The 72,089-nt window shown below is 36.6% G+C and overlaps 1 protein-coding gene across 1 annotated transcript; it reads left to right on the top strand.

The window, feature by feature from the left end:
- Positions 1 to 39,253: 39,253 nt before the first annotated feature.
- On the top strand, positions 39,254 to 67,772 carry LOC149160686 (uncharacterized). The gene is made up of 2 exons (XM_089434685.1): positions 39,254 to 40,755; positions 67,451 to 67,772. Exons 1-2 carry the CDS (start codon positions 39,254 to 39,256, stop codon positions 67,770 to 67,772), a joined length of 1,824 nt encoding a protein of 607 aa, XP_089290811.1.
- Positions 67,773 to 72,089: the final 4,317 nt, after the last annotated feature.

The raw sequence follows: 72,089 nt of genomic DNA, 5'->3' as shown, positions 1-72,089 counted from the left end.
TTGTTATGCATTGTGCTCCACAAATCCTTGTTTGATGTTTGATGTGGGATCTTGTTTTCTTCCTTGCTTCATGATTAATGTTATCACCCCAAGAAACTCTCCTAGGTTGTATATCAGAGATGCTTGGGAACATTACAAACTCAACAAAAATGTTGGAAAATGGTGGATGAATGAAAGAAATGCTGCATATTCAAGCCAGATAACCACTTCTACTATGCTTAACCCTAGACATGGGTGAACACCCCCAGACTACAAGGCTTTAGACCACCAATTACTCATAGTTTAAGGAAAATGTGATAATGGAGAATACTGATCACACCAGCAGATGCAAAGACCCTGTGATGGCCAGCTACAACCAGTTAAAGGTTTGTAAATCTATTTCCTAATGCACAAATAGGATGACAGCTCTCTGGCATTAAAACAACAGAAACCTGCATACACATTCAATAATACTAACTAGATTCTAACACAGAGGTGGTATGACATCCCCTCTAATGCTAAACATCTACAGCACATGAATAAATGCATAACAGGCACAACTTTGAACAAAGAAGAAGAAGTGGAAAGTGAGAAATTAACAGCAAAAGAAGCTTGCATTAGCTGAAAATGAAGATCAGAAGCTACAGGTATCACAATAGTTACAGTCTCCAAAAGTTGAAGCTTACATCAAGATAACATTCATCAACCTCATTACATCTTCTTTCTGGGTATATATGGAGGTTGAATACAAAAATCTCTGCTAACATATGTGTGGAGGGGTCATAATTGACCACCAACCGCATTTACAATTAGATATGGGTCTTTGATACATTTTGATTGTTTTAATGAATCAATTTGACATTTACTGGTACTTTGATGTCCTTCTTGAGCAGGCAGAGTACCATGTTTATCTGCTCAAGGTTGTCCTTCTCATCCTTGGCCGTGCTACTCTTTAAATATGGTTTTTGGGGATTCAATGCGCAGTGTGCTGGTAGGAAGCTGAACACTGTTATCCTTCGTCCCTTGGAAGCATGGCAGAGGCAGTGGATGCAAGCGGCATGGAAGAAGATCCACCGTTGGATAGCATGGGTCGACGACGGGAAGCACTTCGCAATATCTATCGGGAAGAAGCGAGGATCAAATGTGGGCCATTGGATGAAACAGGCAAACGACGGAGATCAATCTACGGAGGAGATCGGAAGAAAGAGAAGCGGGAGATCGCGGGCCGTTGGATCCTGGGTGTGGAGATCCAATGGTTGACGGGCACGAAATTTGTGCGAAACTTAACGAATGGGAGATCGTACACAGGGGCGGTAAGCGGTTTCCCCGCATTGCTCACGGGAGATGGGCAGTTTCCATACGCAGAGGAGCGATCGAGTAGGAATGAGACACGTGGCTGATGGGACGGCGGGGAAACCACTTTCCCTACGGGCTATCGCGTGCGCAAGTTCACGGGGTAGGAGCTGCAAACGCCGTAAGATCTTGTGGTGGATGATCGAATGGCTGGGATAATCGTGCACGTTTTGGGGTTGATGTGATAGAGAAAGCCATGGGCCCGAGATTTTGTTAAAGCTTAGGGTTATGAGGAAATGGTCATATGGCCGTTTTAACTCTATGCTCAGGCTAAAAACGAAAACCCTTATATGTGATTTTAAACAAAGGACCCCGGGAAAGAAGAGAAATAAGGATGAATGAGGTGGAGGGTGGCTTAAACAGGGTCTTGAGAGAAAAACAGAGATAAAGGGGTTTAAAAGAGAATGAAGGAGAATGAAGGGGGAAGATGAAACCAACTGCTGTGAACCTCTTGAAAGCACAACCTGCACTGCCAAACATGCTTTTTTACCCATCAAAAGCTTAATCTTATAGCAGAGCTAACACTGGCTCCTTCTGGGGATGAGATCCTCCCTGCGAGGTCTCAAGAACCTGCAGATCAATGCCTTTCCAGTTGAAAACACATTAACCAAAATTCCTAGTATTCCATTGGGCATGGAGTCTATTTTGCCTATACAAAACTGATAAAACAAAATATTTACAATTCTTAAGGCCAAATACCTCAAGCAACATAATTTTTCAGAAAACGCCCATTAACTGGGCCATGAAAAACTGCCTCTCCTCCCATACTTTCCAGTATGAAGGTGTTGTTCCGTTGAATCTGTGAAATGATAAAAGGACCTATCTAGAAAGCATCAAACTTCCCATGATTGCCTTTCTTTTCCTTTAGGGCATCCCATTTCAAAACCAAGTCTCCAACCTGAAAATTGTCTGTTTTTGCCTTCCTGTCAAAGGCTTCCTTGATCTTTTTCTGATGTGCTGCAGCCTTTTCAACCAGCTGTTCTCTAATCTGATGTACCTCTACTAAATCAGTGATCCTCTTTGCCATTTCCTCTTCCTCATTCTGCTCTTCTTGAAGGAATTTTTCCACAGGGAGAGTTAGCTGAATTGGGAATACAGCTTCAGTGCCATATACCAGCTTGAAAGGAGAATTCCCTGTGGATTTTTTAATGGTCACTTTGTTAGCCCACAGTGCATACTTGAGCTTTGAATCCCAATTCTTTTTATTTTCCTCTAACAGCTTCTTAATTATCCTTATCAGGCTTTTATTAGAGGATTCTGCTAGACCATTTCCTTGAGGATAACATGAGGTGGAATGAACAAGTTTAATGCCCATTGAATCACACATTTCCACCAGTTTCTTTGCCCTGAAGGCTGCTGCATTATCTGTAACTAACTTATGTGGACAACCAAATCTGATGAAGATATTTTCTGTCAAAAACTTCACGACCACATTATGATCAGCCTTCCTAGTAGGGACTGCTTCAATCCACTTGGTGAAATAATTAGTGGCTACTAATATCCATCTATGCTGGCCACTAGAGTGTGGATTGATTTCTCCAATGAAATCCAAGCCCCACTACTCAAAAGGTCCTTTTGCAATTATTGGTTTTAGGGGCAGGGACTTCAACTGCTATTTTCCTTCAAATCTTTGGCACTTATCACAAGATTTAACAAAAGAAAATACATCAGAAAATAAAGTGGGCCAATAGTACCTAGCTCTGAGAATTTTGTGGGCTATAGTTTTCCAATAATGGTGTCCTCCACACATGCTGCTATGTAACTGCTGCGTCACTTCTATTAACTGTTTTTTGTCCAGACACCTTAAAAGTATTCCAGATTGATCCCTCCAATAGAGCAGATTTTGATTAATGCAATATTTTGCTACTCTAAGTTTTAAAGTTCTGGCTTGACTTTGAGTAAATCCTGAAGGGATTTCTAGCTTTAGCAAAAAATTAATTATTGCAGAATACCAACCACATGAAGCTAGATTTTCAGCCACTAATTGATTTCGCTCCGGTTCAACTATTCTTTCTTCTTCTGCCTGACCATTTTCTACAATTGTGCATAGGAAATCAATATCCAAAGATCTGCAATTTTCCTCAGCCAATAACTTAGCAAGACCCTGACCTCTAACCAGCTTAGTGGGCTTCAGCTCTATGTTAAAATCTATCATCTTTGCAATCCATTTTGCCCTTCTTCCATCAGTATTAGGTTGTGTTAGGACATATTTTATTGTAGCAGAGGGTACATGTGCAATTATCTTTGAATGCAAGATATAAACTCTGAAAGCTTTCAAGGATTTAATAAGAGCATATGCCTTTTTCTCAATAATATCATACCTCAGTTCAACATCCCTCAAGTTTTTGCTAAAAAATGCTACTGGATGTTCTGAACCTTCTTCATCTGCCTGCAATAACACTGCTGCAATGGTATCTTCAGAGGCAAATGAGAATACATGAAACTCCTTGCTATAATTTAGACTTATTAATGTGGGAGCCTCCATAATAGCTTTCTTAATGGACTCAAAAGATTGTCTTGCTGTATCAGTCCATTTGATTTCTACCCCTTTCTTTAACATGGAGGTAACATGCTTTACCAGTTCTGCAAAGTTTGGAATAAACCTCCTAACAAAATTAATTTTTCCCAGAAAGGATTGGATATCCTTCTTTGATCTTGGGACAGACAAATTCTGTATTGCTTTTACTCTTTCCAGATCAATCTGAATACCTGTAACAAACACCACATGTCCTAACAGCTTGCCTTCTTCTAAAGCAAATTGAGATTTTTTAGGATTGACTGAAATCTCAAACCTTCTACACTTCAAGAACACTTTTTTCAAACGCTGCAAATGATCTTGACGGCTGCTGGAGTATACTGTTATTTCATCAAGGTAGATGAGGACAAATTTATCCTTCTCTCCCACAAATGCTATATCCATAGCTCTCTGAAAGGTAGCTCCAGCATTCATCAATCCAAAAGGCATCTTGGCATACATGAAGGTGCCCCAAGGAGTGGTAAATGCAATATTCTCTTGGTCATCTGGGTGCACAACAATCTGATTAAAGCCTGAAAAACCATCCAAGAAAGACATTACTTTGGCTCCTGAGACCTTTTGCAGCAAATGCTCCATTTTCGGTAAGGGATAATTATCTTTCTTCGAGCATTTGTTTAAATTCTTGAAATCGACACACAGTCTGATTTCTCCACTCTTCTTCCTCACCACCACTAGATTGGCTACCCATTTAGAATATCTAAGAGGAACTATGATTTTGGCAGCCAATAACTTTTTAATTTCTTTTTCAATTAGAGGAAGAAGCATAGGATTTATTGGTCTCAGCTTCTGTCTGAAAGGAATGGTGTCTTTCTCTAGACGAATTTTTTGCTGAATTATGTTCTTATCATACGTTTTCAGATCACTATACTCCCAGGCAAACACATCAGCAAATTTCCTCATTAAATTGCAGTATTCAACACTTCGATCAGCTGACAAATGAGTGGAAAAATTTACATATCTAGGCTGACCTGGACTTCCTATATCATGCTTACAAACTACAGATTGTTCTTCTTTTTGGGCAGCTTTGTAAGGCACATCATTTTGGTCAAACAGTCTTTCAAGAGGAAGTAGACCCTTAGGAATATGATTGCTGGGAAGCTGGACAATATTGTTTTCGCAAATTTTATTTCTAAGCTGGGATTGGGGGTTTTCTTCCAAGGCTACATTATCTTGGTCAATTTGTAATTCAGAAAACTCATCAATGACTTGTAAAAACCTGTTTATCTCATCATCATCATCAAAAACCTTCCAATGGTAGACATTATCAGGCAAGGATGGTCTATACTTCATTTGGACTTCATAAACTAGTCTGGGAGGCATGGGAGGTATAAATAGACTAGCAGAGACAGCAAGGGAATCAGAAAGCTAATTTTTGGCTCTAGGAATGTATGAAATACAGAAATAATCAAAAGAATCTTTGATTCTCCATACTTCATCTCTATATGCTTTCAGCCTTGGGTGCTTTGCTTGAAATGTTTTATTTATTTGTTGAATGATCAAATCAGCATCTCCAAACACCTTTATGCTTCTAATTCCTCTGTCTTTTGCTGCATTAAGGCCCAACAACAAAGCCTCATACTCTGCTATGTTGTTTGTGACTTGGAAAACCAGCTTAAAGGACAGCTGAATGCTTTCTTGTTGTGGAGATATCAGCACCACCCCTGCTCCTGCAGTCTCCCTGGAACATGCTCCATCAAAGAACATCTTCCAAACCTGACTTCCTTGCTGCTCTTTAGTCTGAACTGCTGATTCCCTGATCTACATTGAGGCCTTCTGAGATTCTTTTATTGGGAGAATACATGCTCCAAAATTAGTGTCCACTGCATATATGGGACGATTTGTAGGATTCTTCTCATCACTGATGATATATGCCAACTGTGCTTCTCTATATAACCTCCTACTTTCTCCTCCAAAAACTAAGACAGTGGCATAAGAAAGATCATTCTGTAATGTCCCACCTAGTCTCTTAATTCACCCTCTGGACAAAAACATGCTAAACTTAGGAGGGACATCTGCTACCACAATATCCATCATCATACTCTTCATGGGCAGCTGAGTTAAGGTAATGGCCAGGTCTTTGATTAATCCTAGGCACTTCACTTTCCTTGAATCAAAAGAGAATAAATCATGATAGGGTCTGGTGATATCAAGGCCCAACTCTTCCATGACAGCTTTAGGCATTAAATTGTGGCTGGCCCCTGTGTCTAGCAGGTAGTTGTGGAGGAATTTGTCATGAATGGTCAATGAGACATAAAAAGATGGAGAATTATTATCAACAGGTTCAATCATAGGGCTGAGCACAATGGCAGGCTTGTCATCTTGCAAATTGATAGAGTTAGTGGAGGTTTGTGTGGTTTCCAGTTCAAGAGCTTCAAGGATAGGCTTTCTAAATACTTCACTCCTCACCAACTCTACCAGAGGCACAAATATTTTCAATTTCTGAACTTCTGACTCTAAGCTGAAAGAAGATGATAACTTATCGGAACCTTTTACCTCTTGAACTGGAGCTTTGAGGATGACTGGATCAGCTGTTGGTCTTCTCTATCTGGTATTCTGTGATTCTATTTGGACAACAGCTCTTTGGGCAGGATTCTCTTTGAAAATTTTTGCATTGGACCTCAGATTATATCTCTGCTGCTGTTGAGTTTGTAGGATAGCTTCTGTATCCCATTCTTGACTGTCTTGTTCCTGCAACAAAGACTCTTCATAAGCGGCCAAAGTCAAGAATGCAGCACTGCCTTTATCTTCCATGCAGTGAATTTCATCCTCATCTTCTTCAAAATGTTCCTCCTCCATGACTACGTTTTGGAAAGGAGCTTTAACTTTCTGATCTTCCTTTGATTCTTCACCCCTCTGCATAATTTGTAACTGCTCATTTGTTGTTCTGAATGGATTCTGATTTCTTGGAGCAAATGTGTTTTGCTACCTTGTTTTCCCCGAATTCTGCTCAACCTTTAGCTTAGAAATTTCAGCAGCCAATGACTCTATCATCTTAGTCATTTTATCTAATTTAGGCTCTGAAGATGATGTAGAAGAATTAGAGGCCTGACCTCTCTGCCTCCTTCTGTCAGCCTGATTTTTGAGCTTTTCTGCAGCCATGATATTAGACTCTACTTTTAGGGCTGCATCCTGCATATCTGCCAGAGTGGCACATCTCCTTTCTCTCAACAATAGGCAGAAATCTGAGTCAAAAGCATTGGCATAAGTGAGTTTGGCAGAGGTGGGGGTAGGTTTTACCTCAGCTGGTATCTTACTATACATACGGTTAAATCTCTTATTGAAATCAGGCAATGATTCCCCATTTTCCCTCTTCAGATTACCAAACTCAGTATGATAATACAACAAGTCCTTTTTATCTCCCCATTGCTTCAAAAATGCATCATCTAATGCTTCAATATCTGTTATAGATCTCTGGGGAAATTCTCTAAACTACTTCCTAGCCTCTCCATCAAGGCTCTGGACAAAAGCTCTCATCCACACATCATTTTCGCTTATATCTAAATTATCAGCATAACTGTAAAAAGCTTCAAGGTGTTCTTCTGTTGTTACTCCATCTGTGCCAGTGAATTTAGGCATATATTTTTTATACTCTCCCAGAGGCATAGGATTTAAAGGAACAGGCAAGACTAAAGGTCCATATCTAGCAACAACAATTCTTTCTATCTTCGTAGGTGCTTGTTGTCCTACCATGATTGGGATATGTAGAGGAACACTAGCAGAATGAATGGTAGGAAGTAATGTGATGGATGGCAGAGAAAAAGGGATTTTCTGGACTGAATGGGAAGCTCTATTTGGACTGAGATTCAAAGGGGAACTAACTACACAAGGGGCTGAATTAATCTCTGAAGGAATTTCCTTATTAACAGTGCTGGGTTCTAAATCTTCATACTGTATATTTTCAGCTACAACTTTATCTTTCAGAGATGCATGAGATTTCTTAGGCTTACCTGATCCTGATGCCCCTTTCTGTGATGCTTTCTTCGATTTTATAGTCTTCTCAGGGTCAGGCACTGGTTCAGCTGGTGATTTTTGAGGATTTCTTCGAGTGTGTCTCACAAACTGAGCCAGAACTTCAATGTGGAGTCACCAAAGGATAATCTTCCTCTAATGGAGTTGCCAGATAGATGATTACAACCAGAAATTATGTTCAAACCTTGTCTATCATCAAGGCTTGAAGCTGTGTCGTTCTCCCAGGGAAGCTGAGCTTCAATTCTCCTCTCCCCGGCAACGACGCCAATTAATGTTATCACCCCAAGAAACTCTCCTAGGTTGTATATCAGAGATGCTCGGGAACATTACAAACTCAACAAAAATGTTGGAAAATGGTGGATGAATGAAAGAAATGCTACATATTCAAGCCAGAAAACCACTTCTACTATGCTTAACCCCAAACATGGGTGAACACCCCCAGACTACAAGGCTTTAGACCACCAATTACTCACAGTTTAAGGAAAATGTGATAATGGAGAATACTGATAACACCAGCAGATGCACAGGACTCTGTGATGGCCAGCTGCAACCAGTTAATGGTCTGTAAATCTATTTCCTAATGCACAGACAGGATGACAGCTCTCTGGCATTAAAACAACAGAAACCTGCATACACATTCAATAATACTAACTAGATTCTAACACAGAGGTGGGATGACAGCCCCTCTAATGATAAACATCTACAGCACATGAATAAATGCATAAAAGGCATAGCCTGGAACAAAGAAGAAGAAGTGGAAAGTGAGTAATTAACAACAAAAGAAGCTTGCATTAGCTGAAAATGAAGACCAGAAGCTGCAGGTATCATAGTAGTTATAGTCTCCAGAAGTTGAAGCTTACATCAAGATAACATTCATCAACCTCATTACATCTTCTTTCTGGGTATATATGGAGGTTGAATACTTAAATCTCTGCTAACCTATGCGTGGAGGGGTCATAACTGAACACCAACCGCATTTACAATTAGACATGGGTCTCTAATACAATTTGATTGTTTTAATGAATCAATTTGACATTTACTGGTACTTTGATGTCCTTCTTGAGCAGGCGGAGTACCGTGTTTATCTGCTCAAGGCTGTCCTTCTCGTCCTTGGCCGTGCTGCTCTTTAAATATGGTTGCTGGGGATTCAATGCGCAACGTGCTGGTAGGAATTTGAACACTGTTATCCTTCGTCCCTTGGAAGCATGGCAGAGGCAGTGGACGCAGGCGGCATGGAAGAAGATCCACCATTGGATAGCATGGATCGACAGCAGGAAGCGCTTCGCAATAGCTATCGGGAAGAAGCGAGGATCAAATGTGGGCCGTTGGATGAAACAAGCAAATGGAAGAGATCAATCTACGGAGGAGATCGGAAGAAAGGGAAGTGGGAGATCGCGGGCCGTTGGATCCCGGGCACGGAGATCCAACGGTCGATGGGCACGAAAGTTGCGTGAAACTTAACGACCGGGAGACCGTACGCGGGGGCGGTAAGCGGTTTCCCTGCACCGCTCACGGGGGATGGGCGGTTTCCATACGCGGAGGAGCGATTGAGTAGGAATGAGACACGTGGCTGATGGGATGGCGGGGAAACCACTTTCCCCATGGGCTATTATGTGTGCAAGTTTGCGAGGCGGGAGCTGTGAACGCCATCAGATCTTGTGGCGGATGATCGAATGGCTGGGATAATCATGCACGTTTCGGGGTTGATGTGACAGAGAAAGCCACCGGCTCGGGATTTTGTTAAAGCTTAGGGTTATGAGGAAATGGTCATATGGCTGTTTTAACTCTGCGCTCAGGTTGAAAATGAAAACCCTTATATGTGATTTTAAACAAAGGACCCCGGGAAAGAAGAGAAATAAGGATGAACGAGGTGGAGGGTGGCTTAAATAGGGTCTTGAGAGAAAAACAGAGATAAAGGGGTTTAAAAGAGAATGAAGGAGAATGAAGGGGGAAGATGAAACCAACTGCTATGAACCTCTTGAAAGCACAACTTGCACTGCCAAAACTGCTTTTTTACCCATCAAAAGCTTAATCTTATAGCAGAGCTATCAATTCCTGCTTGATGTGACGCAGAATCATTTGTGGGATGTACTTATTGTCATGATCCATCATGTTGTGTTTGAGATCCCTTTGTTGTATGTTGATGGGATACTCATGTGTTGCTATGTATGTTTGCATTGAGATCCCTTTTATACCATGTTGGTAGGATGCTCATTATTCATCATGCATGAGGTTTATGTCATACTGATAGGAGTCCTTTTTTGACTAAGAGTTCCTGTAGTAGAACATCTCTTGGCGCCACTCCTGTGTGAGGGCATTTTCCTTGTATGATAGCGACATCACCTCTTATGTACATCATCATTATTGACAACAATTAATGCAATGCCCTACACCATCTTAACATCGGGGCCCGGAGACGTAGTCCCTCCTGGACGAACTTCGTTATCAATGGATTATGTTTTCATGTGCTGATGATTGTCATGTTCCTCTTCTTTACAACATGCAGATGTATTCATCTATGTTTTTTTTTTAAATGCAATTTAACACATCAAGAAAGTAAAAGGTCTTGGAAGGGTCCTTTGTCACACCCGGACTTGGATCAAGTGGTATCAGAGTGATCTCTGCATGGATGTGAATTACAAGTGTGAACAATGGAATGTGCAGCAACAGAGGATGAAAAAGAGATGTACGAGACCATGATCAAAATTTTCAAAAGGGTGGAAATAATGTATGAAAATCTATAGAAAGAGACAGAGGAAAAGGAGTGATTGCAGCTTCAGTTGCAAGCCACGGAAGAGGCCCTGGAAGAATTGCAGCACAACAAGCATAATCTTCAAAAAAAGAACACTGAACTGAAGATGCTTCTACATGAAGAGAAAGAGGAAAAACATAGTTTGGTATGACAGCTGCAAGAAAAGGACGAGACCTTGGAAAAGCTGCAATGTGACCCATGTGAGGTAAAAATAATTCTCTGAATTCATGTATGTTTCCTGATGAGGATTTCGTTTTTTTCGAAAATCATACCACAAGAATTGGCTCCAAACTCTTGAAGAAAATGGGGTATGAAGGAAAAGGCTTGGGCATTATTGGCCAAGGCATCGTCAACCCCATCAAAGTAGAAGAATTATCCTGTCAGACAGGACTTGGGTATGTTAGAAAGGAAGTTGGGGAATGCACCAAGACAGCTAGTGAACCACCAACAATAGATGATGAGAGGCCGTCATCAGTTCTTTCCAAGTCGACTGAGGAGGTAAAAGATGTTGATTTCCTTTTGGTTTCATCTTCACATAGTATGATTTCTATTGGAGATGTGGAGATCCCAATTACAGGGACGAACATGAGGCTCCTTACCAGGACGAGGCACGAGGATGAAAAAGAACTTGGTGTTAATAACCAAGGCATACCTCAACCTTTGGAGGTTGTGCATAAACATCAATTTGCAGGCTTGAGATACACCAAAGGAGAATGCTCGAAGGTGTCATATGCTTTTGAGACATCGTCGAAATCATCAAGGAAAGAGATTGATGGGAACACATCCCCATCATCCCATGGCAGTGCCCATGACAGGGAAAGAGCTGAGGCAAGCTCTCATCACCATACTTACACTCGAGACAGCAAGAAAAGGTATAACCACTCTTGATACTTGAATGTTCATTTCGATTATAATCATGTTTTTAATGATGAATGTAAAACATGGCATTAAAAAACATGTACCTTTTTTGGATTACATAACCATACATTTTCTAAGTGTTGGAAAAGAATGGAATCACACAAAAGGATGAGGCGTGAAATACCCTCTCAACAGCATGTAAAGAAACGGGTTAAGCAAATTTGGAGGAAGAATACCTATTGCAGTCATTGTGACAGAAGTGGCCATCAAAGAGCCACTTGTTGGAGGCTCCATCCAGAGCAGCGCCTTAAAGACAAAGTGTCGGTGCATGAACTAGGTGAAGTAGTTGTTCGAACATCGAATGCACCACAAGGAGGTGACCCATTCACCTTGATAAGTGAAAAATGGTTTCTAGATATGTTAGCTTGTCATGGTCGTGCTTTTGTAAATCATTTGTTGCATTTTAAAATGTAAAAGTGATGATGTGTTTTCCATCACTTGTTAAGCAACAATGATGTCTGGTCTTATTTTGAGTTGCATGATAAACTGTGAAAGTGATGTCGTGTTTCCATCACTTGTCAAAGAAAAAATAGTGTTTGGCCTTATTTTTGTAAATCATGTGTTGTAGTGATGATGTGTTTTTCATCACTTGTTGAAGCAACAATGATATGTTGGCCTTGTTTTCGTAGCTGGGGTATTGTGTCCATCTTGATGTAAACTTGACCACCAAGTATGTGTTATAAACTCATGGCAAGTGTGGGACGCTTGGGTCATTAGTTGGTCATGAAAGTCAAGCATGTAATTTGAAAAACAATGTACTACAGGTTGCAGAGATTGTAGGTGTCGACTCATCGCTTAAGGCTCCGAAGAACAAAGATGAAGGAGATGGAAGTGAGGCAGATTATTTTTCATGCTTTTGGAGGACCAAAAGCTCCTTAGTGGGGATGATTGATCGAGATGGCTCCAAAGACACACACATGACAAAGAGGGCTTATGGAAGCTTGAAAATCAAAGTGATCGGAATGCTTTCAAACCAGGACCAGAGAGTAGACCTCGTTGTCCTGATCGCGGCGGCGTGAACAGTTCGTCAATCCGAGCTCATATAAGGGAGAATGAGCTAGTCAAAGTTTTGGTTGAATTTTGCTGATTGGGCAAGTTTAAGGAGGCATCATTTTGGACAAAATCCGGCCACCAGATTTCGAGCACATTTGTGGCCAATTAATTTGACTCCTTCGATCAAATTTTGAAATTTTCGAAAAGGCCTTCATATTATTAAAAATTAAAAAAAATATATAAAAAAAGGAGGTGGTGGGCCACCACCCCCACCACCCCACGCCTCTCCATTATACACCATACGTATCAAATTGAGGAGGCCGGTGGGGATTGAACCCGCCCGGCCCACGTGGGCCAGCCCCCACCAAGCGGCCCCATGAGTGTATTACAATGACCCACTTAACATGCAAACAACCCCCATTTAATTAACATATTGCGGAGGGTACGGGGCGGGCTACCCAATGTAGACCTGACCCCCTAGATATGATGCGGGTTTAAAAAAAAATGGTTAAGTGCTATTTTGGAGTGGGCGGGGTTTGAACCTGACCCCCCTCCACGCAATCCGCCAACCATACCAACAACCCACGACGATCCTCATTGATACATCTGCCCGAAAACTCATATAAAACCTTCATTTCATCAATGCGCCCAAGGCAGCGTGGTGGAACCAGAAGTGGGCACAGAATTTGAGGTGATGTTTTTTTTAATTAATTTATCGCAGGTGGAACTATGACTGAGCGAAATTTTCAGGAGGGTGAAATTTTTGCAGTGTCCAAATTGGACAAATTTTATGTTGATCTTACACCTCTCGGTGACACGAACCTGATGGTGCAGTCAGTTTCTTGATATGAGCAACCAATTTGCAGAGGCCCTGGAAGAGAGAATCATTGAGGAATCTAGGGGGAATCTAAAAGATTCCTTGAGCCCCAGATTTCCACTTTCTTAGAATTTGGAAATTTGATAGTCGATTTTGCACTATTCGACACCACGAATCTGATGGTGCATTCAGATTTTCCATTTTCTCATTCTAATTTTTGACCACTTTTCTAAGTGGAGTGCAGGTGTCAGCATTTATGTGCGAGCAGTCATTTCCATGCGATTTGACGCCGTGATATTGATGGTACGAATAGCTTCAGCAGTTTGAAATCCTCTTCTTTAGATGGCCACTAGATGTGAGGTATATGTAGTATATTTATGTACTTCTTTTGCTATGCATTGTGCTGCACAGATCCCTGTTTGATGTTTGATGTGGGATCTTGTTTTCTTCCTTGCTTCATGATTCTTGCTTGATGTGATGTGGAATCATTTGTGGGATGTACTTGTTGTCATGATTCATCATGTTGTGTTTGAGATCCCTTTGTTTTATGTTGATGGGATACTCATGTGTCTCTATGTATGTTTGCATTGAGATCCCTTTTATGCCATGTTGGCAGGATGCTCATTATTCATCATGCATGAGGTTTATGTCATACTGATAGGAGTCCTTTTTTGACTGAGATTTCTTGTAGTGGAACATCTCTTGGCGCCACTCCTACATGAGGGCATTTTCCTTGTATGATAGCGACATCACCTCTTATGTACATCATCACTATTGACAACACTTAATGCAACGGCCTACACCATATTGACACCGGGGCCTGGAGACGTAGTCCCTCCTAAACGAACTCCATTCTCAACGGCTTATGTTTTCATGTGCTGATGATTGTCATGTTCGTCTTCTTTATAGCATGCAGATGTATTCATTTATGTTTTTTCTTAAATGCAATTTAACACATCACAAAAGTAAAAGGTCTTGGAAGGGTCCTTTGTCACATCTAGACCTGGATCATTCACTGGTTGCGCTTCTGCCCAACGAGTCAAATACTCCATTGCAGTGATAATGTACCTCGCCCCTATCTTCCCTTGTGGTTGAATGGGTCCTACAAAATTTATTTCCCACATCTCGAAAGGTTGCAACATCATTTGTGGATTCAAAGGCATTTCATCCCTCCGCGATGGCCTGCCTGTTATTTGACATACATCACACACCTTGAAATATGCTTTTGAATCCTGATGAAGGGTTGATCACCACAACCCTGCGCATAGAATCTTCTGTGTGGTTGCTCTCCCTGCATAATATCCTCCTGCAACGCCTCCATGAGCATCTACAAGGATGCTGCTTCGTTCGATCTTAGGTACATACCGTCACAATATGTCATCAGTCCCCATCTTGTATAGATGCCCAACAATGACAGAGAAATCTGCCGCACACACCACTAATTCCTTCTTTTGCTGGACAAAGTATCCTTTCGGTGCAGTTCCTGTTGTTAGGAAGTGTATTATATCCTCAAAATGACCATCCGTGACACATACTGCAAATAGCTACGCGTTAGGCAATCCTTATTCAAAGTTAGTAGGTCCCTCCCCTATTTCAATGTGTGACAGATGATCTGGTCCCACGTTCAATCGTCCAAGCTTCATGACAACTTAAAAATCGTACTCTTGGAACAATAAGAGCCATCTGCAGATTCACCCCCCCAACACAAGCTTATTGACTAGGTACTTCAACGCCGAGTGATCTGTATACATTTTAAAATGGCCTCCTAGCAAGTAGTGCCGATACTTTTGGAGCACATACACCATAGCTATCCCCTCGCGTTCAGTGGTAGAATAGTTCTTCTCTGCTTTGAATAATCTTTGGCTTGCGAACACGATAGGATGGTCCAAGCCTTCGCCTCCATCTTGTGTTAGTAATGCCCCCAACACTATACATGACGCGTCAACATGTACATGAAACTCTTTCTTCCAGTCTGGGAAGGTTAGAATTGGCACGGTAACCATCTTTTCTTTCAATATATGCAAGATTTTCTTATAGTCATCGTTTCAGCAGAATGTGACATCCTTCTTCAACAATTTTTCCATCGGCACGGTGATCTGGGCATAGCCTTTGATAAACTTTCTGTAATATCCTGTATGTCCCAGAGTAGCGCGCAACTGTTTCACACTCCTCGACGCTTCCAAGTTTAGTATCACTATGATCTTCGTGGGATCTACCATCAGTCCTTGTGTGCAAACCACATGCCCCAATAGGTTCCCAAAAGGAACGAAAAACATACACTTCTTGAGATTGAGCGCAATTTGGTGTCTTCGACAAGTATCCAGAATGAGGCGCAAGCTTGCTACGTGGAACTTAACTAGCCCAAATACAGTCTAGTCATCAAAATATACCTCCAAGAACTTATGAATAAATTCCTTAAATGCCACAACAACCATGCGTGAAAAGATTGCACGTGCATTCTTCAATCCAAACGACATTACGGTGTATTGAAAACAACCCCACTCAGTCGCGAAGGTTGTCTTGCTTCTATCCTCTGGTGCGATTTTTATTTGGTGGTACCCAGAGAACCCATCAGTGAAGGAATATGATTCTTGGCCACCTAAATTTTCCAACACTTCATTCGTGAATGGAGTCGGGAAAGGATCATGCACACAAGCGTCATTCAGTTTTCTGAGATCCACGCATATCCTTATCTCATCCTTATGCTTTTTCTCTTGCACCACCATAGGGCTTACCTAATCAGATTCTTCCATAGGCTCAATGATGCCTGCCGCTAGCATCTTGTCTAGCTCTAAGCAGACCTTCTCCTTGTATTTCGGATTGAGGCGGTAAAGCCTCTGCTTAACTGGCTTCGCGTCGGGTTTTAATGTGATCTTCATCACTCCTAGGTTGTCGATTATTCCTTTCAGATTCGTGAACTTGGTAGGGAATAAGTCTTGGTATTCATGGAGCAATTCAACGACCTTATCCATTGTCACGTCGTCCCAGTAGTCTCCAATCTTCGCAAATTTGGGTTCTGCCTCTATACTAATGTTCACTTGTTTTGTTTTCACTAGTGCGGTTATATCAGGGTTCTCAATCTGTGGCCCTTGAACCTCACGGTGGCCTTCTGTTTTCGAAATGTTGATCTTCCACGGATCCTCATCCTCATCTTCAGCAGTTACATTATAACATTCAAGCACGTGACTCAACTGAGTAGCCCATTTAGGTTGAATTAGGTCTAAATGATCCTGCGGTATCCTAAAGATGGTTGTTTTTGCCTCTTGTAGCACCTCATCAATACTGTCAAACCCGTCCTCAAAACTGAATGTCATCATGAATCCTTTATGTAGGATATCCCAGTCGCTTGTCCCATGGCGAAGCTCTATTTCTATATACCAATTCATTGGGATAACATTCAGGATATGACAGAATAGGTGCACCCACTCAGGTTGGGGCTTTTCTCCATAAGCCTGCATCCATTTGGCCAGATGTGCACACGGATCATTCTGCCCATCGTACTTGTCTGTCAATCGCATCTTAGGCTTCCTAAATCATTTTCTCATCATCCTCCTACATTCGCGCCAATCATCAAAGCTCCCCTTGTGTGTACCCCACCATCTTGCGGGCATAGCGTGTAGTGCCCAGTCCAAGGCCTAGAAGCACCGCTTTTCTGGTATCTCCCTTTCAAATGCATCCAAAAAGATATATACCTCATTCAGATCATCAAAAATAGGTAGATTTATTGCCTCTGATGACACACAGCGTAGCAACCAGGTCATCATGTTGCAATTCAGCGTAGTTACTTCATGTAACCGATTCTCCCAGCATTCTATTTCTTCGTTGGAATCCGAAGTGTAGGAACTCTTGCAATCCCATGTAATTCGTCCATCCGCGGTGGGATTCACCCAGTCTTGGTCTCGCGCTGTTATCTTATAGATGAAGTCTAGATCATCATCACTCTCATAATCGCAAACTGGTTTCGTATAGCGCGATCCTTCAGTAGGATCCAGGGGTATTATTAGGTGTAGTTATTTCTTCTCAAAGATCATCTTTTGCTTCTTCAGATTGATTACCCTGTTCATATCAGTAGCCTAATCAATTCCCAGGAGCACAGGGTAGGGATTGCTATCATCCAGTATCTCTATTAATTCGAAATCCGCCAATGCACTTGCTCCCTCAATGTCCACGGCCACCCCCTGCAGCTGCCCCATGGGGATGATTTTCTGTTGATTTTCCATCCTTAGTTGAATCGGAGACCGTTGCAGCGTAGGTCTCTCCATTCGCTCCCAAGTCTTATTTGTAGGACATTCGCATCTGACCCCAAGTCCAAAATGACCTGATCCATTTCATACTCTCCTATTTGTGCGGTTAGTCTCATCTCCCGTCCCATCCTTGTTTTATGCTTGCCAATTTTTCATACCATGCGCGGCTCACCTGACGCAGTCCCAACACATCTATTAATGAGTTCTTGTAACCCTTTCACAGCCTTATTGTCGCGCATTAACTTCATACAGGTTTCCAGGAAAGTTGTGAGCATAGAAGGGTCTATCTTCGGCTTGGGCTTGTCCTTGCTTCATGAGGTGGAGGCCTTAGCGAAGCTCTTCTTAGCTTCCATGAAGATTTCACGAGCGCACTCCAAATCAAACTCAACCTTTTTCATCAGGGCTTTGTGAATCCATGTACTATCTTGTGAATCAGTGTTTTTTGGATAATTGGATTTTAATTTTCAAGATTATTTTTAGTGTACTATTGAATTAGTTCAAGGTGGATTTATCTAATCCAATAATGCAAGGAAAGCACTAGAAAAAATAAAGAATAATATTGCTGGTAAAATTCTACATACAAACACTTAGATGGATTAAATGTCATTTGCATATTCTCTTTAAATAACGGGATCATTTCATATTTAAGATGCAAGTTGCTATTTAATGTGACTAATAAAATCTCTTTAATTTAATTAGATTGAGACTGAATGTTAAACCAATTGAAATTTACCTCAATTTTGACAAATTCAACCCAAATTTCAACGCTGAGACATATCCTTCAACCACTTAGATCTCCTATTTAAAAGAGGGAAATAAAAAATGCATTGTATACATACAAATATTAAAAAATATCTAAACAAAAAGAAATGAGAAAATGTAAATGTGCACATTATAAAATAAAAATAAATATAATAACATTTACAAATATACACATTTTACAAATATACACATCTTTTCATAATATAGTCACTACAATTATAATACTCGTTAACATTAAAAAAATATAGTCAATAATAAATAAAAGTAAGTATATTCCATATCTATAAACGTACACATGTGATCCAAAATCCAAATTAAGCATATAGATAGGAAGTATGTAGATCCAAATTACGCATATAAATAAGAAGTATGTAGAGGATGACCATACCTATAACACAATTGGACAATTCATATGAATGGAAATGGTGGACCGTGGATTTGAAAACAAATTGTGACATGGAAAGGATGGTTGATACAAAAGGGATAATTCATATGGATAGAAATGTTGAGTTCTGGATGGATAATAAAGTATATAATAACATAGAAAAATTAGTTTATATATATGTAATAAAATAAAAATATTATGAAAAATCTATATTACTTGGAAAACAAGAGAAAAGGTGATATTTTTGAGGTTCCAAGATAATAAATGAAAAAAATAAAAATAAATACAACTTATGCATTAAAAGTTTTTACCATTGTGATGGATTTCTTTATTTAATAATTTAAAATATATATATTTTTAAAATTATCTAAAATTTCATATTTCATAATTCAAATTATATTATTTCTTAAACTTAGGAATAATAATAATAAATAAATTTTAAATGATAATTTAAAAAATCATATTATATTTTAATTAATTTAAAATACATTAATTTTATGGAATAATAAAAAATTAATTTAAAATACATTAATTTCATGGAATAATAAAAAATTTAGATAAGAAAATAGAAAAAATAAAAATTGATATTACTCAATTTTTAGATGCCTTATTTGCACAAACTTAACTCAGAAGCATATAAATTTCTTATTTTACATTAGGATATGTAAAAGAATGACACATATCATATCATATTATATTATAATAAAAAGCATGTATATATCCTATTTAATATTAGGAGAAGTGAAAGAAGGAAACATATTATATCATATTTTAATAATGAGCAAGAGGTTCAAAACTCATAAAATTTGTATATTTTTGTTTTTAATTTTATTTTATTTAAGTGTAGTGATATAAATTTTAATTGTGTTTTGTTGTTTAAATTGTTATATCTATATTTATATATATTAGAAAAATTAAACCAATCGCAATTTAGAATTTAAATTTTGGTGAGAATTTAAACTTTGAATCTCTCAATTTTTACAAAACTCACATTACATTCATCACCAATTAAACTATCCCCTCCCATATATGTCTTAGAAAACTTTTAACTATCCCATCCCATATATGTTTTAGAAAACTTTTAAAATAATTAATTTATATAAATTCATTTATATAAAATCACAATTTCACACATTTTTAATTCTTAACTAAATTTCAAAATTTTAAACAAAATCAACCCAATTAAAAAGTTAAAATTAAAAATTCTAAATAACAAGTTAATTAAACCAGTGCCCACTTGGTTTGTGGTGAACTAGGAACCAATAGTTCAACATTTTTTTAATGAAGAGAAATGGAACCGACTCATGAACGTAGACATTAAAAGTTTGGTATATCGACGATGATTAGGGTTGTCAAATCCTCTAGGTTTTGTTGTATTTGTTGGAGGCCGAGTCGAGACAGAGATTGTCAGTCTCGGGAAGAGACAAGACTAGTGTGGTTCAGCCTTTCCCACAACAAGCCTGCATCCATTTTTTTTTCCACATCCGAACCAAATTCATATCTCGCAATTAACAACTGCAGGCCCAGTGGCAGCAGGCATAGATATTGCAGGCGGGCGGGCTGGCAGGCATGACGCCAATACTAACTACCTTTTAAAGAAGAGAAGACGATCCTCCAGCTTCAGTTGATGCGGATCATACTGATAACATTCACATGGGTTGTATATATTGGATTCCCCCGGGGGAATGTCCGCTTTTCAAATAACAATACAAAGAATTTATAAAAGCCAAGCAGCCAGCCGCTGCTGGGGACCGAGGTCGTCGGGATCTTGATGGTCTTTATTCGTGAAATTATTGCTCTGAGAAGAGAAGAAGGTGCAATGAAGAGGGTCGAGTCCGTGACAGAAGGGGGTGTGGGAATCTGCTGGAACCTGCTGGCAGCTGTAAAGCTTGACCTTTTGTCTTGAGACACGGAGTCTGAAAGTATGCAAAGTCCTGGCCTATTAATTCCATGGAATAATTTAAGCAGCTTGCAAGTTGCAGAGTTCCCAGATGCCTTTTCTCTCAGACGACGTTGTTAAGTCACACATGCATATCAAACATTGTATTAAATTGTTTGATATCAAATGGGGTTTTAAATATCTGAATATTGATTTAGGGTTTCATATATAGATAGGTGTAGTTTAATTTATAAATTAAGTAGTTTTTTTCATAATAATTTTTTTGGTTAATTTTAATCAAAATTTTACAGGGATTTTTAAAAATTTGAGTTTAAATTACTTAATCTACATAATATTTTCAATGCTACATAAGTTTATATATTCAAAAATATGTTTTAAATAACAAAAATTCTTGAAATTGTATTGCTAAATTTTGGTGAAAAAAAAACTATATGAAAAAAATCATTTAATATTAATGATGATAAATATATGACTTTATTTTTATTATATATATTTATTATATAATATTGAGAATAAATTTTAAAATATTAATAGGAATAATAAGATTAATATTATTTTTTGTTAATTGTTAATTGAGTTTAGGTGTGGTGGAATAGTTGTTCTGTTTGGTTAGATTTCTTCTCAAAGTTCGTATCCAATGCTCATTAGTTTTAGGAATAAAAAATATATTTAATTATTTAAAATAATGTTAATTTAACTATATTTTATAAACATTTATTTTGAGTTTAAATTTATTAAATTAGTATGCGTTTATTAACTTTGTATATATACCTATTATATTTTTTAAAAATATCAAATTTTAATTTAAAAAACATTTTTACTTTACACTTACTAGGTGTTGAGAATGATCAAATTTTTCAAAATGCGAACCTCATTTTGAGTACAAAACTTCACGAAACGTTCCTAGGATCAAATCTTTCAAGATGCAAACTTCATTTTTAGTGCAAAATTTGAGAAAAATTTTGCGAGAGATTTGATTCCTCTCAATTCTTGGTAGATTCAAATTTAATGGTTTTTAGTAATATTACTTATATTTATATAAATTTTACACTTCTATTATGTGTAAATTTTATGTTAAGTACAAAAAGAATTATATATCTCTCATGTATTGAATTGTAAAGAAACATTTTTTCAACACATTTTGGTTAATTATGCTAACTTTAATGGTTGTAGTAGTTGTGAAGGAAGATATAATCCAAAACCACTTTATAACCTACAATTTCAAGATTAAAGGAAATATATTCTATCTTGTCCTTTTAATGGAAGGAATCATTTTCCGAATTGAAAGCATAGTTATGACTAGGTACCTTATAAGAAGAAGTTAAACAACATTTAACACGAGAGGTTTCCTAAAATTGCTTCTAACTTTAGCCAAGAACACCACCTTTGCTCAAATGGGATGACATAAGAATGCCTAGACTTGGCTCAACCATTGGAATAAATGAGGAGGTCATTTTGAAAATTAACAATATTATTACATCACAATTTAAGGAGAAATTGTGGGTCAATAAAAACTTTTGGTGATAGGGTGTACTATTAAAACACTCATTATGTAAAGATTGTCAGTTCAACTACCAATTTACTTGTGTCCATTGTAAGGGAAGTTGTGGGGATTTAGTGGTTATAGTGGTAGTAATTGGAATTGAACTCATGTCACAAGAGTATGAGCCTTAACTCATGTCACAAGAGTATGAGCTTGACCTAGTTACGAGTTTCTCAAGTTACAACAAACAAGAAGACAAAAAAAAGCATTGTTAAAATAATAACAAATTGACATGAGCTTCATGAGCATTAGCTAACTCACTTTATCTTGGTTGGTTGGGAGGAATAATTATTACCCACTCTACCTTGGTTTAATTCTTACAAATGACATGGTGAGTTCATAATGAGTATATTGTTGTAAGGCCTCATAATGAGTGTATTGTTGTAAGGATTTTCATTTTATTGTTGAATAGCCTTAGGATTGTAGATTTTTGTAGTCCTGTGTTAAGCCGACTCTCAAGTGACATTGATATTATATGTTTAGTTGAAACATGGGAACTTTCCCTTCTATAAGAAAAAAAAAAATAAATAAAAATTTCCCATATAATATCTTGGAAGAATATATTGACAATATGTAGAATGAAGGTAATATCCTCTTTTCATGAGACTTTAATGATAAAAACACAACAATTAAAATATTCCTCAAAGCAATGGTTTCAATCCCATTTATCACTATAAGAGGACCTTATTTTAGCTAATAGATACAAAAAAAACTCCCAACCATGTATCTTTATAAGAGGACCTTATTTTAGCTAATAGATACAAAAGAAACTCTGAAGACCTGACTTGTACTGAGTTGGTCAAATTTTGTAGTCCTCAAGACTTAATAATTGCAATATCATAATCAACTAACTAAACTCCAACTAGATGACTTACAATCATGAGCTTCACAATAGTGACATGGATCATGTGTTATCCAATATCCCTATATCCAATTTTGACAAAAGTAAAATTGTTATCTTCTTAAAGGATTTAAATAAGGATTTATGTGTTTTAACTTAGAAAGATAACATTGAAAACCTCTGTCATAATTTTACTACAACCATCTCTCTTCCCTTAACAAGATCTCTATCAAGGTATCCTAGAAAAATAATACTAGAGAAAGCAACCCTTGGTATGATCATGATTGTAAAATTGCTAGAAAAACAATTAGGGGTGCTCTTAATGAATCTTTAAAACTTGATAAGATAAATGTGTACAAAGTTCTTATTAAAAAGAAGAAAATGTATTATATATATATATATATATATATATATATATTCTTGAAACTATCTAAATTGGATCCTAGTAGCACTGGCGGGAAATTCTAATTGTAAAACTAAAGAAAATAATGTAATTCCCTTACAAAACCATAATTCCTATTTTAAAAATACTTATGAATCCCCTCATTCCATGGACAACAATCTGAATGCCCAAATAGAGGATGAGATCTTTTCAATAGAATACATTGAGCTTGGAGTTAAGTGGTTTAGAATTAGAAAAGATAAAGACATTGAAGGCTACCAAGTTTAAACTTTTAAAATAGGAGGGCCTACCCTCAACCCTCGTGTACACAAGCTCTTCAATACGGCAGTGAGGGCTTTCATGATATATGGATAAAAACATTTCTTCTGATCATAGGACCATTATGATTAGTCACATTTTAACCAAGTTGTTTGAATTATTTTGGACAAGAATAATTACCCAATGGCTAAAAAACTATGACAAAAGAGGTAAAGACCAAGCTAGGTTTAGGAGACATCATTCAACTATGGACCAAAGAGTTAATAATCTTAGAATCATTTAGGAGTGTAACAATAATATAAGTAATATATTTTTTTTGTTGTATTGAATTTGTAAAGATTTTGACACCATTCAGGGGACAAACTTGTTGAAGAGGTTGGAATAAATAATGGTTCCTCTTGAGTTGAGGGTTTCTATGACAAGGTTGTATGAGAATGTTATTTTATTCTTGAAATTTTTGTTTCAATATCGGTATGACTATTAACATTGACAAAACAAAATTCATGATAATCAAATCTAGAAAGATTAGATATGATACTTTCATGTATTTCAAAAAGAATTCGGAGGAAGTTCCTTCATAAAAATATCTTGGAATCAATATCCATAAAAAGATCAAATGGAAATATAATATTAAAAAAATGATAAATGGATAATGAAATATTATTATGGGCTTCAAAACAATTGTAAGTGAGTAGACATTTCAATATGGGATAAAGGAAACTCTTTTTGAGTAGGGAGGCTTATTCCACAAACAATGTGAAGACGATGTGTAAGTATGTCTATCCCTCTTAAAATATAAATAAAATATTCTCTAAATAGATAAAAAATGTTGGCTATAATAAAAAGTACAAAAATTATCCTATGTGTATTTAATTAGTTGTCCATATGACAAAATATAATTTCATTTAAAGTAAAAAAAAATGTTTTGAAACACATGATAAAAATAATTATTTTAATGTTGTATAAATAAAATATCCAATGTGAATTATGAATAAAATATTTTAATATGAATTAATATTGACATATTTTTAAATATATTAATAATAAAAAACCAATTTAATGTAGGTTTATAAAATGACTCAATACACATGTTATGTAATCTTTATAACATTCAAAAATATAATTTAGACAATAAAAAAATACACATTTATTTTTTGCAGTCTAAAATAAGTTTGCACCTAAAGAATTAAAAAATTACATTTCTTTTGAAGTCTAAAATAAGTTTTCACATAAAGAATTTTATTATCTAGGCTCATGTTAATCCATGTTGAGCAGAGAGGCTCATTCTACAACCCAATGTGAAGGGGATGTGTAAGTATGCCAATCCCTCTTAAAATAGAAATAAACTATTCTATAAATAGATAAGCAATGTAAGATATATATATATATATATATATATATATATATATATATATATATATATATATATATATATATATATATATTTATATTTATGCTGGGGTTCACGAACACCCTGGTCAGTGAGTGGTCGCTACGTCCACGGGAAAATCGCCCCTCGGCCTACTAGCAAGACCTAACCCTAAGGGCTTGGGGTAGAATTGACCTTGTGACCTCCTGATGACCTCCCGATGGAAGGCATGGTTTTTGACCAACTGAGCTAACCCTTGGGGCTAATATATATATGTTATGCATATTTAATTAGTTGTCCATATGACCTAATATAATTTCATGTAAAGTAATTAGAAATAAAAAAAATATGTGAATACGATGTTTAAATCTTATACTTTTTAAAAATATTTAAACACGACTATCAACTTCATATATATTTATATATAGAAGAAAAATGTTAAAATAAAATAATGTAATGTCATATAGAATAAAATATCCAATGCTATTTATAAATAAAATATTTTAATGTGAATTAATATTGATGTATTCTTAAAATATATTAATAATAAAATGGCTCAATAAAGAGGTTATGCAATCTCTATAACATTCAAAAATACAACTTAGACAATAAAAAAGTACCATTTTTTTGCACTCTAAAATAAGTTTGAACCTAAAGAAATTTGATCCCTCTAGGCTCATGTTAAAACTGTGCTTAAGATTGATCTATGCTGGTTTAAGACTCTCATCCCTCCTATTATTTTATATGGATGTGAGATTTAGTGTTGCATTATCTTGAGAGAAATATGGAAAAAGGTAGAGCAAATCCAACGAAGTTTATAACCTACAATTTCAATATTAAAGGAAAACACACCATATCCTATCCTCCTAATCAAAGCGAGCCTTTACCCCATTGAAAACATGACTATGAATAGACATCTTATGTATAATCATGATTAGACACTTGGGAATAAAGGAGGAGATCATTTTACAAAACAAGGATAACATTCAAAATATTACTACCTCAAAATTTAAGGAGAAATTGTGGAATGATAAAGAGTTAGAGAGAGAAATAAAATTAGGATATTATAAAGAGCTGATGAACCCAAATCTCTAAAATAAAAATGATCTTTCTGTCTTTACTAGTGAAGAAGAAATAAACATAATAAAAAATAAAAAATAAATAAATAAATTGTTAAAATAAAAACAAATTCTCATAATTTTTTAGAAAAATTAGAGGTTGGCCAATTCCCAAAACACATGGAAAAGTTGATCACCTTTGTCACATGATGAGGGTTAAAGATGGAAATAATATTATCTTAAATTGTGTATATTGTAGAACTTATACTCATTAAATCTAAATTTCAAAATATTTGTTTTTTTTTTTCTGAATAAAGGCTAAACTATTATATTAAAAGAAGAAAAGTTATGTACAAAGAGGAACAGGCCTCTGAGGGTGCATGGGGTCACCCTCTGTCAAAAAACACAGCAGGTGCTCATGGCTACCTGGATTACAAAGATAGAGATGATGACAAAGAGAATGAGCAAAGCTGTAGCTGGTAGCCTTCTGACTTACAAAAAGAGATTCTTCCAAAAGAACAGCAGCAGCATAATTTAAGAACCATTGGTACCTTGCATGCCGATTGTGTCGTGCTGCTGATAACATTATGCCAAACGAGGGTAGAGAGCCCGTTGAATCCAGAGTTCTGGATGAACTAAGAACTCTAGAAGGCTCACTACCTGAAAACAAACAACTGGGCCCTTCTATACCAGAAGAGGTCCCTCCAAAACTCCAAAACATGTTCATTAAGCGGCTGAAGAAGCAGAAATTAAGCATTGTTGTCAATTCCTGGCTTGATGGCATCTTCATTCATTTCCAGACGGTTGCTGAACTGATTGCTGAAGCGAACAGGTTGCTGAAGCGCGTGATCTGGTTGCTGAGACGAACCCAGAACAGAAACAGGCTCCACAGGGTTGACATCACCAGGAGGATGATTGTCAATATTTTCAGCCACAGCTAGTGCCCGGGCGCTACCAATTTGCTCCTGCTCCCCATCAACCTCTTCCTGACTGTCCGAATCTTCCTCCTCCTCCGTCGCAATGACCGTTATCAGCAGAGAGATACGAGACTGGTTTCTCCGGCATCTAAAAGTGCAGCGGGATGTATGAACTTGACTGTCTAAGGGGTCCGACTCCTCTGAGGGAGAAGACGGAGGCTCCACCATGGCAATCGGCGGAATTGCTCTTACCTGAGCCTCTTGCCGACGACTTATCCCCCAAACACCTCCACGCCTTGGGACTCCTCGTTGTCTCGGCGCCATGAGCAGGGGATAGCCCTCGTTACTTACAGTAGGAGGCGGAGTTTCAAGACTCAGAGCCTTAATTCTACCACCCAGATCCACCTCAATAGCAGCAATGACCCAATTATGGTTCCTTGCAATTCCTTCCTCGGTCAAGAGCCAAGAACGCACAGTCTGAACAGAGGTTAGACCTCTGCAACTACTTCCACCGCTAGAGCTCGGCTCCTTTCCAGACTTCTCAGAAAACATCATACCAATAGACCTCACATACCATACCTGGCTCATATGCGCGATTAAATAGAACTCGGTGCTGAACAATCTGGATGCAACTATGCCGAAACTCATCGAATCAAAGTACATGGTAATCAATTTGCCTCGCTTGAGGCCATCTCCCTTCTGCAGAGCCATCTCCTCAACATTTAACTGCATTAATGCTTGGCAGGAACGATTTATGTAACCGTCCTGACAATCAACCTCAGGACACCAGCTGCCCCTCATTGCAAACTTCCAAGTTTGTCCAATTGTCACCCGCATCCGGGTAATTTCAAAATATTTGTTACCCTATCAACTTTCCTAAATTTAAAATGAAAAAATCTCTAATACTTTTATAAAAAAATAATAATTTCTTTTTAACTCTAAAAATAAAATAGTAAAAAATTTCATATATATAACAAACTAACTAACTAACTTGAAATAAGCATTTTTTCAATAAAAATTAATTATTATCATTATCAAATTGTATTTAAATTATATGATATATTTATCAAATTGTATTTAAATAATATGATATATTTAATTTTTATTTGTTTATATCTAAAATAATTTATTCCTCTGATTTATTATTGTATTTTTTATTTCCTCTCCTCTTTTAAAAAATAAAAATTATTAAAATTATAAATGCGTATTATAATCTTTACAGTTTAGTATAACTATTAATAAAAATTTGACTTTGTTTGAAAGAAAAGAATTTTAGTATAAGTGAAATATCATTGGAAAAAATATAATTAATCCCAATATTCTAAGTTATAAAGATTAGGGGAAGCACATATCCTTTGATCGATGCTTTTTCACGATTATTTTGTGAATTGTATGTTATAATTTGTTAAGTAAGAATAGGTTATTATATAATTTATACAAGAATTTTTTTAGGTAGATAATATATTTATCATTTTTTTTTTAAGAAACGGGTAGTGGATATATTAGATATTTGGCCTTAATGCTAAAAATCAGATTACAAAAGGTGAGTCTAATTCCACAAGTACCGTGCAACCACGCAAGGCCATGGCATTTATGCTTAGCTCACAATGACAACTATCTAAATTAAGGAATTGGTTCCCATGTTTCCTGTCCGCCTTTGAGTAAGGCTCCAGCCATAAGGAGGGTTGCTTTACTGGCTTCAATGTCTGCCTCCTTATTATTAGCTCTCAACACATGATAGAAATTCAAATTCTGGAAAGAGTCTCCAAGGTCTATTATTCTGAAGATTAGCGTTGCAAGCCTTAGATCTGTTGGCTTAGAATGTGTCACCATAGTGTTGATGATGACTTGAGAGTCCCCGAATACATTAGCCTCCTTGATGTTCAGCACTTTCAAAAACTTGAGCCCTTGGAAAAGAGCCAAAGCCTCAGCTTGAATGCTAGAAGTAATGCCCAAACCCCAGGCGAAACTGTGTATCCTTATGCCATCTGGATTCAAAATGATGCCTCTTGTGCCAACTCTTCTAGGATTGGCCTTTGCAGCCCCATCAAAAAAGAGAGAGTATCTCTGTTGCTTTTTATTCCAATCCTGGAATTCTTTTGCTGAAACTCTTATTTGCCAATCTTTGGAGAGGGAGATACTATTTGCAATTTTTTGGAATTGAAGATCAAGAGAGGAGCCCCAATTTATATCTTGTTGGCTGAGATTTAAATCTTCTTTATGGTGTCTCAGCTCTTTTAGTTGGGATTTAATCTTAACTACCACAAGCTTGGCATCCTATTTGTAGTTTTTGAAAATCCTTTTATTTCGATCAATCCAAACATGCCAATAGATTATTTTAGGAAGAGCAGACCAAGCAGCTCTGATAATTTTGTTTCTTGGGGGAGGTACAAGGTATCTTTGCAGCCATTTAGAAAAAAGTTCAGGAATGGAGGAAGGCAACGCGAAGCTAGAACTCAAAGTTCCCAACAATTATGTCCAAATCTGCAAAGTGAAGGTGCATTCAAGCATCAGATGAATAACACTTTCCTGATTTACCTTACAAAGGTTGCACCTTGAAGGACCGTGGAAACCACGCTTCTGAAGATTTTCATCTGTCAAGATTTTGGAGTGACATAGCAGCCAGTTGAAGAAGTTGATTTTAGGCAAGGAGGGATAATGCCAAATCCCTTTCCACGACTCAGGGTTCATGGCCACGTGAGGGCGCTCACACAACTTGGCGTAACCTTGAGCAATGGTGTATCCACTAGCCAGCGTACCCCATCCTCGTGAGTCTTGATTTCGATCCAGTGAAGGAGCCAATCCATGGAGTTTGGAAAGTAGGATCTTGTGCTCCAAAGATAAATCTGGGGGCATTTGAAGATTCCAACCAGCCCAGCATGAATTCTGCCAAACTGAAATGTCCCACAGAGTATGCATTCCAGCCTCATTCATCCATCTGCGTAGCACTTGAAGCGAACGACAGTCTCCCAGCGGCTCGTTGTTCAATATTTTGTCTGTCCAAAGATTGATCCTTTTTCCATTACCAGGAACCTAGAAGGCATGAGCGTTGATGAGAGAGCAGGCTTTGTTGCAAAGCTTTAGAAAGGGCGTATTTGGATGCGTCCTAGGGTGATCTAGGCAGCGAGAACACTGGCCTTTGAAATATTTTTTCCAAAGAGCTAATTGCGCCCAACCAGGATTAGGAGCAATAATTCTCCAGATTAATTTAGCTCCCATTGCAATATTATGGTAGCCAAGATTTTTGAAATTTAAGCCTCCTTCCAACAGCGGTTTGGAGATGGATTCCCAGCTAACTAGCAAAATCTTTTTCTCATTCTGCTTGCCCCCCTTCCAAAAAAATTTCCGAATGATCTCCTCCATTTTTCTGAGAATACCAGAGGGAGCAAGAAGGACAGAAAACTGAAATAAGGGAAGACTGGAAAGAACAGATTTAATGAGGACAGACTTACCAGCAATGTTAAGCCAGGAAAAGCCCCAGGCAAGCAACTTGTTCTTGTATTTCTCCAATTGGGGGAGCCAATCTCTGCTGTAGGCTCTTTTGAGGAAAACCGGGAGGCCCAAGTACTTGAAGGAAGTCTAGTTTGAGGATGTGGCGAAACCAAAGGTTCTAGAAATGGAATTAAGCAAGCTAGAAGTGGTGTTCCAGCAATAGATATGACATTTGTCATTGTTTAGACTACTTCTTGAAACCATGCAAAACTCGTCCAAAGCTCTTTTAAATCTGGAGGCCATAAGCACAGAAGCTGCTCCCAATAACAAGGTGTCATCCGCAAAGAGGGCATGATTTATGTTTTTAACACCTCTTGCAATACAGAGTCCAGTGATATCCTGATCTACCCTTTTTTTTTATCTAGGTAGAAACTGAGGACAGAGGCTTGAAGAACAAATAGAAGAGGTGAGAGAGGGCACCCCTACCTGAGCCCTCTCGTGGCTTTGAAAAAATCAGCAGCTCTGCCATTTACTAAAGGGGCAATCCAAGGCTCCAAGATGCAAGCCCGAATCCAGTTTATAAAATTCTCCCCAAATCCAAGCTTGTGTAAGACTTTCAGTAGAAAGCTATGCCTAACTCTATCGAAAAAATTTGCTAAATCAAGTTTGACAACCATACCTTTTTCATTGCGACTCAGGCTTGAGTGGATTGCCTCTTGGACTAGAATGAAATTGTCCACAATCTGTCTACCTTGAATGAAGCCTCCTTGGCTTTTCGGTATGATTTTGGGGAGGATGGGCTTCATTCTATTAGCGATGACTTTGGTGATCAATTTGTAACCAATATTGCAGAGCGAAATTGGGTGAAACCTGTTAAAGGAGTTGGCCCCCTTCTCTTTGGGAATGAGAGCCATAAAAGCAGAGTTTGTGCTGCCTTCGATTTTCTGGCAAACTTGGGATTTTAGAACCATTTTGTAGAGATCTTTTTCCACAATAGGCCAGCAAATTTGGAGGAATCTGGCTGAGAATCCATCCGGTCTAGGGGTTTTGCCTAGATCCATGGCAAAAAGGGCATCCTTGACTTCATTCTTGGTGACTTTAGCTTCAAGGAGGTGATTCATTTCAGCAGAAATCAAGGAGGGGACCACATCCATCATATCTGAATTTTGATCCAGATTTATATCTTCACTATACAGGCTTTTAAAATGAAGGGAGGCTACTTTTTTGATGTTTGCATTATCCTTGTGAATGATAGAACCATCTTTGATTTTGGAAATGGAATTGGTACATTTCTTGGCCTGAGCTTGTTTGTGAAAGAAAGAAGAATTCCTGTCCCCTGCTTTAAGCCAAAGACTACGAGACTTAAGTCTCCAGTATTCTTCCTCAGCTAGACAAGCCTTGTGATAGTTTTGTTGAAACAGGGCTTCTTTATCTAGAATCTCTTTTGTTATGTCAGCTGTTTCAGCTTGAAGATGGTGAATTTCCAGAGCGTGTTGAATATTTTTTCTTTCGTTGGCTGGATTGGGCAGAGATTTGACCCAGCTTTTCAACGCCCTTTTCACTCTTCTGAGCTTCTCTTCCCAGACGAAAAAGGGGGAGCCTTTGACTGGCTGCAACCAAATGCCCTTAACTAATTGCATGAAGTCCAATTCCTTAGCCCAGAGCGGGCTAAATCTGAAGGGAATAGGTCCAAGATCAAGCTGAAACACGAGTTCCAGCTTGATGGGTTTATGATCGGAAGTACTGCAAGGGAGAATATGGACTCTAGCCTCTAATCCAAGAAGAAGAAAAGAGCTTTGAAGAAAGAATCTGTCCAACCTGGTAGCTATGTGGCCAGGACCAATTCTTTTATTAGTCCAAGTGAACTTGCCAGAGGTTGGCTTGATGTCTAGTAGGTCCCAATCCTACATAAGGTCCTCTACCCATTCCCTAGCCGGATCACGAACAATGTTGCCTCCTCTCTTGTCTGCTGATAGGAGAGTGAGGTTGAGGTCTCCGACAATGATGATATTCTCGAGATTAATTAGATCTGCTTGGTTTCTTAAGGAGTCCCAGCAGGCCTTTTTTTCCCCTGGCGTTCACAGGAACATACACGTTGAAGAGACTAAAAATTTGATTTGTATCTACATGCTGCAATTTTAAGAATAGCCAATGAGAGTTGAGGGTCTCAGAAATGACTGAGAATTTGTTAGCGTTCCAAAGGGTGCCCACCCCACCGGAAGCCCCTCGGGCTGAGATTGCTTTTGCCTCACATTTATTCCAGAGTTTCTTACTTACCTGAAGGAAGGTGGATTCCTCCAGTTTGGTCTCCTGGATGAGAAGTATGTCTGGAGCTTCTGTCCTGATTAAACTTCTGATGGCTTCTTCTTTGATTCTGCTCCCCATACCTCTACAGTTCCAGGAGACAATCTTCATCATTTGTATTTCTGGTTGGCTCCCTTGGAGCCTTGGGGCTGATTTCTCACCATCTTAGGTTTTGTTGCTAATAGCTTCTCAAGAGTTGGCTGGCTTCCTTGGAGCTTGTCTTTGAAAGTTTCCAGCTCTCTTTTTTCCCGATCTGTTTTGCAGCCTCTTGTGGATCTCCTTGTCAAGGCTTGGGATTCTCCTATTTCACCTTCTTCCTCCAAGCCTTCAGATTCTTGCTCAACTTCCTCGACTTCTATAGTGTTTCCTTTGGAACTCTCAACAAGGCTTGCCCCCTTGGGAGAAGAGGGGGTACCTTTTGTGAGGGGGGTTGATTTTTGGATATCTGCTTCCTGTGTTTCCTCTATTTGTGAGCTTAGAGGGGCGAATTTATTTTCTTGCTCCATTCTGGCAGGGGGTTGTTGAGAAGGGGCTTGCTGAGGGCCTCTTTCGGTTGTACCAACATGTTTTTGGGTTTTCTTGGCACACTTGACCTGATTCCAGCCTTCTTCTTTACCCTTATCTGGATCAGCATTGGTTGGGCATCCTCTGGCGAAGTGGCCGTAGACATGGCATTTTTGGCACTTGAAGGGAAACTGCTCATAGTCAAGCTTCTATAAGTGAGTCTAGCTTCCTACTTTGATTTTGATGGCTTCCAGAAGTCTGACCTCTAGATCTACTTCTACGTAGATTCGGGCACAGTCATATTGATATTTTTGTTTGTCCAGTCTATGAATTTCCCAAGGGCATTGCCGATATGATTCAACGAGTTCCAGTTCCAGCAATGCATTGAGAGATTTGGAAGCCTGACCCACACCGGAACAGCCGTAGGAACGTCAACTACAGGGTCAAAATTCGGTGTCCATTTGTTGAGATAGAGGCCCTGGGGGCCCATGAAATAGGGGCCATTCTGGAAGATCAGATCCTTGTCTTCCTTAGAGGTGAATTCGAAGAGAAAAAACCCTCGTCCTAAGAAATAAGATGTGACGCTATTCTTGATCAAAGGAGCCCAGTTCTTGTTGACCTAGTTCTCAGTGGACTTAGGAGAAGGCCATAGTCCGGTGAACTGACCGACAAGTGCCTGCTCAGCCAAGGACAGGGCGACTTGGATCGGAGTCTCTGGCGGCAGGGAGATTTCAGGAATATCTTCGAGCCTCTTGACGAATTTGGCAGCTTCATTCTTTTTCTTTTGTGGCAAACCAGCCAAGAGCCGAGAGAAGGCTTCGGCAGAAGAAGAAGGTGGAGGAGGGGGGAGGGGGGCTGCCTGGGGCGAGCCCGGGACCTCCATGAACGTGAACTCCTCCCAGCGGCAAACAAGCCACACAGCAGGCTCTCAACTGAAGAGCGCAGGAAAGCAAGCCTAGGGCCTCGGGGCCACAGGGCAGGGGGACCTAGGGCATAGGCACAGAAGCACAGGCAACGAACTAGGGTTTCGCTACTAGGTCAAACTGCTCCGCGTCTTTGCTTTGTCAAAACTCTTCAATGAATATTAAAATATATTTATAGTTAATGAATATATATATTTTGATTTATTATCTCACAGTTTATTATATTATTTTATTGATGATGATTAAAGTAGGTAGAAAATATATTTATAGTTAATGAATATATATATTTTGATTTACAATATCAAAGTTTATTATATTATTTTATTGAAGATGACTAAAGTTGATTGAAATTAATGAGGTTTACTTGAATTTATAAAAGAAAGAGATTAATTGAGGTTTTTTACTATTTTGTTTCTATAACCAAAGAAGAGGGAAAAAATCATTCTTAGATCATAACAGTTTTGCAAATTGAACAAGTCCAGAAGGTTGGTAGTGTGGTACATGTTTTGGAAATGAGAAGAGATGCCAGTAAGAGTAAGGCAATCCAAGAGAAAGTGTTTTTCATGTTCAACCCTCTTAGCATCACATAACTGATAGAGTCTTTCATCCCAAGGTGTTTTGGGAATAGAACAACACCTAGTTTCACTTCGTATCTCATGGAAGTTACTTCTTATCTTTGAAATGTTCATTTTATTCTTAGCATTGGTTAAGACAGAGAGAAAATTCTGGTTAGAGAGGGTGGGGTTGATCACCTATTTATAATACCTTAACTTCCTTTTCCCCTCTATCTACTTATCATCCCACAATTTGTTGTTAAATTTGGAAGTTATAGTAATTTTAATATTATTTTTATTCTCCAAGATGATCTCCTCCTTTAGCCCCCAATAGTTGAGCCAAGACTGAGCATTCTTGTGCCAACCATGCTTCAGTACAAGGTGGGGGTTTTGTCTAGAGTTAGAAGCAATTTTAGGGAACCTCTTAGCCTTCATGTTGTTAAGCTTCTTCTTATACATGAGATAACGAAACATAGCCATCCTTTTTATAGGGGAAAGGCTAGCTTAAGTCAAAAGGATAGGATAAGGAATATTGTCTTTAATCTTGAGGTTGTAGGTTATAAATTGATTTTGGATCAACTAGATCTTCCTCCATGATTCTCTAGATAGTCTCCAATCCCAAACTTCACATCCATATAAAATAATAGTGGTGATGAGAGTCTCAAAGAGGAACTTCTTTTACTCCAAACTCAAAGATCAATCGTCTTGCAATTGTTTTCAAGCTTATAATAAGATTTCCAACCACTAATAATCATTTTCTCAATGCTATAATTCCAGTTTAGCTAATGATGAATGTCAATACCTAAACATTTGTATGAAGAAACCTTCTCCAAGTAATTGTTAGCATAGATGAAATTGTCACAGCTGATCATTTTGGATTTGGTTATCATGACTTTAGTATTGTCGGTATTAACAATCATACCCTTTTTGGAGCAAAAATTATGGAGGATTTTAATTTGTTTGTCAAGATCCTCATGGCTTCTAGCAAGTAAAACAATATTGTCAACATAAAGGAAAAGAGTAATGACCATACTAGTGAGCTTGCGGCCAGCGCATCCTGCAGCTTCCAAATATGCTTCTAGCTTATCAATGTAAATGCCAAAAGGGTAGGGGACAAGGGACACCCTTTCTTAACACTGATATTGCATTTAAATTCTTTAGACCAACCCTCGGTGGTCTTAAGCTTGGCGAAAACATTCTCATATAGTTGAATCACAACAACCCTTAACTCAAGAGGAATCATTATCTCTTCAAATTTTTGCCGTAACTTATCCCAAGGAACCATGTCGAAAGCTTTTCCAAAGTCACTAAAACAACAGAAGAGATTGGTTTTACTATTGTGACATTCCTCGACAATGATCCTAAGAGTGACAAGATGGTTAATAATTGAGTGATGCCTTCTAAAACCAGCTTTCCCTTTAGTTCTTTTACCATGGCTTTCAAGCCATACTAATCTTCTTTTCCAAAATGAGCCCATAGAGTTTGGCTAAGATGTGGCTAATCATAATGGTATTATAATTAGAGGGAATTTTTTTATCCCCACTTTTAAAGATAGACACCGTCACAATTTGTGTCCAAGATTTAGGGAAGTTATGCTTCACTCCCAAATTGAGAAGCTTGTGAATATGAGAGATGAAGAAAGACTTTTCCATTTAAAAATTTTCAACTTGATAACCTTCAATATCCATAACTTTCCCATTAAAATTTTTCTTAATCTTAAATATTAAATTAAAATTCTAATCATTTTTTCCAATCATCTTTAATAAACTCAATTAACACACTTTATATAAAAAATATTCCCACACTTTCTTAAATGACATTAAACCGTCTTTAAAGATAGAGGTTCGCTGCTCCATGTATGATTATTTTCATAGTTCCATTTTCATCATGAGTTTCACATGATTAATGGATTAGGGTGGTATCAAGTTAAACTAAAAAATATAAACATGCATAAATTTGTTTGGATGATAGTTTTATTGTCAAAATAAATAATTTAAAAACTTAGAATGTTAAAGTATTTGAATCTTTTTTATGATGGAAATAAATTCAAAATTCTTGAGTACTTAAAATTCTGAAATTTGACTACTGTAACTTAAATTTTCAAAAATTTCTACAAATTTTATCATAATCTTATGAAAATTTCAAAATTAATTTATAAAATTTTTAAACTAAACACATAAAAACTCCGTTTACACTTGTTATATCAAAGAAATAACGTAGTATGAATTTTCTTTTCGCTAATATGACAGCTCGCAAAAGTACACTCTCCCCTCACAATAAATCCGTTTTAAATGATTTTGCAGTTTTAAAATTTACTCAAGACATCAAAGTTTCAAACACCATAAAAGTATCTATATATATATATATATATATATATATACTTTCTTAGGGTGGTGTTTATTTGTTTTAAGTGTCTGTTTACCATTGTAAATTTTTCTAAATACCACCCTAATTTAAATGTACAAATATTTACAATTTTAGTAAATTCTAATAATTTTTATTTGAATTTCAAATCACCCTTCATACCACTGTTTATTTTTATACATAATTTGTTTTGTTTTAATAAACAACTGCAACTAACAATAATTCTTTATGTTACACAGCCCTATGCAAAAAAAAAAAAAAATCGTTAAACATGTATATGGCGAGGGAACTAATCGTAAATAATCATTATGTGGGTGAAGTGTGTATATCGATTCGTAAATCATTATCAGAATATTGTGGGAACCCAGATATGTTTGGAATTGAGCCTCCATCACTGATCAAATTATGGGTTGTCTGGTATATGCAAGACATGTCTCAGCAAATTGTCTAATAACATTAAAAAGTCTCTTTTCTTATAAAAGTAGTGCCTGTGTTTATTGTAAAATATGATTTTAATGATAACATTGAGGTATGCGATATGTTTTCATAATGCATAACTGCTGAGAGGTATTTAGCACTTAAAAGTTCATGAATTTAAAATTTAACAGTTTCCATTTTTACAGTGGTTAAAGTTGACATTTTTTTTATGTATAAAAAAAATAACAATAATTTGGAATGATTCTAGTGGGTTGTCATTGTAAAGGTTATTTTTAGTTTAATTAGATGTTTTTTTGCTTTGAAAATTATGGAAATTTTAGTAATATTTTAATAAATTTATGTAGGGATTTTTGTAAATATAAATTATGGCTGTCAAACTTCAAGATTTTGGGTGTCCCAGAAATTTTTGATGGTATTGAATCCATTTCTACCATCAAAAACATGATTTAAACACTGCTGCAAAATATGTTGAAATATTTTTTCCCTTACCACTTTTGACAATCCTAACAATTCCTCAACTTCCATAGACTTGTCCAATTATCCAAAATTGAATCTAAAAATCAATAAAATATCAAAAAATATTAAATATCACAAATAATTAGAACCAAAACAAATAACCCTTTGTAATACAATTTTAAAAATAATCAATAATATATAAAACTTACATACCCTTAATAATACAATTAAAAATAATAATTTTACTCCAGATTCCCAAATTTAAAATATGTGAATTGTTTCTAAATGTTTCATAACAATGTCCCTTTTTCCAATATATCTTCACATACATCATAATAAATCTCATTATCAAATACATTAAAAATGCAGATTGGATTGCACAGTGGAAAATCATAACACCATATTATCGAATCTATAATATTATTAAATCTATAACACCATATTATCGAATAAATAATATTATAAAATCTATAAACTTGATTCATTAGTATGAATTTTTCATACTGCATCATTATATTATTCATATTATTAAATCTATAAACATGAGTCATTAGTGTAAAGAATATCTTCTGCACTATAAATCTATAAAGTTGATTCATTAGTATAAATTTTTCATATTGCATCATTATATTATTCATATTATTAAATCTATAAACATGAGTCATTAGTGTAAAGAATATCTTCTGCATTATATTATTCAACTACTGCAACCTATAAATTTCATAAGTGCACTTTCATTAATGAAATTATTTGTCAATTTGCATAAAAATACAACCTAACTCTTAATTAATTCACCTCATATTTACCCAATCTCCTCCTCCCATTTTAAGCCTGCAATTTTATGCTTTTAAGGGTCAATATCCTACTCCCTTAATTATATGCTTACAACTCTGTGCTTTTAAATGGTTTTCATTCAAGTTCGTTGGTTTCTGTAACTTTTCAGAAAACTGACAGTACAGTACAGAGGATATTTATGCTTTGGTATTTAACGCCAGTGTCTTTGCAGCCCCATTACCATTATTTTCATTTTATGGGGAGCAGTACTGCAAATACTCGTGCAGGCAGCGTTTCGTTCCACAATGGCTTGCTCACGACGAACCAGTATCTGTGGACATATATATAAAAGGCAATTGACCTAGGACTGAACGCCAGTCCTATTGTTCTTCTTCTGATCCCAGATCAATTCCACCACCCTATGTTTTTGAGCCCATACTCCTGCATAAAAGTTACCATCATTCTTATTCAGAGGGATTTTGGAACACCAAAAAAAAAAGGTATAGAATGAGGAATCATGCCAAACCTAGAGATGGTACCAAAGGTGGCTTAGGTGGTGGCCTCCAAGAACCGAATCTTTCTGGCGCATACATCAGGAGCCTGGTTAAACAGCTAGCCTCGTCTAGAAAGCATGTAAATCCTGGGGGTTTATACCCCACATCCAAAACTCTGGTAAAAGAGACTGCTAAGATTTACACATGTGCTCAAGCTCCAACACAGATTGATCAAGAAAATGGCAAGATGGTGAAACTGTCATCCAACCTAGATGAACAGTCTAAGTCAGCCATTAATCCAGTTGTTCTACAGCAGAGAAAACAAGTCAGAAGGAGGCCTCACACCAGAAAACAATCACAGGAATGCCTTTTAAATATTGCAGAAGCAAGAAGGGAAATAGTTGCTGCACTGCATCTTCATAGAGCTGCTAATGGTTCAGCTACAAAGCCACCTCCAAACCCTATTATAAAACCTGCAAGGGTGAATACAAGAAATAGTCCACCAAGCAAACACAGCACTAGTGCAAAGCAATCTGCATGCAGCAACAGTACGAGATGCAACTCCTGCATGTCTAAGGTCATGAGTTCTTCTACTACTACTACACAGAGAGCCTGCAATGAAGCTAAAGCCATAACAATATGTCGCCATCTCCTGTGCTGGATGTGCCTTAACCAATGCTTACAGAACTTCTCATCTTCTTCTATATTCAAAGGCTGCCCAGTATGTGCTAAGCCCCTGAACATGGGAACCGATATTTTCCCCATTACATTGGGGGTACCCATACGCCAGGCATCCCATGAGAGTGCTTATGCTTCTCCAGTGCTTCAATCTGCACCATTGTTGATCAATCAGCTTCCTGCAGCTCAGCCAGCATGGTCTACAACAGGACCTTCATTGCTCCCAATGTCCTCAGGTATGGATATTTCTCAGAACCCATCATTGAATCAGCACGAAAATATGGCAAATCCTCCGTTGAATCCAACAACCCTTACTGCAGCTTCCTGCTCAGGTGCTCCTGAAAGACCTAATCTTAGTCTACCCAACATAGAACAAGGCTTACCTAAAAATTGGCATGTGGCAGTGGATGACGAAGAGCTGGCTCAAATCAGGTCATTAGGTGAACAGCATGATATGGAATGGAATGATACTGTTAATCTTGCTACAACAACAAGGTGGTTCAAATTCCTCAGGGCCTCTGAGTTACCGAATAGTTTGTATGAGTGGGAGACTGAGAGAAATGATAATATCAGCTTGCAGAAGCTATGGGAAACACCCCTTGCAAAGTTTGAGTGCAAGGATGACGTGGGTTTCGATGCTGAAGAACCTTTAATATCAGATTTCATGGACAGGAGCACCATCAAAGAATGTCTTCATATTCTTCCTGAACTTCCTCTAGAGACCATGTGGCTGGATGACTGGTTTGATTATCATGATTGTATTCAAGGCTTTACGAATCAACAGAATTATGATGAAACCCACCCATTGGACTGCTGCGATGATACAACCATACACAGGTTTGATTCTATTTATATAGTGTTGGAGATAATTACTCTCGGTCAGCATGTAGTCTCAGGCAGTTTACTTACAATCTAAATTTAGGAAGTGTCAATCATGCTAAGTTCTAATTTAGTCATGCTAGTGCTTCAGTCATGCATGCATGTGTGAGTTAATATTAACATTGGTAGCTATTTTAGCTATATTTAGTTATATAGCTTCAAGAAATTGAATCAATGCAATTTACTTACTAATTAGTAACTCATACGATTCATACTGTACTGTGTAATTATGTATTTTGAGTGCATAGCTTCAAGCAATTGAATCAATGCAAGTTACATACTGACTGGCAACTCATACCCACGGTGTAATTATGTTACTGTGTAGTTTCTTGCTCTGTCCACTTATCATATACAAGCATATACAGTAGTAGTAATTTGTATTTTTCCTATGAATTCCTTGAACTTCACTAACTTATCTGATAGCATTGCTGGGACTCAATCTTCGTGCAGTGAACTAGGTTCGGAGAATCCAGAGAGTGCAAGAGTTTCAAGAGCCCAGCTTGGGAGTAAGGAGGGAAACATTTTGCAGCCATAAGCAGCTCAAGCTTTAGAAATCCATGAATATCTGATTTATTACTAAAGAGACAATTGCTTTGTTAAGATCACTTGGCATTTTAAATAAAAAAGAATGAAGAGAAGGTTTTTAGAGTTTGAAATGTGCCTCTTCGAGTATTTTAACAGCTAAAGCAGCTTATTTCGGCTTCAGCCATCTGATCAGTTTAGCGTACTATTTGAAGCTGTATTCTCTTTCTTTCAACTTTCAGGTATATTATGAAAATTGATTCGTTTATTGCTACAGTGGTTAGTTTAGAAAAACTGATTTAATCTTCATATATAGAAAACGAGTTCAAGTTTTATATCGTACAAGAAAGTAGAGTTCTTGTTACTGAATTTTTCATCAGGAATTTTCAAATTATATCCTGTCGATCTTCATTGAAATTGCACTCTCAAGGTTTAATTTCTTTTGCAAATCACGATATTGTTTATCATGGTTATATAAATGTTGATTATGGCGGTATAAATTGTTGATTAATTATTTACTATGATTTGAATAAGCATCCTTATAAAAAATTATTCAAAATTCTTTAGCATAAAGAAACATTCTAAAGTTCATTATGACTTACACTAAAGCTACCTCTTCTAGCTAATGAACGAGGAAGAAGTGCTAAGGTTATCTTTCTTTAAAAAAACTGTCTATTGCAGATTTATTATATCTCAAATTTTTTGGTTTTTAGGAAGCATTAACATTTCATTAAATTTTGATAAATTTTTTAGATTAATAACATCATAAGTTGTTAGTAGACTTCAACCATTTAATATAATTCAAATTGTTAATGTTCCTTCCTATCACTAAAAAAACCTATATCACTGATTGTACAATGAAAAAAGCTTCAATATCTCCTTGATGGCGATCCATAAGATTCATCAAAATACTCATCTTTCTATAAGATTCATACATATATTTGGCCATCGAATGCCTTAAAACGGAGTTAAGAGAGTTCTGTGGAGTTCATGAATTTGTGATAAATTCATTTTTTTTCTTATTTTAGTTGTTTATGGCAATTCATTGAATCATTAAATCATGAGAATTCATTCATTTCTTCTAAAATCCGGGAACCATTCAAAGCATGTTATATTAAGTAATTTTTTTAGAGTGGTTTAGGGACACTGAGTGACTGCTACATTTATGAGAAAATTGGCTACTAATAACTTATTAATCTTTTATGCTAAAGTGGGTGATACATAACCAAATGAACACTAATAACTATAAAAAGAGCATTTCAAATCCCACTGTAACAATCTTAAGTTTGTTAAATTTGTTATATTAACTACTTTTTTTAGGGAGATTCAGAAACCTAACATTTCAGGGTGGTTGACTGGCTGCTACATCCATGACAAAATCTAGGGAGATCAACCAAAAGAAATCTATCTGCAAACAAGAAACCAAATTGTTAATATAATTCAAATTGTTAATGTTCCTTCCTATCACTAAAAAAACCTATATCACTGATTGTACAATGAAAAAAGCTCTAATATCTCCTTGATGGCGATCCATAAGATTCATCAAAATACTCATCTTTCTGTAAGATTCATCAAAATACATATATTTGGCCATCGAATGCCTTAAAACGGAGTTAAGAGAGTTCTGTGGAGTTCATGAATTTGTGATAAATTCATTTTTTTTCTTATTTTAGTTGTTTATGGCAATTCATTAAATCATGAGAATTCATTCATTTCTTCTAAAATCCGGGAACCATTCATTTGTTTTGAAATTTGAAAATTCTATAGACTCAAATTCTTGAAAATATTGAATCATTTGTTTTGAAATTTGAAAATTCTATATGCTCAAATTCTTGAAAATTTGAATCATTAGGATTCATTAATTTTTTCTAAAATATAGAAATAATTCATTTGCTTTTCTGAAATTTGAGAACCCCATAGGCTCGAATTCTTAAAAATAGAGTTGAAATTTGAAAATTCTATAGGCTCAAATTCTTGAAAATATTGAATCATTAGGATTCATTAATTTTTTCTAAAATATAGAAATAATTCATTTGCTTTTCTGAAATTTGAAAACTCCATAGGCTCGAATTCTTAAAAATAGAGTTACGCGTTGATGATTTTCGCGTCAAAGTTGGTAAAGATTTTGTATAAATATAAATATTTGGTAATTTACAGTGTTAGAATATAATTTGATTGCAAATTCTGTGCAAATTTTAATAATATTCCAAAATCTAACATAAAAAATAAGATCTAAAATCTAACAAATAAGAATAAGATGAATTGTTTGATATCATTTTTATGGATCAAATTTTATAATATTCTTATAATCTACTTAATCTACATAAAAATGGCCTTATTACATTACTCATGGCTTATTAATCTCCTACACTAAGTGGATGATACATAATCAGATGGACACTAATAGCTATAAATGGAGTATTTCAAATCTCACTGTAACCATTTAAAGTATGTTATATTAAGTAATTTTTTAGAATGGTTTAGGGACACTGAGTGGCTGCTACATTTATGAGAAAATTGGCCATATTACATTACTAATAGCTTATTAATCTTTTATATTAAAGTGTATGATACATAACCAAATGAACACTAATAACTATAAAAAGAGCATTTCAATCCCACTGTAACCATCTTAAGTTAGTTAAATTTGTTATATTAACTACTTTTTTTTAGGGAGGTTCAGAAACCTAGCATTTCAAATCCTACTGTAACCATCCTAAGTATCTTATATTAAGTACTTTCTTTTTAGGGTGGTTGACTGGCTGCTACATCCATGACAAAATCTAGGGAGATCAACCAAAAGAAATCTATCTGCAAACCAAACCAGCAAGGCCTAATCCCAAGGGCCTGAAAAAATTTGACCCAAATAAAAACTTAACAACAAAAACTCAAACAACTAAACTATCCCAAAAACTTATATTACATTAATTACTCTACTACCACTTACCTTAAATATCTCAATATATTACATTTAATAGCACACGGCTCCATGGTTATTCATGGCCCACATTGGCAAGGTGAGATGATCGACATGGAGATGATCGAAGCCAGGTGAAGAGTTCCAGTCTGCATGAGCATTTCAAATCCTACTATAACTATACCATGTATATTACATTTAATACTCTACTGGTCCATACAGCAAAAATCTCCCAGTATATTGCATTTAATAGTGTAATGTTCCATTGCTATTCATGGCCCACATTGGCGAGGTGAGAGAACTGATATGGACATGATCGAAGCCAGGTGAAGAACTTTCAGTCTGCATGTAATTCGTTAAATCATAAGTAAATCGAACTTGGTACAGGAGCTTTCAGTCTGCATGTTCGTTAATCATAAGAAAATCAAACTTGCTACAGTCTGCGATATGCATACGGTCCTGGTAATATGTACTCTGTTAAAACAGGTCAGACATCGTTGTAATTATAAAAATCGGATACCAGTAGTCGGGACTCGGGTGGGGTGTACAGATGATATGATTGTTTTTAGAGAAAAAATATTTGAAACAATGGCATCGTGCATGCAGGACGATGATTGAAGACACGGGCTTTACAATGAAAGTCTCAGGACTTTTCATGACACTGTTTCCCGTCAAGAATTGTGGTCAGTAAAACACCAGCTAATGCTTACAATTGTAATCTAATTGTGCTATGTTTTGAAGGTATTTTTGGGTATATTTTTTTGTTAAGTTATAATTATTTTTACTTTTCATGACACTGTTTCCCGTCAACAATGGTGGTCAGTAAAACATCGGCTAATGCTTACCATTGTAATCTAATTGCTCTATGTTTCGAAGGTTTTTTTTGGTATATTTTTTGTTTGGAAGGTTTTTTTAGGTTTATTTTTTTGTTAAGTTGTAATTATAATTTTGTTTAGTTAATTTTGTAAAATTTAAATAGTTTGATTAGTAAATTTTGCAGAATTTGATTGCCGGGGGTAATTTGATTTGTAAACTTCACAATTTGATTGCAGGGTAATTTGATGTAGATTGCAATACCTACATAGCAAAAGATTGATCTCTCATCTGCAATTTCTAATCATAAATTTGATGGGTAACTTCGGCACAATTTGAATCTTCCAAATTTTGATTGGTAACTTCCGCACCATTTGAATCCTCCAAATTTTTTAATCATAAATTTGATTTGTTGGTAATTTCCGCACAATTTGAATCCTCCAAATATTTTTAGATACTTCATATCTTTCTTTTCAGAGAGAAAATCCATATATGGCCGAAGCCCTCATGATTACAATATGGCCAAAGCCAGTCAGAATACAGCCAAAGCCAGAATACAATACGGCCGAAGCCAGTCAGAATACGGCCGAAGCCGGCAGATACGGCAAAACAACCGTCACATATCGCCAAAGGAAGGACCTCCGGAGAGTTCGAACTCGGCTGGGGGAGCGAAACCCATCCGCCCCAGCCGTCATATCATGCATAAAAATAAATTCGGGAAATCAACCCTACCCACCAAAAATCCAGTGTCACAGTTTTTAATTTAGTTTGATCTCATTGCAACCAAGAACTCAAAAACATAAATAGTTCAAGATCAACTGAGCGACGATGTGAGACTCCCTGCGATCGAGGATTCCGGGAAAATAGAAGACCTGCCGTCAGGGTTTGTCGTGACGTGCTGAGCCATGTGAACTTGGGAGTATTCAACGGTAAACCTTATGAACAAGGAAACGCCATTATGAGATTGGACGGATTGCTCGGAATTAAGATTTGGATGGATTGCTCTGAATTATGAGCGGAGGATGCAGTGAATTTATAGTTCTCGGGAGTCGGCGCAGGCCTGCAATTCGACGTTCTGATTAAAAATTTTGAAACGTGAACAGTGATTGGCAAAAAGAAATTTGAAATTCATAAATTTTAGTAGTTGATTTAGAGGTGTAGGAGGTTGAAGCCAGAACTATAGATCTATATTGATCCCGACATAGTTTGCAAATTTGTAGATTGACACTAACAAACAGTTGGATACAGGTCCTTATTTTCTGGATTATGTGATGTACAGGAGTATATTGTTAAGAATAGGCTTTTCGACTAAAGTTTTGAAGTCTTATACAAAAACACAACTTCTTATTGTTAATTTCATTGAGAGTCGAGACCACAGTTTTATATAATTTTGCCCTTTTTCTACATCTTTTTTCCGTACATTTTGCCTAAAATGAAGGTGGTACACTTTTATTTTTTAGAGTTGTTTTTGTATTGTAATAATAAATATTTAGGGTCTTTGGTTTGTCACCTTGAAAATTATACTAGATAGTAAATGAAATAGTCAAAAACTAATAAAATTAAATGTACCCCAAACAGAGTTTAGTTGCTGTCACAATGGGAAAACCAATATAGCAAAAAAAAAAAAAAATTTTATTGAAATGTAAAGTTTGAGACAACAAGAAAAATAAAGTAAACAGAGAGTTAAAGAGAAACATCACTATAGCTTTAAGAGTTAGTTGAAATAGCATGAATGCAAAGAACTGGTGCATCATTGTGATAGTGAAGTAACTAGGTGGGGAATCCATCTCAAACCTCTTTAGTCAACCTTTCAAGTTAATCATAGCTCATTTAGCTTGTATAAGAGATTCACCTGGGATTGTCTCCAATTAATCAAAAAAATTCCTAGCACTACCTTGACACGCCAATATAAATTAAGAGTCTGCAAATAATGATTTTGGTAGCTTCATGATTACATGTATTGAGAACCCAAGGTGCAATGGCAATGATTTCATATAAAAAATGACTTACCTTTCATGATGGATTTCTTCCTCCAAAAGACGTATTTCCTCCTAAATGTCTAGGGGTGTTTTGGAATGGAAGCAACTAGCTGAAGACATTTCTGGTAGGCCCACTTGAGATCTTCTTGAAGTGGCACAAGTGTTATTGCTACGCCCACAATGAGCTCTTTAACAAATCATGGTCATCAAAGGAAGACAAACATCGCATGGACCACCACCGAGATTATATGGGACCTACATTGGGCAACCATAAAGGAGAGATGCCATAACAATTTGCCAGTTAAGCTGCACTAGCATCAAACTCGAGCCCATATCTTCTACCTTGAAAAAAACTGATAGTGGGGGGGAACTCAACAATATGGATGTGAGCCAACCCACCCAAGCAACTAGGCAAGAGTCTAGGTGCATGGTGGGTGAAGAATGGAGGAAGCAAAGCTCAAGCTGCTAGCTAGGAATGAAACACATAATGGAGAGATGTAGTGGACGCCTATACAATAAGCTTGCCAAGGGGCCTCATCTCCCTTCTTGGAAAGAAAGTTTCCATAAATGTGCTTCCAGTGGCACCTTCTTTTAAATCACCACATGAGACAACCATAGAGGTGGGTGTGAGAAAATATTAAAGATAACTTATGTTTTGGAATAGTAAGTTTCAATTGTATAATGTGAAAAATTAAAGTGTTATTGGACGTTTTAAGGTGCTAAATCCATGTATCCATTAAATAAAGTTTTTAGGGTGCTAAATTATTTTGTCAAAAAATATATATGAAGTGGAAAAATTAATTACTTATGTAGTAAGTTTGCACATTTACATTTTCACGCCTACATTTTGTTCATATCCATTTGTTGTGTAAATACTTTGTTCATATCCATTTGTTGTGTAAATACTTGCTTAAATTATGGTGGTTGATAACTAATGATAAATATGTTATTTACGTGTTTATGAGTTATTTTCAATAAATTTAAATTTGGATGGTTTTGCTATAAAGTTTAACGATGAAAAAATATCTAAAAATCATGGCATAAGCATGTCAGAAAAATTGAAGCAGTTATCACATGGCATTGTATTATGCAAATTGAAAGCAGTTATCACATGGCATTGTATTATGCAAAATCTACAAAGAACCATCTTAACTCAGGATCTCCCAAGCCCCTAGAGGGATCAATAATCTTGAGATGCTAACCTATTTTAAAGTGAAAAGAAATTTGGCCTTTCTAAGCACTTGGTAGATCCATAATTAAGTGGATGTAGACTGGTTAAAATTTTGTATCTAGATATACATGAAGTTGATCTCAACATAAATTAGTTAATATAGATCTTCAAATAGTTTATTTAAATGATGTCTTGACATATTTTTAAAAAGTACAAGGTTTAAACATCTTACTCAATTTTGTATACTTCTAATAAAATTATGTCTTTTTAAAGTTGATATGAGAGTGACTAAAATATTTTTACCACATTGGGTTGTAATATCAACAAATCCAGTTACCATAGTGAGGTTGGGATTATTGATATTTATAATGCTTTTAATTATAAGTAGCTAAACATGCATCATTTTTGTTTTTTTATTATAGGCAACATTACTTTTCTATTAGAGAAAATTTTAATTTTACTTTAAGGGACATGATACTAGTTGTAGAATGCACCTCTTAACTCAATATTCAAGTTATGGTCCAATGAAATGTTGTTGTTGTTGTTTTTTTTTTTTTTTTATATTATTGAAAAATAATATTTTATTTCTTTAAAGTTAAACATTATAACTTGTTGGTTAATGTTAAACTAATAATAGTAAAAAAAATAGATTGTTAAAATTTTGTCTCAACAAAATTAATAAGAAAAAAATATCTATTTTTTAATATCAATAAAAAACATCCATTTTTTAATATCAATATTAAAGAAAAATCAGTAATTAATTGAAATAAAATTTAACCAATAATCTTTTTTAATTATAAAAAATTATATTAACTAAAATATAAAAAAATAAAATTTATATATAAAAAATTAATATCTTATATAAAAATAATTTATAAAAATGAAAAGCAAATTATTATCATCAAATTTTGACCTTAAAAACCACATCAATTTGGAATTCCAAAACCGATTAACAAATTCAAATCCCATACCTGAGTCACTGTAATCATTTTCCTTTTTTGAAATGAGCTATCTTTCCTATCAAGGATGTCAGTGTGAAATTGTTGGTCATTTAATTCATTAATATACTATTTTTAATTACTATATTTTCTATTTTTTTTTTATTTATCAAATATTAGAAAGGATAAAATCACCTTTCTTACTTATTTGTTTATTAGAAACGCTGTATCCGTTAAAATTACACATCTCAACTGAACGTTAAATGTTTTTTATTATACAAAGTTGGTTTAGACATCTCACTTCAATTCCATTTTTTTTTGTAACGTAAGAACTTTTTAGGATACTATGAAATGTGGTTGCTGCAAAAGAAAAAGATTGGAAGGGTTTGGGTGATGAGTTAGTGTGAATAGTGCCCATCAGAGACGTGATGTTGTTAAAGTAAAGGTCTGAAAATAATGGTCACAGTGGTTATTTCAGATTCAGAGAAATTGTTAAAATGGTTAGGCTGGTTATTTCAGATTCAGGGAAATTGTTAAAATATTTCTATTTTTAGGTATATTTTTTTTCAATATAAATAAAATTTCAATTTTGATGATGGACGGATACTGTGTTATATATTATACTGGACTGTAAAATAAGTCTCTTTACTAAATTATTTAAAGAAACCAGAATGAGTTGAGAAGAAATGAGAGAGCAAAGATAGAATCGTTGGATGGGAGTTTTTTGCCACTGACATTTTGTAAAGCAAAATCTGCATTGTTGTGTAAAAGTTTTGGCTTTAAAGAAAAACCAAAGTTTATAGTTTTTGAGTTCCCACGGGTTGTGTAAAATTGGTGACAACCAGTCTGTTGCAAGAAGACACAGGGCAATCATGTGTAAGGACAAGTTAATGTATACTCAAACCAAATTTAAAAAATTAATGACAAAATGTAAAGAAATTAATATATTAAGATTATTTTAATTTTTTCATAGTTTTTAGCGAATATCATATTCTTTTTATCCAATTTATTCCAGAAATTTATTGACTTACTACATAATGCTTAATATTAACTATAAAGCTTTAGATCACAAATGCTTAATATTCTATTGGATAACGACCAGCTAAGTTGAAAAGTCAATAATCTTACCCACAAATTGGAATGGTTTGAGGGTTAGTATGTCACAAATCTAAGTTTTGGCACCAAAATATGTTTGAGTCAACTAACTTCAGAATATCTAAGAAATTTTTATTCTTATGGGTTAGATTTCTGAAATTGTGTCAGAATAATTTTCAGGTGTATATGGTTTTGCCCGAGATTTAACTATAAAATTTATAAAGATCAAACCTCTTCACCTAATAATGGGAGTACTGATAGACTAAATTTCTTAAATATTTAATAATTTGCAATGGCAATTAGAATCATTATTGTTGCAAATTTGAATCATTATTGGAGAGATAATTTTATCATGGTTTATTACCTGATTTATTGCCATTCTGACTTTGTAATTGGTTTATAGCCCAACGCTTTGAAATTGCATGTTCTTAATTGATTAAAGGTTTATTGGATGGTTTCTTTCCTTCCGGTTTCCACGACGAATTCTTTAATATTAATTTCACGTTCTAGAATGACACTGAGTTTTAATGGAATTCTTTAAAATTTCATGTTCTTGCTGGACACTGCCACTATGAGTTTTAATGGAATTCTTGAAAATTTCATGTTCTTGCTGGACACTGCCAGTGACAGTCAGCATGAATGAAAAAATCTGAAAGCTAGGTTTGGAGCTTTAATGAGTCAGTAGAAAGTTCAGGGAATCTTCGACAATGAAAACTTGGAATCTTACATTAATGAGTTTCTTCACTCCACCTATTAACTTAGAAGCCTTAATCGTACTATATGGGTGAGCTCTTCCAAAATAGAAAACCAAGCTAAAAGAAGCCTTACTTAGTATTATGAAACCGATGGAGGCCTTCATTGATCTCCACCTATTAACTTAGAAGCCTTAATCGTACTATATGGGTGAGCTCTTCCAAAATAGAAAACCAAGCTAAAAGAAGCCTTACTTAGTATTATGAAACCGATGGAGGCCTTCATTGATCTCCACCTATTAACTTAGAAGCCTTAATCGTACTATATGGGTGAGCTCTTCCAAAATAGAAAACCAAGCTAAAAGAAGCCTTACTTAGTATTATGAAACCGATGGAGGCCTTCATTGATCAGAGGGATATTGAAAAAGGATCAAAAGAATTCCTTGAATTCCATTATAAAGAAGGAAATGGTTATAGTAGTAATATGAGTGAGAAGGTCTAGTGTTCATTTTTTCTTATTCTTAATTAATTATAATTTACAAAAATATGTGTGAATTAAATGAAATTTGATTTTTTTTAAATAAAAATACTTTATTCTACTAAAATAATAAATGGATAATATAAAAGATTAAAATAATTAACTAATAATATTATAAAAAAGAAAGGTCGAAGACAAAAGATCAAAATGATGGATTAACTATATCCTAAAAAGATAAAGGTTAAAGTGTTTCAATGATATTGAAGAACTTTAAAGTGTTTGAATGATACTAATATAGGTGAATGAGAAGGATTGACAAATTATTTGAGAGACTGAAATTTTTTTAGGGAATGGGTAATCAATTTTGAAATGAAAGTTATATATATATATATATATATATATATGTAATTTTTTTTGTTGATAAGATTGGATATTGATTGTATTTCCAAAAGAAGAAAACGAGCCATCTCTTGTTATATTTGATGGAGGTTGGAGTCAAGCTGTGGAAGAAAATTGGGAGCACAGTCCTTAATATTATGCTTGAGTCCCAAAATTCTATAGGTAGCATTCTATGGCTACCTATAACTATTCTAGAATACTGCTGTACATATTGGCCTGATAATAAGATAAATTTACAATGCATAAAACTTAAAATCTATTTGTATTATTTGAAGATGCTCAATGTTGGTTTACTAAGTGTTCTTGATAAGAGTTCTGCTTTTTGCCTTGACAGACCGAATTTTCTCCCTCCTGGCTCAGGGTGGAGTTTTTGATGTAGGCCACAACTTCTTCTAAGTGCACACATGTGTTTTTTAATGCTAGTATTTCTGCTTTCTAGCTTTCCATATTCCCTTTTTGGTAGTTGAATTCCATTTTCATCTCTGTTCTTAGATTTTGGATTGTTTTTTGGAACCTACTAATCATAAACTTATTGGCCTTACAGGAGGCACATTCATCATTCCTGGCTGCTTTCTCTATTGGATTGAATTCCATCTTTATACCTTCTTGTTCTGTGATTTTGTAGTGCTTCTTGTGTATCTTGTAGATGCTTTTCCTCTGCTTTCTGCTGTTTGTTTTGCTTTTCCCCTTCCTTTGTGATGTCGGATAGCTTTGTAAGACTTTCTTGCTGTTGTTGGGCGCATTGTTGGTTTTGAACTGGGTTGTTCTAAGGGCTTCAGGGTTGAAAAGGGCTGCTAGATTGGTATTGGGCTGCTGTTCATTTATTTCTTTCTCACTCAGAGAAACAGAGTAGCTAAGAGGGATTGATGATGGAGAGTTGATGAGAGAAGATCTCGAATTTATCAACCATGCAGTTCTAGTGAGGCGGTGGGGCGATATGGTAGCGGAGGCAACAGTGAGCTCGTGCTTTGGTAAGTGAGGGCAGTGGGGATCGCTGGAGTTCTTTTGATTCTTTGTGCACAGAGAGTAGTAATTCGAGCAAGTGCACTAATGGAGGGAGACTCAGCGTGATGACAAAGAGATAATGGAACAATGGGTGAATGGCTCAGAGTATGGATCAAATGATGCGAATGTGTGGAAAGGATTTCCTGAGGTCTGTGAGAAGAGTGATACAAGAGCATTTTGGTATGTTCTTTGACAATGATATAGTGTGAGGAATTGAGGGATTACTCTAAATTTAAGAAGGAAATTCTGCCACGATAGATGATGAGGAGAAGACTGTTCACATCACCTATCCAATACACTGGATCTTTATCCACCTTGGTCTTCGGGTTGAAGTTGAATGCGGATACTCTAATGATTTTCTGTTGAGATACACGTGATTTTCTCATGAAATAGGCTTCTGAAGCATCTCTCCACTATATATATGTAATTATTATTGTAATGTCTAAGTAACTCACGACAACATAAGACAGTATTACTGAAGATTTTACATCCTCCTACTCTAGGTGATAATGGTTGGTCTCTCTTTCACCTAGAGGATATTCCCTGATACTAATGTAAATTAAATAGTTGTTGTAGAATAATGTAGATTAAATATATTTTCTAATTAAACAAATAGATATGTCAAATTATTAAATAAAGAGTATTTTAAATAAATAATGCTTTTTAGGAAATAGAAGTGGTAGGCATATAACATGTGAAAACTTATTAAAAATAAAATGTCATTATGATTAAGTGAATTTTAAATCAATAGATCAAATTTCTCACAAAACATAAGGGTTAGTAAAAATTTAAAAAATAAAAGTAAAATGAAAAGACAGAAGTTTGAAAAAAATGGTTTAAATTCATTTAATAGAAATGTTGTAGTTGAAACAATATGACATCAAGTGATATTATTACTCATTTTACAACAAAACAATTAAATTATTTGATTTAATTTTTCTAAATAGTAAATATTGACAAAACTAAACCAATTTTACCATGTATGAGATTAACCAATATGATCATGTCAAAGCATTGCTAATCACCACACAATACAAATAAAATAAAGAGATGAAAAATGAAAAATAAATTAACAATAAAAAATAAAATAGGAGGAGTAGTTTTCTAGTATTTAAATCATTGTTGCATGTAATATTATTTAATAATCATGTTATATCAATAACCTACACAATGAAAGAGTAAATAAAAATTCACATAAAAAGAACGCACAAAAAGAGAAAGAAAAGAAAGAAATAGATATTATGAAATAAAAATCTCACAACCACAATGAACAACACCATTGTATCAAGTACATGATGGCCTTAAAAAAAAAAATCCATCTCAGATACACCACTATCCTCCATTCTGCCCAAAAAAGTCCTTGGAACGATCTTCTACCTCCTCTCGTAAAGTTTTGGAAGTTAGTTTCATCTATAACTTTCAGTAAAATTACATTTATAATCATTTTTATAACTAAAGGAAACATATAGTTATTTCTTCCATTAATCTCTTGTTCAAATCTTCAATCAATTAATTATTAAATTGCCCATGGTAAAATTTTTGCAAAAAGAAATATATATATATATAATAAAAATAACCCATACTCACCCATAAAATTCTGAGTTTGAAATAAAATCCAAAATAAATATATAATAAATTCTAGATTTCCATTTCGATATCAAATTTGAATAATTCTCTTTTCAAATCTCTTTCACACTAAACTATGCCTACACATTTTTCATTCTTCCATAAAAATAAAATCTCAAAAATATAACTTTAAATCTAAATTTTAATTTTAATTTTAAATATTCATTTTCCTTTTTTACATAAATTTAGAAAATAATTAAAAACATAATTAAAATGATATAACTTTAAATATATATATTTTTAAATTTTAATAAACTATATGTATATATAAAATAAAATAAAATTCATAATAATAATATATATATAAATTTCATATATATATTAAACATTATTTAAAATTTTATTAAACACAATTAATCACCAAATCGAGTAAAGTTGGTCGCCAGCCCTCCTCTCTCTTATACTCGATGGTTATAATAAATAAAGTCTTCCAAACGCGTTATTTAACTAATTGTGCCTCATTCACGTGGAGGGGACTCTTAATTCGTATGAGGGGAGGGTTAGTTAATAGGTATGTCTTTTTTTATGAAACATGAGTGACTTTGGATGATGGGGTGAGGTAATGGTGAGTGTTTTTAAATATATTTAAATTAATTAATTAATTTTTTTTAATATTTTTTTATTTATTTTTAAATTTCAATTAATTTTAATTTATAAAATTGAATTAATATATATCTGCAAGGGGTAGCTCAAGTGGTAATGGTCATGGAAATGAAGTCTCACCGAACTAGAGATTGATGTTGTAATTTAATTTTTTTTTTTTTTTGTTAAATATAGTTAAATTAAGAATATTTATAATTATTATATTGTTATGTTAAAGTATAAAGGGATAATTTGAAGTAGAGTTTATGGAAGTAAGTAGGGCTGATTTGCAAAATTGTAAAATAGTTAGTAAGAAAATTATTGTAGATAAACACTTTTTGGAATGATATCTAGATTGATTTTCATTAAAAAAAAAAATTATTAAATGATGAAGAAACTTGATTTTGTATTTAGAAAGTATTTTTATGTGTGTGTGTGTGTGTGTTTAGGAATTTTGGGACTAGTCTTTGGATAAGAAACCATGACTCGGGGATATTTAAGTCAATAAAATCATTGGCATCTAGACTTAACATGCCTGGATTGTTTTTATACCTATGGAGTTTTGAGTTAATAATGACTTTTACACAAGGAATGCCTTAACATAACATACACACACACACACACACACACACACACACACACACACACACACACACACACACACACATATATATATATATATAGAGAGAGAGAGAGAGAGAGAATCAAAATCTTTCATTAATCAAAATAGAGTCAAGTACAATGATCTAATACATGGGAACCTAGACCAAAGGTAAAGCATTACAATTTTTTACCCCAAAAATAATTATATATATTAGAACTCTAAAAGCCATAAACTTATCAACCATATAGTAGGTACTAGCAACTAACATAAACCCAATGTCTAGATAAGCAAAACTAATACCATAACCATAAAACAACAACTCTGATCATAATTTTATTCATGTGGCTAGTTAAGATGAGGTAGAGACTTGTATAGGCTCAGGGCACCTAGGATTATCTTTGGGATCTAGTCATTTGCTGTGCAACATAACGATCACCAAATGAGTCATAAAATTGTCCATATCATGAAAATGTAGTTGGAGTTCCTTCATTATAAGAAGGAGCTCACCTGTAGTGTTATTCCTATCAAGGAAAACTTTTCCTAGTAGTGACTTCAGATGCTAGTAGAGGCCATAATATATTGAGATACTAGTTTTGTCTTCCTTGACTATGGCTTGTATTAGGCACCCAATCAGTAATAGTGACAATGAATTCAAAATTTTAATGGTTTTTTCTATCATTAATAATGTATTCCTTTGCCTCACAGATTTCTTGTTAGATTTTAGAAGGGGTTTGCAAACATATAACTTGTCTAAATATTAAGCTCTAGTGTAAGCGTGAGAACCATTATATTCCCCTCTTCTCCTATATCTTCTATTTGAGTGCACCCGTTGTATAGGCATTAGGATGAGATTCAAAGAAATGAATCCAAGTATAAAAGAGAATCTAGAAGCATACCAATTGAGTGTGAGAAAAACCTCCAAAAGAGAAAGTAAAAAGAATGGTAAATAGTCCTAAGAGGATAGAGGTAGAGACATACTCCCCCAAAATCATAGAAATAACCATTAAGAGAGGGTAAATATAGCAAAAAGAAGGCCCCACTGTATGAAAAAAGGATGACTCCAAAATCTAACATGACCCTAAGAAAAGTAAAAGAAATACCAACCAACGAATAAGAACTTATTAGACAAAATACTTGAGCTAGTTGATGCCCCGGAAGACCTATCATTGGCTAGTTTCGTAGGAACCATAAAGAAATTGCATCCATCAAAAGTAGTGATGCTTCCATACTACTAACACCATGCCAAGAACTGAGATCTAAGAGGAGTCATAAATGAAGGGAAAGAAAACTAAGAGAGAGGTCTCCTTAACTAGAGGAAATGAGGATATAGGTTAGAAGGACCTGGTCCTTCTCCCAAGAAAAAGTTGGTATAACAACACATAGACTTGAGAACACACAGGGACAACAAATAACAAGTTTCCATAAACTCAACCAAATAGCTTGTGGAGATGAAAAAAATAGAAAAGAGTAAAGGAAATAAATCTAAGCATATTAATAGAGTGCACACAAATATCATGAGCTTAACCTAGAAAACCATAAGACATTCAAGATATGAGCCCTTCAGTTGCGAGCCCATCACAGTTACATTTAGGATGGTATGAACTTGCTTGAGTATGATAATTAAATTGGCTACCAAACATCTGTTCCTTGGGGAAGGTGGCCTCTACTACTTGAAGTGATGACACATTCTTCCCCACATCACCCCCTTCCACTTCCACTTCCCTTCCCACCCTAACTAGGGTACATCTCATAAATAATTTACTAATATATATTATCTATATTATTTTTAAGTCCATTTATGATATATTCAAACTTTTAAATAAAATTTATTGTTTATAACATTTTCTTAAAAATTATAATTTATAAAATATTTGATAAGAAAAAAATAATATTAGTTTAAAATAAAACAATTACATTATTATTTATCAACTTTTAAATCATTGTTAAATTATCATTTTTTAATATAATAGATATTGTATGGCTGATGGGGGTGTTATGGTAGAAGGGACAAGGTCTAGGGCCTCGTGCCCACCACCCTTGAGCACTTAATCATGTTTTTAATGTTGTTGGTAGGTGGCAGGTGCTTCACATTCATGAGCATGAAAATATACATTTGGGTGGGTTCTTTGGTTATGACATTGAGAACTAGCAATTCCATTTGCAAGGAGAGAGCGAGAGTTGAGAGGGATACCTCAACCCCCTGGAGTTTCCTACTAAGAAGGTGAGGTGGGAAGAAGCCCTTGTGTGGAAAGAGTCGATGTTTCACATAAGGTGTGGATAAATATCAAGGCCTCTTTCCCTTTGGTGCATGGAGCTACTAGTGGAATTTACACCTGGGTCACGCTAGGAGGCAAAGCTTGAACCATCACAATTTAGGATGGATCACATGGCCATTGAGTCAATTTCATTTGGCATGGTCTTTTATCTAGTTGATACATGTCTTACTAGGTTTGTGTGGTAATTTGGTTCTCAAAGGGTGTGTGTCTCAGTCGTGGCTTGCCAATTTCCTATTGAAGTCACATATTTATTTTTATTATTTTAGGGTTATCAGGTGTCTAGTTTTGTGTTGGCATGTTGATTCTAGTGGTGGTTTTAGCTGAATTTTGTGGTAAGAATAAACTTGGATGGTTTTATTTGTTTACCGCATCTAGTGTTGTGAGTGGGGTTTGACACTGTGTCTCTACTCACTAGGATATTTTTCGTTAGTATTCTTGGTGTGGGGTTTATTTTTTCTAATGGCTGAGGTATTTAAGTTTGCAGATGAAGTAGAGTCACCTTCTGCCTTCTATAATGGATTGTTGCCAAAACTTTAGCCCTTCGTTTGGTGTTATTTTGATGAGATTGTATGTTGGTGTCTGAATCTTATTGAGGTGGGCTTGGGTCGATCTGTGTGTCCTTTTACAAGTAGGGTAAATTCCCACAAATAAATGGAGTTGTCTCTTTGCGACTTGAAGATGACACCAAGACAAAGACAGAGGAGTAGATGTGGTGGTGGGGACAAAACCAAGCCTGGACAAGGGGGGGGCAAGGCTCTTTACCCATGATTCTATCGATCCATATTTATTAAGGAACAAACTGAAATATAGATTTAAACAACAACACAAAGATACAGTGAAACATAGCCTTAATTAATAAATAGAAGATGCCAAAAATTATTTACATGCAAAATGAAAACAAACTAGCTCACATGATGGTAGCTTATCTTTGAGAAGAGATGTGATGGCTACATGCCTTCTGAACGATGTTACAATGAGGCTTGAAGGCCTTTGTATCATGAAGAAACAATGAGAAACCCTAAACATCCAAAAACCTAACCTTATGAGATGAAGCGCCAAAAGGTATCGACCTTGATGGGGTTAGCTCGAATGTCAACTTCCCAAGGTTGTAACTTTGGTATACGATCTTTGTTTGGCATGCACAATAGCCCCTTAGAAAGGTTTATCTGAGGATACTAAATTTAAACTACATATGTAATTCAAAGACTCACATTTTCCCATTTCCCAAAAAAATGTTGTTTAGGGCCTCAAAACAACTCCAGAAGCTTAGGACCCTAAAACTAATAAAATAGAAAACTGCAAAAAGAGGAAAATATGATAAAAAATAGGACACTAATAGAAAAAAGTATTGGGGGTCCAAGTGGAACGGGTGGGTAGATACCAATATCCAACTAGATCATTAATCCCCCCTTAGGAAGTAATGGCCCCCATTGCATTGAGTGCCTCCATGAGGTGAGGCAAATCATGTTGAATTTGGTCCTTGGTGAGCCACTTGCCTTGGTGCATGAGCTGACCAACTTTGAAAAATCGATAAAGATTGATCCTTTGTTAGTGAGTGTTCTTAATATATGTTTCCATGATATGATCAATTGTGGTCTATTCAATGCAATCTGGGTTGAGCTTTATTGGTGTCAATTTATTAGCAATGTCTAAGGTATCCAATAATGGTGGAAAGTATGATTGAAGGCGATCCACATTGAATATTGGGTGCATTCCAAGGAATTGGGGGATACTTAGCCTGAAAGAATTGTCACCCATAACCTTGGTGATGGTGTAAGGCCCATATCGTAGTGGTGGATTCTTCTGATGGGCTCCGGCAAGGCATTCCTGAACTACAAATGTAGCCAAACCTTGTTGCCCACTTAAAACTTATGTGACACTCAATGTTGATCATGATGTTGATTGTGATTATTATTGGATTTATCTAGGATATCAAGAACCAGCTGGAAAATGTGTTCAATAAACTTGATGGCCTTATCAACTTTAGATTTAACATGCACAAATTATGTTAGTGTTGTTGCAAGAGGGATTACAACATCAATGGGACATAATAGTTGAAATCCTAAGCCCACCTAAAATAGGTTGTGGCTAGTCAAGCTATGGAGAGCTTTGTTGTAGCTATGTTGGACATAGGGAAGACTCTCATTCCATGCTCGCAGATGCTTATACGAATATGTGCACTATCATCCTGTTGACGACCTCTTCCTGGCCATCAATTTGGGGGTGGCTTGCAATCGACTTGGTGAGCTTGGTGTACAACAATGACTAGAGGCTCGACTAGAATGTAATAAAGAACCTGCTATCCGATTTGATATAATGTTCTGTAGGATTTTGAAAAGATCCCACACTCATTCGAAGAAGAGTTTGGCATTGGATTTTGTTGTGATACTATTCTTGCAAGCCACTAATAGGGCCATCTTGAAAATCTATCAAGGACCACAAATACATAGTATTACCATGCTTGGTAGAAGAAAGGCCAAACATATAGGCCATGGAGATAGATTCCCAAGGTCAGCTAGGTGTAGGTAGAGGAGTGTACAGGCCTTGCTTCTTAATGGTTGGCTTGGCGATGGCACAGGTAGTGCAGGATCTAATATATTTTGCAGCATCCTGTTAGAGCTTTTGCCAATAAAAATACTTTTGCAATATTTTCACTATCTTTTCCACACCAAAGTGTTCTGCTACCAAAATATAATGCGCTTACCAAATCAGCTTGGCACATTCGCTTGAAGGACCACAAAGATGTATGAGATAGCACAATAATCCATCTTGAAGGTGGACATCTTGAATTGGTTGTCCAACCATCAACATCTTGTAGGTGTCGACGAATTATGATTCCTTTTCATATAGATGCAACCATCTAGAGGTCATGTGTCCACAAGAGTGCAGAACTATGCTTAGTGCCACAATCAGGGGTCGACTGAGGCAGTTTGTGTCATGATTGGCACTACCCTTATTATATTTAATGTTCAAATGGAAATGTTGTAGGTATGTGGACCATTTTTTATGGTGATCATTCTACAAATTCCCTTGTGTCTGCATAAATGAAGGGGTCAGTGATACGTGTGGATGATCGTCTCCTTCCCCATAATATAATGTTTCCATTTTTGGCATGCCTGCACGATGGAATACATTTCCTTATCATAGGTGGGGTACCTTCGAACAATGTCAGAGTCTCACTACGATATGCCATTGGGTGCCCTTGCTAAGTGAGGATTGTACCAATAACATAATTTGAGGCATTTGTCTCAATCTCAAATGGTTGTTGTAGGTATGACAAGGTGAGGACTGGTGCATAGAAAAGGAAATGTTTTAGTTCAATGAATTCCTTCTATTGTGACTTCGACCAAAAAACCTTTGCTTTCGCTCCACCCTTGGTAACTTAACTCTAGGGCCAAGTGATATGAGAGGACACCAACATGAATATTCGATACAAATTGACAAGGCCCAAGAAGTTGTGAAGCTTTGTTAGAGTCATTGTGGTCGGCTAATCCTGAATGAATTGGATCTTAGTTAGATCCACATCCACACCTTTATCTTATGTAGCCAAGTTGTTAGACCTGGTCCATGCCAAAGGATCATTTCTCTAGGCTAACACATAACTTTTGTTGTTGCAGATTTGACGAAATTGCTGAATATGTTGCAAGTGCTTTGCCCAACTCTTGCTGAAGATGAAGATATTATCTAGATATACAACCATGAATGAGTTGGTGAAATTCCACAAGATGTCATCTATCATACTCATAAAAGTTGTAGGGGCATTTTTTAACCTGAAAGGCATGACCAACTACTCAAAGAGACCCTCCTTGGACTTGAAGGAAGTCTTCCATGCATTTGTGGGTTCTATTGGAACTTTGTGATAGCTAGAATTCAAGTAAATCTTATTATTCAAGAAGTTCATCAATTCATGGGATCAGGAATCTGTTCCTGACGATGATTTTATTTAGTGGATGATAATTAATGCAGAGTCTCCTGGTCCCATCTTTCTTTAGTATGAGTATAATTGGGCTCCCACAAGCTGAGGAACTTCATCAAATGTGCCATTTTTGTAGTATCTCGTGGATCTGCCACTTGATTTCCTCATCTTCTATAAGAGAGTGGTAGTAGATCAGCCCGTTAGGTAGAGGTGCTTTCGGAGTTAGATCAATCAAATACTTGATATGATAGTGAAAAGGTACCCTTGTGGGTAGGAAAATATGTCCTAGTACTCTTCCAAGACCTTATCAACATGTTCTACTGCATAGAGGAACTCTTTATGGGGACCATGGATGTGGTCATGATCTTCTCCTTACTTTGAGACCGAATTAGGAAGAAAAAAAAATCCCAGTCTAGGAGATGATCTTATAGCATTTCTTAACAAAGATCAAAGAAATGACAGTAGGCGTGGCTACCTCTAGTATCCTATATAGTTTTATTCCCAAATTAATAATAATAATACGAGGTCTTGATTCATACACATCATGATGCTTCCACAAGTATGGTTGTCCTAATGAAACATCATAAACCTCAAGGAGAGAAATATCACACAATACCTCGTATGTGAAAGGTTTGATGTGATAGGGAAGGCGACACTATTGGCTAATGCAGAGATCTCGACCTCGGTGGAGCCACCTGAAGGTGCAAGGATGTGGGTGTTGTTTTTTTTGGCAAATCCAATCACTTAACAAGCTCTACTAAGATGATGTTCTTTTGACCTACACTATCGATAATGAACTGCAGTGGATAACCCATCGCCCACATTTGTGAGTGGAAGAGACACTCACCCTCCTCCAGATCTTTAGGCTCACTCTTCTTGACCTTGGTAGTGGAAACAATGGTACTAGGTTCTACATCAATTATCTATTTCCCCTTGTTAGGCTTTGGCTTAGATTCATAACATGCATCTGACTTTGAAACTTGTAGCTCAGCCACCAATGACTGCTTCACATGACATTCATTTGTTTTGTGAGTGGGGATCTTATGGAACTTACACCACTTCCCTGTGTATTTCTTCATCTTCCCATTTCTATCATTAGGAAAATTTTGAGGTCTAAAATGGGCCACCTAAGGAATATTATAAAATAATAATGAAAATAATAAAGTAAGAATAGATTACCTCATCAAGTTTTGGAGGGAAAAAAGAAAAAAGTACCTTTTCAACTTGTATTTTCAACTTGTCTCGTGCTTACTTCCCTATGATTTTACTCAAATTTCAAGGGGGAGCACTCATTAGATGCATAATTTAAATTTTCATCCAAGGAGTACCCATGTTGCATACTTTCGATGGAACCTACTACATGAAAAAGAATGATTGCATTGATGTTTTTTCATCTATTTAACATTATTTTTGTAGTAGGGTCCATCAAAAGTATGAAACATGGGAACTCCTTGGATGCAAAATTTAATTTTGCATCCAACAAGTGCTCTTGCTCAAAATTTGAGTAAAATCATAGGGAGATAATTTGAAACTATGAGTTGAAAAAATAACTTTTTTATTTTTTATTTTTTTATATTTTTACTTTTTTGCTCCAAAAATGGTGAATCATCCAGGCCCATGGTTGACATCTTCATATTGAATCCTATTCGTTCTTATAAATTTGAGTTTTGTTGTACATTTTTGTTTTGAGGCCCATTTTTTACCTTAAAATTTCTCTAATGTCTTTGCTTGTAAATTTGATGGGTTGTCCTAGGTCGTTCCACCTTGGATTTTTCCTTTGTTCTACGGTTTGGAGGTGCGTTTACCCTGCTTTGTATTTGTAGGTCCAAAATCTCACTTCTTCTATTTTAACTTTTGCTTGATCTTGATAGCATATCGGTACGTTGCACCAAATGAGGGGATCTCCAGGAACTCCATTCCTTCCTAGATGTACTTTTTTAGAGAACCATAGTACTTGAACACCAGATGTCACTTAGATTCCTTGATACCTAGCTTTGTGCATAGTGTATGAAAGATATTCATGAACTCCTACACTTCTTGGTCCCTTTCCTGCCATAGTGTAATCCATTTTATGTATTTGTCTTCATAGCTCCCAATATGGTAATATTGTTCCTTTATGGCATCTCAGAAAGAATCCAAAGAGGGTGTAGTTGAAAATAGTCAGGGTTCCTCCTTGTCCCTCTACTCACAACAGGTTTCCCAACAATCCTTGACATGGGGGGTGGCCTTGAGAAGTGAAAAAGTAATATTTTCTCTATCGGAAAAATTGTGGATTGAAAAATATCCTTCTATCAGATTTAATCATATATCTAAAACATATGTGTCTATCTGGCCTTCAAATTTAGGAATTTCAAAGTTAACTATACCTTAAAGGGGGCAGTGCCTCCACCGAGTGACTACTTGATGAAGATGCTTTGCCTGTTGGCATCTGTTGAAGGATTTGGAAAAAATTATCCATCATCTCATTCTTTTGTCGCTCGAGGGCTTCTTCGATAAAAAATTTGAAAGGATCTCCTGCTCTATCGTCTTCCTTTTCTTCTACCATGGGAGGCCATCGGGGTTGGCGAGGTCAGTCTTGCAAGGGCTCAACTAGTTCAAGTCCCAACTCCTTATACCATGACCTCATTAGGGACATGCATAAAAAAACAGAGAAAAAAAGACAGCTTTGAAACCACTCATTGAGGTTTTTTAAGGAACTAAATGAAATACATATTTAAACAACAACACAAAGATACAACAAAACCCAACTTCAATTAATGAATAGTGAATGTTGAAAATTGTTTACATGCAAAATTACAAACTAGCTCAAGTGATGGTAGCTTATCTTTGAGAAGAGATGTGATGACTACATGCCTTCTGAATTGTGTTACAATGAGGCACAGAGGCCTTTTTATCATGAAGAAACAATGAGAATCCCTAAACATCCAAAACCCTAACCCTAGGACATGAAGCGCTAAAAGGTATAGGTACCAATGGGGCTAGTTGGAACGTCAAATTCTCGAGGTTGTAACATTGGCATACGATCTTTTTTCGTCACACATGATAACCTGTTAGAAATGTATATCCAAGGACAACAAATTTCGACTGCAAACATCAATTAATGACTCATGTTTTCCTGTTTCCTTAAAAAACATCGTTTAGGGCCTCAAAACGGCTTCGAAAGTTGAGGACCCAAAAACTACTAAAAATAGAAAACTCTCGAAATAGGAAACTGTGTTGAAAAATGGGAAACTAATATATAACAATGATGGGGGTCCAAGTGGAATAGGTAGGTGGCCACCAATATCCATTTGAATCATTTGTGGTGACATATTTCAACACAATTCTGCCAGAAACGTGCCAAGAAATAAAGGAGTTAGAGATAAAAGATGGGGAGGAGAGGGAATCCATATTTGACTCTGAATTGCTTGAGGACCTGGCAAGTTGGGTGCCAAACCTTGGTAACAATAGGGTTAGAAAGAAGTAGTAGTTGAACTCAGTTTCACTTCATTAGAAAATGAAGATGTTGTTGGGTTTGGTACCGAGGGCTAAATGGGCAGAGAAGTACAACATCTTTGCCTCCTTGGAGTATGTCAAAAGAATGTTGAGAAACTAGAGGTTCTGTGTGGAAAAATTGGATGCTCACCCCATGCATGTGGAGAGTTAGGTTCCTTGTGAGTTGTTGGGAATGGGTCCCCTGGGGTGAATTTTGGGGTTAAAAGCCCAAGTTTTGGGGCTAAAGGCCCAAGTTTTGTGTAAAGAATGTAAAGTCTCCGCATTTTGTGGCCGCAGATCATGAAGATGTAAGCAGTCAAAAAGGGGTTTCCACCCTTAGTTAGATAGTTTGTGTCGGTTTGATGAGATCCTCCCTTGGTTCGTGGACCATGGGATTGTATAAGAAGGGAGTCTTAGAAGAGTCTAAGGAAGCTAAGTCACAAGTTGTTAGTAAAGTTCTGAGTAAGTTTATGGGTCTGTGAGAGCTAAGAGCGAAGAGTCTTAGCGTAGGAAGAGGCTCTACAGTTGAGTGCGCAGAGGCCTAGGGTAGAAGTCCGCAACTGAGTGCGCGGACCCCTGCAGCTGTGTGCGCAGGGTAGTTAGAGTCTGTACTGGAAATCTGGATTATCAATAAAGAGAATTATTCTGGAATTATCTGTGTATGCGTTATTTTACTTCTGTTATGAATGTTGTGATTATGTTATATTGAATACAGGGTTATGAATTAATGCTATATTAATGCACGAATCTATGTATTTTACTTTGTCATATGAATGCAAGTAAGAATATCTATTTATGCGAAGATAACCATAATGCATGTTAAAGTTAACCAATACTTAAGTGAATCTAAGTAAATACAGAAGTAAGAGTAATTACAGAGGCACGTAAGTGCTTGATCTATCTATTTAGGGTTCGCAAAGGATAATCAAAGGTTTTCGCGGAGGCTTTAAGGATGAATAAGAGACATACCGTGATAAGCCCTAAAAGGCTTATTGGTCTACGTGAAGGAAGGGTTAGGGAAAATAAATGACATCATAACCATCTCAGGGTGCGGAAACTTGGTTCCTACATCCCCCCATACTGCTTTGGGTGAGACTTCAGTCTGCACTCCACGGATTGATGCCGAAAGGGCTAGTAGTGTAGGGATTTGCTTGGTTGCTTAACGTTGAACCCGAGTCAGGTCCCATCAAGCCACCAAATGATTCCGTTGTTGGGACCAGGATCTGCATAACGAGATGTGTGATATCACATCATTGGAATCCAACTAAGAAATAGATTGAAGACTGGTTAGATAGAAAATCCACAAGTTCATGATGCAAGAAAACATGAATCCATGATTGATGAAAGAAAAATGGTTGGAAAGATATCTATACACAGAAATACATGAAATCTTCTTTTGTTCCTTTGTGGTTGAATTATACAAGTGGATCGCAAAGTTGGCAGAGGACCAAGGGAGGTGGAGGCTTGACGGTCCGACTCTTTAGACCCTGGAGTTAGTGCGGAAATTGGAAGCCTCTGAAGATAAGATCGTGCGTGCCATCGATCATTGGCTCGACCATATCATAGGAGGGTTTGTGACAGAGTTTGCAGTCAATACTTTGGCCAGTTACAATGAAGCAGAGCACCGCTTCTTCAAAGGGCCGCGAGGTAAGTATTTGAAATCATTAAATACTTGGGTTAAGATGCTCTTATGTGAAAAGAGGGTTATGCAGTTTCCTTGATGTTTGGGGCTATGCGAAGTGGAATAAATTTCAGAGACGGAGGAAGAAAATGCCCTGAATATAGCCCACTGATTGAACCTCCTCTGAGTGACGACGAGGGAGTAGCGCAGGATTCTCCGCTGAGCGCTATTCAGTTGATAAGACAGGGATTCCCGCGAATACCTCATCCACCCACACCACCTCCATCCTCACCTCCACTTCTTACCCTCTCACCCACACCATCGCCATCCCTACCACCATTCAACTTGGCAAACTCCATAAAGCTACCTGTGTTCAAGGGTGTAAGAAATGAAGATCCGAACCAGTTTTGGTTCATCGCGAAGGCTGTATGGGAATCTCAGGGTATCACGAATGATCAAATGAAGAAATAGATATTAGTTAGTGCTTTTCAGGACCGCGCACTAACTTGGTATATTAAGTACTGCACTGATAATCTGCCATCCAGATTGGAAGATATCCAGTCTGTGTTGAATAAGGAATTTAGTAGACCTAAGTCTGAGGCGGAATCAATTGTGGGATTTAAGGTGATCATGATGAAGCCTGGAGAGACGCCTTGGGATTTGGATCAAAGAATGACGTGTACGATCCATGAAGTCAACATGAATCTGACTAATGGTCAGCATCGTGAATGGTTTGTGGCCTCGCTGTTGCCTCATCTAAGAGTTGTGCTATCACAACAAAAGATCAGGACCCAGGTGGAAGCTCTGGAAATCGTGATGAGATTGCACAAGACATCAATACAAGATGCTAATATGGGGGTTCAATAGATTCATATGCAGTTGCAGAACCTTTGCCTCTAAATACAAAGTTTGAAAAAGGACAAAACAACTCGGCTAGAGGCGTGTGAAGAAGTATGGTGCCTAAAGTGAAAAAGTCAGGGGCATGACAAAGATCACTGTCTAGTTTTCGCAAATTATGTTGCAGTAGGAGGACCAATGCCTCTGAGGCCAGAAGCTGCGGCAGGGCCAAGTACAGGACCTGTGCTATGGTGTGCTATCTATTAGGTAGCTATGAAACATGCAAAAAACAATTGGCATTTGTTGCAGAAAGTTGTACAAACACTGCAACAACTCTTCTGCAACTTCTGTCAATCAGTGGGTCATGACGAGCGCAATTTTCGTAGTTACAAAATAATTATGGACATGACACCTGCATACAGGGTGCAGGTAGAAACACGGCCTCTGGACCAAGGCGTTGGAGGAGCGCGAGGTGAGTATCAGGGGTGCATATGAGGCTGAGGTGGAGGAGGACCTGGTAGAGGTTGAGGGAAAGTTATTTGTTACAATTGTGGAGGACCAGGACACTACGCGCGAGACTTCCCGAACCCGATGCGACTGTCATGCCGCTATTGTACTCAGTTTGACCATGCAATGGAGGATTTCCCTATATTGTTAGGTAAGTGTTGTGCTCTACAACAACCCCCCATTTCATATCATCTTTACTTATAAATATTAACGTATGAAATGGGTCCCTTTAGAATTTAATTTGGTATCAATGCTATTGTAATCCAAAAAAGTCCAATAAATGAATAAATGCACTTTATAAAACTTTTTGGACAAACCCTTAAAAAGAAATCATGTAATGATTTGTCATTGCGATAAAGCGATCGCAAGACCGCATATCGCAATGACACATGAATTACAATTAAGCACCCCAAAGCTTTCTGCCGATGCGCATTCGGCGCATTCGGCGATTGGCGATATTCCATGTACATGTTATAATGCCCCATGCCAATAGTCCTGACGTGATACGCATTCGGCGAATTCGGCGATCGGCGACACGCTACAACAGTTGTGATGTTCCCAAAGACTTGTCCCGATGCGATGCACAATCGGGAATCGGGTATCGGCGACAATCTCGCCCAAGTCTTATTGCGCTCAAAGCTTTTCGCCAATGCGATATCGCATTCGACGATCGGTGATATCCAATACACACCATTAAAGCACACTAATCATATCCCTGATTTCGATCTGATAAAGCGCGGTTTTCAACGAAGGGCCGTTAAGTGATGGGATGGCACAATTCATTTGTAATAAAAGCTTGATCTCTCACGCAATCCTTCATCTATGCTCAACCGCCAAAACGACCATTGCATGCTTAAGTGAATCGTTCACCCAAATAACGATATAATGGGCATTTAAGGAATGACAGATTGAAAACGGCTGATTAATAAGATCATGTCCTAAAATCTTTTTACGGATTGTATCCGCGCCCATTTTAAAAGCTAAATCCTTCAGTTACGCATCTATTCATATGTGCTGTATCACTTAAGAGTTTTTCATCGCTATCTCTGTGTATTACACCCAATTGCCTCTTTGTGCAGAATTCATTCGTAGAAGCTAGGCCTGAGAAGATGGGAAAGAAGTCCAAGAAGACTGCAAGTGCTTCCGCAACACCAATTGCAGGACAAGCGGCCGAAAACAAGAGGAAGGGCCTAATATCCGATACAACATGCACGGGGCTCACCAGAGTTACTTGGCAAGGCACTTATAACTTAATTGAAACTAAGCAACCAGAAAAGACAGTGACAGAAGCTAGTGTGGACTTACTCAAGAAGTCTGATGCAACTCTCAAAGATTTGGCCGACTCTTTCCTTCATAGGATAGCGGCCAGAGAACAGATTCTTCCCTATACAGACATTGTGCGATGGGCGATTGAAGAAATCCCCATTTTGGACAAAACTTTTAATACCAGAGATGGGAGGATTTCGGATCATTCAAGCCAGATGACCTAAGGCAAATGTATCATTTGCCTGAGCCAGAGAAAATATATAACAAGGCCTTCCTGGAGAAGTTTGCAAGCGAGAATGAGATCGAATCTGAACCTATCAAGGATTGGAGGCAAAATCCCAACAAGCACAAGCACGAATCCTCTGGTAAGTACTCGGTCGATTCTTTGGCTTCTCCTTATTGTTATGCAGGGATTATGATGTGTAGGTTGTGGGGATTGCATGATTCTGCCAATTTTACCATTGAAATGGTTCCTTTAATGGAGGCAGCAGTAAACAGTTGGATTATGGATTGGGCTACTATTCTTTCGGATAAATTAGCAGTAGCTGTTCGTGATTTTAGATCTCAGACTGTTGTTTCAGAAAGGAAAATGCCCCCGTTCTACTATAGTGCATATATATTAGACACCCTTTGTTTCAATTCCGAATTTCCTGTTCTCGGGTGGAGGTGGACTGCACAGGACCCTTCACCCATTCATATATATCATCAAAAATTGTGGAAGTCTTCTTATAAACACCACCTGTATCAAATCTGTAATGGTTTTATGGTGCCCATTTACTATTCCATTTTTGATAAACCCATTTCAAAAATTTCCTATCAAGCTTCCTTTGATTTACCAGCAGTAGCAAGTTGGTTTGGAGAAGAAAATTTCACCTATATCAGAATTTTCGGCAGTGAAGCCGACCCACATGTTCTTCCTCTATATGTTCCAGATAAGCTGCTAGCAAGGGAAATTTCATATCAAATCATGGCTGAGAGTACTACACAAACTCTCAAAAGAGAAAAGAAGAAGGGATGGCCATCTTTTCCCTTCAGATGTGGTGTTTATACTCTGCATGATCTTAAACATGCAGAAAAGGAAGCCACGAAGCTTCAGTCTTTAACTCTGGCCACGATCCCAAACAGACCATACGACCCAAAAAAGACTGCTTACAATGCATTAGAACAGGCCAAATTAACAAGGTTTGAGCATCAGAAAGATATGTTTGATGACCTGTTCGTTGCCTCCAAATCAATAGGTCATGCTAAAGAACTCGCTAGGATGTGATATAATGATGAGGGATTAACTGAGTTCAATAAACTCAGAGAACAGAGGTTGCAAACTCTGCCTCTGGATTTACTGGCAACAACCCCAGCGACATCATCAAGCAGACCTGTTCAGGAACAGTTCAAAGAACAGGAGGAGAGGGAGAAGAAGAAACAGGCAGAAAGACAGAGAAAAGAACAAGCAGAGAGGCTAAAGAAAGAACAAGCCGAGAAACAACAGAGAACACAAATGGAACAAGAAGAGAGAAAGAAGAAAGAACTAGAGGAAAAGCAGAAAATGGAACAAGGAGAGAAACAGAAAAAACAACTGGCAGATAGGCAGAAAAGGGAACAAGAAGAACAACAGAGGAAAGAGCAGGAAAAAGAGCAGCAGAAACAAACCACCGATGTCAATGTGGACACTACTATAGACCCCAAACTATTTCAAGAATGGCAACAATTTCATTCCATCATCAGTGGATTGGAATGTTCAAAAGATGGGGACACTTCTAAGACAAATGATATGCAGGACATCACTTCTCCTCAGGTTCTAAGTGGAACCAGCGGCCCACCCATTTCCCAGGATGTTGAGGTAATTCCTAAAGACCCTTCCGATCAAATTATCCTCCAAGTGGAAGATATTCCTCCCTTGGACATTTTCTACAGCCCACGGCATAGAGCAGTTGTGAAGCGATCAAGGAAAAGACGAAGGATTGATCAACCTTCTACCTTTCCAGAACAAACAGTCACGGGTAATGTAGTATGGAAGGAGGAATTGGATCCCTCCGATGACTTAACAAAGCTATCACAGTATGCGGGCGCTTATTCAGCGGCAACAATTGACAAAGCATCGGAGGTGAGCCTTCTATTGAAGAATAAGGACCAAGAAATCTTTGCGTTACAGGCAGAATTGGTTGAAACAAAGCAAAGGGCAGCACAAGCAGAAGAACAGTTGCTGGCACAACAACAAGAGAACAATCAGTTGAGTCAGCAATTGCAAGTGGAAAGGCAAAGGATTGATCAGGGTGCAATCCAGAAACAAAAAGAATTGTCGGAGGCATTGGAAAATTTGAGAGTGGCGAATGAGCAAATGATAAAGACCAAAGATGAGCAAATTGCTCAAATGTCATCGCAGCTGGAAAAGATGAAGGGCGCGTCGCAGGTAAAAGAGTTTAAATCAGAGGCATTATTGATAAACAATGCGTTGATGTCTCAGGTCAGACTCTTATGTCAACAGATCGCTCAAGTTGAGCCACTATGTGAGCTAACTACAGTAATAAATCAGCAGGTAGAAAACGCCAAGACTGAACTAGATCAAGCGGACGAGGC

Source organism: Pinus tabuliformis, chromosome 5_2 (genome assembly GCF_031772625.1).
Source record: "Pinus tabuliformis cultivar Carrire ecotype Pingquan chromosome 5_2, CPIR1, whole genome shotgun sequence".
NCBI classification, from domain to species: domain Eukaryota; kingdom Viridiplantae; phylum Streptophyta; class Pinopsida; order Pinales; family Pinaceae; genus Pinus; species Pinus tabuliformis.
The sequence above is the reverse complement of the archived record's forward strand: the minus strand, read 5'-3'. Positions and strand labels throughout refer to the sequence as shown.

Coding starts and splice junctions, on each gene's coding strand:
- LOC149160686 (XM_089434685.1), top strand. CDS start 39,254: ATGAGGAATCATGCCAAACCTAGAGATGGTACCAAAGGTGGCTTAGGT. Junction 40,756..67,450: donor GATGATACAACCATACACAG/GTTTGATTCTAT, acceptor TCTGCCATCCAG/ATTGGAAGATATCCAGTCTG.